Below are 72,089 nucleotides of genomic sequence, written 5' to 3'. Positions count from 1 at the left end.
TGCTCTGGCCCATGCCCTCCATGACATGCTGCAGTGTGTGCCAGGAAGAGGGCCTTTCACTGGGCACAGCTGTGCCAGTTTGCAGACAGCACAACCATGGCAGGTGTGAACATTTTTTGTTGGACTCAAATTTAGAATAATACTAAAACATGAATGATTGACTTACCGTATAGTGATGCATAAACAGGAACAAAAAAGATAATTAAACATATATTTTATATAATATTTTCTTCGTTAACATTTTTAAGTTCTGTATTCTGATAGTAATCTTTGATATAGTATCCCCAGTTCTTTAATTCACAGATTTTTTTTCGTTTTCTCTTTCAGTTTTTCCTGCTCATTTTATTTGCATGCAACACATTTATCCTTTATGAGCACTATTGGTATCTCTACTGGATTGATCGGAATCTAGAGCCATCTATGCTAATATCCCCTTTCAATGCTCGGAAAGTAAATCTTTACAGTTTTTTGTAATTTTATAGTCCATGATTATATTGTGTTGTAAATACCGAAAGGGTGTATTATATTCAACAGTACATCAATGTAACTATAGTGTATATTGTATGCAGTAGATTTTTTTGTTTTGCTCATCACCATTTCTAGCTTGCGTATTACCTGGAAAATGTCAACTTCACCACATCATTTGGCGATGATGTATCATTTGATGAGAATGGCGAACCTTTACCGATCTATGATGTCATGAACTGGGTGTGGCTCCCTGACGGAAGTGTAGATGTTACGAATGTGGGTCTGGTCAAGACGTCAGAACTCATCCTTGATGAAGACAGGATCTTATGGAACTTTGAATCCGAAAAGGTCACTTCAACTTTCTAAAACTAACTCATGTTGAGCTAATGATTGGATACATATACTGATATACACATACATGTATTTAAGTTTAGAGTGAGACTGATCATTGTTACTTTCGTCTGTAGCCACCCCGGTCAGTGTGCAGTGAGAGCTGTTTTCCTGGAACCCGTATGACCAGAAGGAAAGGACAGCCTGTCTGCTGCTATGACTGCATTGCATGTTCTGACGGAGAGATCAGCAATCAGACAGGTTATAGTTTCCATTACGAGTTCATACCCGACCTGGGGTTATTCACACCTAAACTTAAACTATGTACAGATTTGAGATTAGGCACAGCAACAGTCACTTACGTCCTGTGGCAAAAAATATCAACAGTTTCAAATTGGGAAAATAGTTACAAATCAGCTTAAAATGCATATATTTCACTTATAGACTACTCAGGCTTTTGTGAACACCCCAGATAGATTTTAAGTTGCTTGATTCGGTATTTAGATATTTGATATTAATTTTAGCTGCCCTGCCCTCTTCCTATACAAACACATTGTAACTTCAAACTCCATTTTAACCATGATAGATTCATCAAAAACACCTGTGCATGGTTCTGGTGACTGATTGTCCTTCTAATATGTGAGGGGGCCGTGTGTGTGTGTGTGTGTGTGTGTGTGTGTGTGTGTGTGTGTGTGTGTGTGTGTGTGTGTGTGTGTGTGTGTGTGTGTGTGTGTGTGTGTGTGTGTGTGTGTGTGGAAAAACACAGCCCCCAGAGGACAATATTAGTCAACAGAACCATGGACGGGTGTTTTGGACGAATCTATGGTTATAGTTACAATTGGTTTACATAGCAATGTTTTTTTTTTTTGCATTTCCGGCACATCTTGTTTTGGTTTTAATTTCCTTTCCATAAAGTATTTCTTCCCCTTTGTTTTTATTATCATGTTTTAAAATGTGCAAATAAACTAAACTAAATTAAACTAAGGATACCTGTATATTAAAGGCATAGTTCAGATTTTTTTAACTTAAGCTGTATGAAATACTTGCCATTAATATAGTGGTTGCAACTGTATTAATTGATTGCCCGAGTCCCGTGGTGGGAGTTCTGCTCTGGTTTTGGTGAAATATTAAGTAGTTCCGGTCATTTTGTGGGGGGCACAGGGGGCCACGCAGTAAAAGTACCCCTCTATCACACGGAACTATGCTTTTTGTGTCCATATCACTACGCCAAAAAATGGTTCCATGTAATAGAGGGGTCAAAGTTGAACGAAAGTTGCGCTAATATTTTAGAAATAGGTCAACAATACAAATTACGTTAGTTTTGTGAATTAATTTACTTTTACTGCGTGGCCCCCTGTGCCCCCCACAAAATGACTGGAACTACTTAATATTGACCAAAACCAGAGGAGAACTCCTACCACGGGACTCGGGCAATCAATTAATACAGTTGCAACCACTATATTAATGGCAAGTATTTCATACAGTTTAAGTTAAAAAAAATCTGAACTATCCCTTTAACATTATAGTAGAATTGCAGGATGTAATTACTTGTCTGTCCCGTAACCGTAACCATTCTGTCTTTGTTAGACTCTACAGAGTGCACCAGTTGTCCAGAGTACTTCTGGTCCAATCCCCAGCGTGACCGCTGTGTCCCTAAGCATGTGGAGTTCCTCTCCTACCATGAGCCTCTTGGCATCTCTTTGACAACCATCGCACTGTTAGGCACACTTACATCCGCCATTGTTCTGGGAATCTTCGTATATCATCGAGACACAACCATGGTACGCGCCAACAACTCAGAACTCAGCTTCCAGATATTGCTATCACTCAAATTGTGTTTCATGTGCTCACTTCTGTTTGTTGGCCGTCCCAGACTCTGGACTTGTCAGCTGAGGCATGCAGTATTTGGGATCAGCTTTGTGCTGTGCGCCTCATGCATCCTTGTAAAGACTATGGTGGTGCTGGCTGTGTTCAAGGCCTCCAAGCCTGGGGGTGCAGACATTATGAAGTGGTTCACTGCTATGCAGCAGAGAGGAATGGTTTTGTTTCTTACTTCCATACAGGCAATAATCTGCATAGTCTGGCTCGTGTCTGCCTCACCAACTCCTCATAAAAACACACAATACATTAGTGATAAGATAGTCTATGAGTGTGATGTGGGATCAACAGTTGGCTTTGCAGTGTTACTAGGCTATATTGGTCTACTGGCACTCCTCAGTTTCATCCTTGCGTTCATGGCAAGGAATCTTCCAGACAACTTCAATGAAGCCAAGTTAATCACTTTCAGCATGTTGATCTTCTGTGCCGTGTGGATAGCTTTCATCCCAGCATATATAAGCTCTCCGGGCAAATATGCAGATACGGTGGAAGTATTCGCTATTTTAGCTTCTAGTTTTGGACTTTTGTTGACCCTTTTTGGACCAAAGTGTTATATAATGCTTTTGAAACCCGAGACAAACCCTAAGAAGTCGATAATGGGCCACAGTGCCACCAAGACATAGTAGCACAAATACTTTGATAATACATTTGCTGTGTATTAAAACTAACTAAACAAGTGAAATCCTGTCAAATTACACAAGAGAGACATGTATTATTATCTATGATAAAGCTGATGAAGAGTTGATTGGCTCATTATGGTCGCAGAAGATAACATGCAGCGAGGCAAAAATGTACCCTAAAATAATTACTTTAGCACAGTAAAAGGTTCCCTTTAGAATAACTTTTTCACAATTAGCTTAAGACTAATGTTTTGCAGGTTCTGAAAGGCGAGTTGACTATTTCAAGTCAGGATCCATTTTTAAGACATACTGTGCATTCCTCTGAACATATGCCTGTTGCAACGTTACAACTTGATGATGATGATGATGATGATGATGATGATGATGATGATGATGATGATGATTATGATGATGATGATGATGATGGTGATGACGACGATGATGATTTCCATACTAACGACCCTGCTGTTTTAAGTCAGGAGGTCACTGTCTTTGCATTTTCTGATACAAACTGTTTCAATCATTGACTTTAAATAAATTGTGAGGACGTAATAATTGCTATGATGTATATGCAATGTATTATCCCACCGGTCACTATTGTTGCCATGTGTGTTAGTTTGATAACCACACTGAACACATTTGAGTCATTGCAAAGGCATATACCAATAGTAGACACCTTAAACAAGATGTGTACCAAAATAGTTGTCCTATCTTTATGTTAAATACTTTAATAACGTTTTATTTTGGGGCTTTGATGCTGCCATATCTGCTCCTCTTGGTGCAGACAGGAAGTAAACAGCTCTGGTCATGTGACAATTTAAATGTTACACGTACTGCACACATTTCATTTAGACCCTTTATATTTTCCAATATTTGCTGGAAAGGCATTCATGAATCATTCAGTAACATTTTATAGCCTCATAAATGAAGAAAATAATTACGGTCACTATTGTAACCGGCAGGATTAATGCACTCAAATATTTGCTTCTGGGTGTCCCTGGAACACCCAGAGATGCGGCACCACGGCCATATACATAAAAAGAACCAATGAAATAGCAACATATGTTTTTGTTTATTTTTTGACGAAACACACATTGACCTTCTTTCTATAGGCCTAATGAACGTTGGTAGGCCTGACGTCGGAATAAAAAAAACGTTCGCTCTGAAAGAATATATATTCAAAGATTTGTGCCGCATTTTTGATTTTTCAAAAATAGCAGACCTACAAGCTCGTAGCGCGCCACTCGGTGGCGCGCTATGAGCTTGTAGATCTGCTATTTTTCAATAGCTAAAGTATAACATAATGCTTAGTTAAAACACCAAAAGGGGTTCCCGCCCAGAATGGGTTAATAATATTGGGAACAGAACTGGATATTTGGCCACCGGAAAGGTCAAAATCTTCATAATTTCCAAATAGACTACTTCAACAAATGCATACTGTATGTAAAGTAATTGGTCATTTCAGTATTATATTATATTATATTAACATTATTATGTCATGGGGGCATTACATCATACCAAGTTCAAATCATGGGAAGACAATATGATATGCTCAATGATGACCAGATGGAAAATGTGCAGAAAGCATTTAGGGAAGATGTCTGCTCAATGGAAACACTACCCCTCCTCTCTGCCTGACCTACTTGTTGTTAACTAGTTGTACGAACGCTTGTTTTCTATTGTTGTATTGTTTATTGGATCTTGTTTAGTCGATACACTTAATTGTTTTAGCTCATGCTCATTTGATTTAGCTATTTTGTCTCATCTGTTTAAGGAAATAGGTAGCTGATATATTGCACTTTTACCTTAGCGCTAGGTATACTCTTGGTTGCTTGTTTTTGCAGAAAATGCACTAAAGACTTCTGGTGATTAGTAGTTTTTGTTCCCTACCTATGTTGAATACACTTATTGTAAGTCGCTTTGGATAAAAGCGTCTGCTAAATGACTGTAATGTAATGTAATGTAATGTAATGTTAAATTAGAGTGAGGATAGAGTTAGTTATAATGTGTACCATTGGAACAATAGGCCATTGGACTGATGGCATGGCACCTGGGCCCTGGCTGCAATAGTCAACAGAAAATCAATCTGCAATGGCCCAATATCCATTTTGTTCCCCAAAATAATATTTGGTGCTTGCATCACAACATTAATGATTGCTTTGAAATTTGTTGTCCCATAGGCCTTTTTTCTTTGAGTGGTGCAACCACTCCCTTACGGAGCTATGTGTGTGGGTGGGAGGCTGGGTGTCTGGGTGTCTGGGTATGAGCACGAAAACAGCATGGTTGTTTTTCACCGTCTGTGCGCAACCTAACGCACACACAAACACACATGCACGTATTAACTGTATATATGATGCTTTCGGGGGTGCCAGTACATTACAGTGACATTACAGTACAGTACAGTAGAGGGCACAGTAGAGGGACCGCCACACGGTAACTCTGTCATTTCTCAACCGTTTCGGACGCGGCGTGGCGCGCCGGAACCGGCCCGGACCCCTGGGTGCGTTCCTGGGGGTATGTTCAGTAGATAATGCATGTTTTTGCAATAGGCCACTCCCATTGCAATGCCCCTTTTTAGGTAATTAACATGAACATACACACACACACACCTTCACACTCACCCACTTGACGTTCCTGCAACATTTCAGCCTCCTAGGACAAAAACTGTAGCCACGTAGGGTGGATTAGAAGATAAAACCAACCACTGGTAGCCATTTTGAAAATATTGAAATTTGCAATGACCCAATATCCAGTTTTGTTTCCAACACATCTGTCAACACATCTGCCAAATGTGGCGCCTCTATCACAAAATGAACGATAGGTTAGCTATGCCGCCCCACTATATTGTCAATTACAATTTTGTTGACAATGCCATGCTGTGTTATTGATATTGTATATCATTAGGAGAGATAACAGGCAAATGTTGATCAAAATAACAATTGTTCTAATTCTCTAATTGTGTAGACTTCTTGTAAATTAAGCAATGCAGATGTTTAACAATAATTTAACTCTTGAGAGCATAAAATGAAACCACATGGTTACCAACTCTCCATTTAGGTTGAGAACCACTGGTTTATGTCATAATGCAGATTTTTCCTCTGTATATGTCTAATGTTTTATTAGTAATACATCTGCATATTCAATCTCCATAGATAATGTTGTTTTATGAATGTACAAATATTCCAGGAGAATGCCAGCACTTATCATGCCCCTGGATGGTTTTTAGGCATTCTCCTTCACATTTCTATTGACTTTGTGCATCATTTTTTTTTAATATTCTTGTAAGTGAAAATAAACAAACAAAGAAACAAACTATTTCTTATTCCAATACGATACGATATGATACAACTTTATTGTCAGCTTGCACTGAAATTTGTTTTGCGTCCATGACATCAAGAAACAGACAAGACATAGACATTACAAAATGGTAGACATTACAGGACAAAAATCACAGAAACAATCAGGAACGAGAACATATCCACTGGTTCAACGATTTTGGTTTAGAAGTAAGACAGACTGATGTACAAACGAGTTCTTTAGTCTGTTTTTTTGAGTGGTGCAAACCACTCCAACAACTGGCTTTGTTAGTACCCGTGTGTGTGTGTTTGTGTACCTGTCCCTCAAAAGAATGAGCATGGTTACCATGGTCACTGACATTACGTCAGACCGCAGCTGATCAGGCTATATAAGACCTTGCACCACTCAGTTCACACGGGTGTGATTTCTTTTCTTAAATGACCAATCTACGCCCAAACCTGTTGTTTTGGGGAGCACTGGTTTCATTGCAACACCTTCAACAAACACCTTCTGGGTGTTGCCTGGCGAGGTTCTCCTATAGCGACAGTACGTACTGTATTGCGATGCTTGCGCACCAAGAATAACTGACATAAACGCTCACAAAGTGTCGCATATGCGAGGTCTGCTGTTCTCTGTCGTTCTCTATCTTTGCACGATGGAGCATAAACTAGGCTTGAGGGACTGCAGCTGATTGAAATCATGGCGAGCAGACAGGTTCTGCTGCCGTGATCGTAGGGAGCACTCCCTTCGTTCTAACGACAAAACAGTAAGCAAAGCAAAGCAAAGTTCTTTGTTTACCCAGGGTGAATGGACTAAGCTCGAGATGCTTGTTTACAGCCAGACCCTGCTCATAGAACATTTCATGGTAGGGGTTCAATGCCTTGCTCAAGGGCACTTCAGCGGTGGTAATTCTAACATGCCGGTCCAGGGATTCGAACTGGCGACCTTCCGATAACAAGACCGCTCCGCAAACCGTTCGGCCACCGCTGCCCCAGTGAATGGAGTTCACTCCAAATGGAGATTTGGAGGACAACTGCTTTGACATATTTGCTAATGAATCAAGGATTATAGATTTCAAGAGGGGGCAATCACATTAAACATCCTAAGCCTCCTTCCTCCACACTGAGAGGAAAACAGCATTTGAAAGTTGGAATGGAATGCATTTTATACGTGAGTGCTGTGACCACTTTTCCATTACGAGTGGTCAGGTTTTTGGTGCGAGGCCTGCGTGTGCTACTGGTCTCATCTATGAGGCAACTCACAAGTGGCTATAAAGCTAAAAAGCAATGGCAAAGGAGAGGAACTACTATCAAATATCAGAAAAGGGGGCAGAAAAGCCTGTTTGGCGGCAAAACATGGACGTTCAACGCTTTGCCATGGCCACACCGTTTGTCGAAAGGCTCACACTTTTGATAACCATCATTATGGTATTTTGCTGAGTATGAATTAAATGGCTGACTACCTGTTTGGTGTAGGTTATGACTCCAAGAGGCTTTGTTGCCTTCCAATTTCTTTAGATGTATGTGGAACCATATAGTGTGGGGCTTTTAAATACACACCACTGATGTGATGATGCATGTGCAAAGTTGCAGAACTTTTAGAGTATGCTCAGGATCTCAAAACATGCTAAAATAATAATAATAATAGTAATTCCTTGCATTTCACACTGGTACAGAGTGGATTGGGGGTGTTTTTAGCTCATTAAAGTGGCTGGGGTGCAAGAAATATCTGTAAATATTGTGTAAAACATGTAAAACATGGAAGAGTGGAGGATTTGGGGTGTTTTTAGTGTGAGGGGAAAATAAGAGTGGAGCCTAAAGGCATCTTCACCTCACCAGCGGTGTCCCAAGGGACAGTCCCTTAGCTGAGTTATATAATCTGCCAGGCACACAGACCGCACGCAATGTTGTTTTGTTGTTAACCAGTGATACCAGTCCATAGTGGCCATTTAAAAGCCACAAGGTAGAAACATTACAATAATACCAATTAAAAAACACATGGGTCAATGCCTTTCTAATCAGCTGTTATGACAATTACCCTGGTAATTGTTTATTTGACCAGATTGTTAAAAGTGCAAGTTTAATACCGTTATACTGATGTAAAATTCCTCTACAATTATGTGGAAATAATGCAATTGTATATGAAAATACAACAACATTTATTATTTATTTCACAGTGATTAAATCTGTTAAACTAAACATGCAATTAACCATTAAATACCCATTAATTAGTCATTGTAATTTGTACATTGATTGTACAGTGTGTTGCTTGCAGATTGAATTGTATCATCCTGCTGCACCCTCTGTTTGTGTGCAGGGACGCCAGACATAACCTGAAACACCACAGGCCAGAGAGCATCTCCACACCCACACAACACACTGTGGACATTAAGGACGGTATAGTCAATATGCCAGGTGAACTGAATCATGCCAGATGAGATGAGCTGAATAGTTAGTTAGACTATGATATGACTATACTGTAGGCCTATTATATGATTCATCAAAAAATATGAATTAAAAAATTTTCCAAAAGGTACCACATCCAAAAATGTAACAAAGTATAGCTTACTCACATTTCCTCTTTATTGGCACTGTATGGCACAGTACACCAAAAAGGAACGTTTCGGCTATGAGCCTTCATCAGAGCTGGATTTGGGTTTAGCACTCCACCAAACCATTGCTGATGCGTGAAAGCAAAGCAAAGCAAAGTTCTTTGTTTACCCAGGGTGAATGGACTAAGCTTGAGATGCTTGTTTACAGCCAGACCCTGCTCATAGAACATTTCATGGTAGGGGTTCAATGCCTTGCTCAAGGGCACTTCAGCGGTGGTAATTTTAACGTGCCGGTCCGGGGATTCGAACTGGCAACCTTCCGATAACAAGACGGCTCCGCAAACCGTTCGGCCACCGCTGCGTAACCTCTTTTTCTCATTTTGCCTATATAAGATTACGGTATTTGTTCTAGGTTCCTTTAAAAAAATATGGCAGGATATATAGGATTGTATGTTTTCTCTGTCTTGTCTGTATAATGTCTGTCTTTTTAAAATACCGACCCTGGGAGCTGACCTGCAACATTTCCTATGCACTCCTGCAAATGGCAAAACAAGTCTATTCTATTCTGTATTATAGCCTACTTATGTTAGAGTAATTAAATACTAATTATAGCACTGGTCTCCACATGAGAGGAGCTGCCGAGTAAGCAGCAGAGGCTTTCCTGGCAGGACGTTAGTGAGAACAATAACGCACTAGGTAGGCTACTGAATGGCCGAGTACAATAGTGCCACCTAGTGGGGCAAAAGTGAACTGCAAGTATATATATCGTGAACAAGGTAGCTTTCCACTGTGCCCTAAGAGGATCATGTTGATGTGTGTGTGTGTGTGTGTGTGTGTGTGTGTGTGTGTGTGTGTGTGTGTGTGTGTGTGTGTGTGTGTGTTTGTGTGTGTGTGTGTGTGTGTGTGACTAGTTGACAAGGTAGTGCCATTGACCATTACAGGAAACGCACTTTTATTTTTATATTAAATAATTGTTAATGTAAGCCCTGCCCATACTTCTGCCTCTGCCCAAATGCAGGGTGTTGTGAAAGGTTACGTAGTGGCATTATGTTGGCACAGGGGATGGCACAGCACTGTGTATAAAACTTGGACAAAGGATTTAGAAAAGGAGGGGTTAGCTATAGCGGAGGAGAGTCATGAGGGCTTCTCTGGAGTTGGACACACACCTGCTTTCATATCTGTACTTGACTTTGATAATATTGTTCTCTTCCTTCTCTCCTTTGTCTTCCTCACCTTCCTCTTCTTGTGAGTCACAGGCACAGTTTAAGCTCAACAGGTTGCACAAGAACGGGGACGTTGTCCTGGGCGGTTTGTTTCCGATCCACTTCGTTTTTGACCCGCCGGAGCTGCATTTCGCTACGAAGCCACCGCCCCCCCGTTGCGTGGGAGATGGGACAATTGGGTGAGTACCACACCAAGCGGGTGAGTACCACACCAAGCGGGTGAGTACCACACCAAGCGCAAGCAAGCAAGAGAACAGATCATTTGTTTTGATATAGCATATTCTACAAATTTATGGTTACAAAGTAGATGTTTGTGTTAGATTTTGGGATGGACCGTTCAGGATGGCCCAGACCATGGCCTTTGCCATTGATGAGATCAACAGTAACACCAGCCTACTACCCAATGTGACTCTGGGATACAGTATCTATGATAACTGTGCTGACATCAGAGGTGCACTCCATGCAGCACTGTCATTGACCTTTGGGAGAGAGCAGCGGTTTCAATTGGATGACAGCTGTGACGGGTCGCCTCCGATGCTCGGAATCGTGGGTCCTGTTGACTCGACAGAGTCGATTGTCATCTCTAGTGTATTAGGTTTATACAGAGTGCCCACGGTAAGTTCCGTACTTTTACACTCAGCAATGTGATATCTATAATTCACTGAATCTCTTGTATGATAGCCAAAGGGCCTTATTTGCTGAAGTGGGAATGTGGTCTCTATTTTGTCTATATAAAATATTAATTAATTAATTAATCCACCTGCTGACCAGCATTGGGAATTTATTTTAGATAGAATACTCTTGTTAACCCATTGATTGATGCATCCACGGTAATGCCCCCTCCTACCTCAAAGAACAAATCTCCACTCGTAACTATATGTCCCGATCACGTTTTTTGGCTCCCAATCCAATTGTGATCATTTGATTTTGAGTATCTGCCGATACCGATTTTCCCGATCCGATATTTATATTTTTTATGGAACACTTATCCCATATCACAACAGTACAATATCCAAAATCACAGACAATATCCAGTCTAATATCATGATATGGATATAATATTGATATCAATCCGATTCCGATCATTTGAAAATGACGTGATCGCCCCCGATTTACGAACACGTGATGGGATCGGGACAACCGTAACATCCAATCTGGAAATACTAACCGCCTCCTCCTCGCCCCACCAAGCTCAGGACCAATATGCTTCCGGGCTTTCGGACCAGCTAAGAGCTCCACAGTCTGTTGAATCTTTCAAGAGAGGACTAAAGATTTTCCTTTAAAAAAATCATTGGGTTTGCTATTTGAGTATTTCCCTCTAGTCTAGACTTTTTTCCCCCCTCTAGTCTAGACACACACACACGCACGCACGCACGCACGCACGCACGCACGCACGCACGCACGCACGCACGCACACACACACACACACACACACACACACACAGAGAGAGAGAGAGAGAGAGAGAGAGATAGAGAGGACAGTACAGCACCACTCACTTCAGACTGGTCTGATTCTAAGAGATTTTTAGATTATTTTATTTATATGTTCTCTCTTTTTTTCTGATTTTCAGGCCTAAAAGTATGATAATGGTTAGGGTCGGACCGAGACTCGGGCCAGCCCAGTAGGGCCTAGTCATAGGGTGGGGCATTCATTTTTAGGCCTGTTGAGAACTCTACTTTAAAGTGGATGTTAAGAGTTGTTTTGTATGCCTTTTGCAGGTTAGTTACGGTGCCACCTGCTCCTGTTTGAGTGACAGGAACCAGTTCCCGTCCGTCTTTAGAACAATCCCAAGTGATGACTTCCAGGTGAATTCCTTTACAGCACACTAAAGATGTGTTGATATCACATCGTTCACTCCAAGGGAGGAGCTAACAGCTAACGCTCTGGGCCAGAGCTAGAGATTCACTGGCATACCACTATGTGAATTATCTATCCTATAAGCACTTGCCTCCATTCTCTATAGAGCGTCGCAGTCCCGCCTCCTACCCTGGACCAGGAAATGAAACCCAATGCATTTTCCTCATAGACATTTCTTAAAGTATTTATTTAAAGACGGTTACGCCGCGGACAAAGCCAACTCGAGTCGTGACAACTCATGACAACACAAACAATATTTTGGACCAAACAAATAATTAGAAAGAAGAAAAAAACGGCAGGTTACAACACTTTTTTTGTTGTTTTTCTTCTTTGTAATTATTAGTTTGGTCCAAAATATTGTTTGTGTTGTCATGAGTTGTCACGACTCCAGTTGGCTTTGTCCGCGGCGTAACAGTCTTTAAATAAATACTTTAAGAAATGTCTATGGGAAAAATGCATTGGGTTTCATTTCCTGGTCCAGGGCAAGGACTGTCTAAAGAGGACGAGACGCGAAGACAACATGGCGTCGTACGGGCGACGCCATGTTGCTCCATGGAAGGAAAGAAACATGCGCAGTTGAGACCAGGAAGTTGGACATGACAAATCATAGATATGGCACAAATGGCCCAGCAGATGGCGTGATGCCACTGACAGGAGATATGCTTGTACATATGTCACGTCCGACCAACATTACTGTCTGTGTGATGATCCACGTTGGGACTTACTTATCCATTTGCTGTTAAAACGTTAATATAAAAGGTAAAATGCAATGACGTGACATGATATGCACAAGCATATCTCCTGTCAGTGGCATCACGCCATCTGCTGGGCCATTTGTGCCATATCTATGATTTGTCATGTCCAACTTCCTGGTCTCAACTGCGCATGTTTCTTTCCTTCCAAAGCAACATGGCGTCGCCCTTAGGGTCTTCGCGTCTCATCCTCTTTAGACAGTCCTTGGTCCAGGGTAGGAGGCGGGACTGCGACGCTCTATTCCAGTGGTTTTCAACCTTTTTCATGTCAAGGCCCAGCGTTATTTATTCAGCATTTGAGCCACGGACCACTATTTGATGAGGTTTAGCCTCTCGCCCTCTCCCATTTGAGCCATGGACCACTATTTGATGAGGTTTAGCCTCTCGCCCTCTCCCAAAACTAAAGAATATCTTCTTATCGTTGGATAAGATTTTGTCCACAATTCCATTGATGTTGGTACCATTAGGAGAGATAACAGGCAAATGTATCAAAATAACAATTATTTGACATTCTCTAATTGTGTAGACTAATGCAGATGTTTAACCCATTCAGGCCTGACGTCGAAATAAAAAAAAACGTTCGCTCTGAAAGAATATATATTCAAAGATTTGTGCCGCATTTTTACGATTTTTCAAAAATAGCAGACCTACAAGTTTGTAGATCTGCTATTTTTCAATAGCTAAAGTATAACATAAATGGAGTTGGAACAACAGATGTTCAGGAGGCGGAGGAACACACCTTGACCACACCTCCACGCCAATCTCCGCCCTCCACGCCAATCTACCTGAGCCTACTTATACCCGCCCCATACAACCCAGAATCCTCTATGCTTTTCGTATGTGTTCCGTTCTAGCCAACCGCATGTACTACGACTACCTAAAGCCAAAAGAAACAAAGTTTGTCTCACCGTCCCCATGGACTCCTCTGTCGACTTATTCGAGCTCTTCGCTGAACTGTCTTCTGGGAGCACCCAGGGGAGCCCGACGCCCGCTGGCGCCAGGAGCTCACCCTCAGTTGTCTCTGACACCTCCAGCACCTCCCGTGCTGCTGTCACCGAGAACCCAGCCGTCGCCGCTTCGGTTCCAAACGCCGCCGCTTCGGTTCCGAGCGCCGCCACCGTGGCCCCTCAAACCGACGGATCCAACGGACCTCCCATCCCGCCGTCCGGACACGCCACCACGGCGTCCTCAGTCCTGCCACGGACACACTCTCAGAGCAGCAGCACCAGCGGTTCGCCCTCCCACCGCCGCCACCGCCGCCGCTTCACGACAAGGGAACGCGGACCACCGTCCGCCGTCCTCCCGTCGTCCTCCCAGCACAACGCTTCCCGCAGCTCCGCAGTTTCGCGCCACCTCCGTCAGCCACAACTACCCAGCCAGCCACAACCCGTCATCACGGATTGGACCGTAGCAGGTCTCCAGCGACAGCTCCGTGCTCGTAACATCACGTTCCCTCGCACCACCAACAAGGCAGGCTTGTTCCAGCTCTTCCGCAACACCAGCGACCTGACGACAACAACAACAACAACTCCGGGGCCTTCCTCGAGCCGGACGCGCGTCGATGACGTCACGAGGACAACTGCCGATGACGTCACCCGCCGATCCAGGCGGTCCCGTGCCAACCCAGCCTCATTTCCCCCCGCCACCTCCAGCGTTGGGTATCTTACATTCTATTCAGAATATACTTTCATTACTATTACTTATTCTTGTCAAGTTTTAAGTTTTGTGTAGTGTCGGTCACCCACCATCCAGCGTCGGGTGTCTTACACTATACTCGGAATATATATACCATATATATCTAATATATACACGTCGTATATATGGGTTAATATGCGTTTACATGTATATTACCATTACTTTAACTTGTTCAAGTATTAAGTCTATGTAGTGTTTAGTTACCCAACACTGCCCACCTCTACCTTCTCCCCCCCCCCCTCCCCCACTCCCGCCACTTCTCCCCACCACCATTTCCACTTTCAGCACGCTTCCTTCTACTAGCGCAACCCTCCCAAGCTCCCTCCTTCCCACCAGTACAATCAGTGAAACCCCTCCAAACCCCCCCACCTCAGCGCCTGCTCCCCACACCCTCACGTCCCTCCTCTCCCTCTTGTCCTCCTTCGTCTCGCAGGCCGCACCACCCCCACCCCTCCCCACCCCGTCCCTCCTCCCCACTCAAATTTCCTCCGTCCCCCCATCCCTCGCCGCCCTCGTGGCCGCATTGACCCAGGCTCTGCCCGCCTCGCCCCTGGCTACGCCCGCCTTCCCTCAGGCTCTGTCCGCCTTCCCTCAGGTTCTGCCCGCCTGCCCCCCCTTCCCGGCCCCCCTTCACCCTACGCTGGCTCTCCCCAGCGCCCACACTACGCTGCTACCCCCCAGCGTCCTTTCCAACCCCTCCTACCCCCCTCCCCCCCACCCCCCCCCCTTCTCTCTCTCCACAGCTGCCCCGGCGGTCGCCCCGCCCAACGCCCCCGCCAGGAACCCCCAGACCATCAGTGCCACCCTCCGCAACCAGATCCTGCAAGGTATTGACATAGACCTCGCCACCCTCCTCCGCCCCTCCACCACCAACTCCGAATCCCGCCTAATTGAGTGCGGAGACATCTCCATCCAACTCCGCAACCCCACCCCCTCACGCTCCGCCATTCTCACCGTCGCCGAGTTCGGCCTGGCCTTCTCCTACTTTCGAGACGTCATCTGCTCTGCCTACCCAGCCCGCCGCCAGGAGTTGGACGACTACCACACAGTGGTTTTAGACCTAGCCGTGAGGTTTGGTGGCTCCCTATTCCTGGAATACCACCGCCAGTTCGCCGCCACCGCCGCAGCCAGGCTCCATCAACTCAACCTTTCCACCTACTGGGGCCAACTGGACTTGGAGCTTTACTGCCGCATTTTTGCAGGAAGGCTAGCCATAGCCTGCAACCTGTGCGGCAACCCCACCCACCCCGCCAGCCAGTGCGTCCACGCCGCCCCCCGCACCCCCACGGCCAAACCCACCACCAACAGACCAACTCCCAGCCCCCCCTCCCTCCTCGCCATCACTGCGCCCCCGCCACGCCCCCAACCCTACCCAGCTTCCCAAAACTCTCTCGACAGACGCGGCCGCCCTGTCCTGTACTGTGGATCTGCAGCCATTTGCAATAATTACAACGAAGCAGGGTGCGCCGCGGCTGTCTGCAGACTCCTCCATGTCTGCACCCACTGCGGGGGCGCCCATGCCCGCTCCACCTGCCCCCAACACCCCACCAAACCTTCCAAACCCAGCTGACATTCAGTACACCTCTCCACCCCCATCAACATCCCCGCCCTGGCCGCCGCACTTTCACGCCACCCAGACCCCGCAACCGCCTGCTTCCTCCTCGGCGGCCTAGGTTTCTCCCCCGGCCTCGTCACCCTCCCCACCAACACCCACACCTGCCATAACCTCCAGTCCGCCCTCACCGACCCAGACTCCGTCACTTCCTTGCTTAACAAGGAAGTGGCGAACGGATTTATGATCGGCCCTTTCTCCACCCCACCCTTCCCCACCTACCGCATCAACCCCCTAGGCATCGCCACCAGGAAATACTCCGGAAAAAAGAGGATCATCCTCGACCTCTCCTCCCCCCACGGCACCTCCACCCCCAGCGTCAACAGCCTCATCCCCAGCCCCCCTTTCTCCATGCAGTACGCCACCATAGACGGCGCCATCAACCTCATCCGACTCGCTGGCCAAGGCGCATGGCTGGCCAAAGCCGACGTCACCGCAGCATTCAAGATCCTCCCCCTCCACCCTGACTCCTGGCACCTTTTTGGGGTCTCCTGGCAGGACGCCTACTTCTTCGCTGTCCGCCTCACCTTCGGCTGCAAGAGCAGCCCGAAGCTGTTTGACACGTTAGCCGAAGCCCTTTGCTGGATCCTCACGAACAATCACAAGCTCCCCTACGTCACCCACCTGCTAGACGACTTCCTCGTCGTCACTCCCCCTCACGCACCCCCCGCTTCCGGCCTCACCACACTCACCTCCGTCTTCAACAACCTCGGCGTCCCCCTCGCCCTAGAGAAGACAAAGGGCCCCTCGACCTCCCTCGAGTTCCTGGGCATCACCCTGGACACGGTCTCACTCCAAGCCTCCCTGCCCCCCGACAAGCTCAACCGCATCACTCTCCTCCTCTCCAACTACCTGAACCTCCCCCAGTGCAGCAAGCAACAGCTCCTCTCCCTGCTCGGCCACCTCAATTACGCAATACGCATCATCCCCCAAGGCCGCTCCTTCATCTCCAACCTCCTCCACCTCTCCACCTCAGTCCCTTCCCTCCACCACCAGGTCACTCTCGACTCCCCCTGCCAAATGGAGCTGCGCCTCTGGCACCTCCTCCTGTCTAATTGGAACGGAATCACCTTTTTTTACAATGACTTCATCTCCTCCCCCGAAGACCTCCAACTCTACACAGACGCGGCCCCCTCAGTAGGCTTCGGAGGCTACTACGCCGGAAGGTGGTTCTCCTCCCCCTGGCCCGACGAGCTCCACCTCCTCGACCCCGACCATTCCCACTCCTCCACCCTCTACGAACTATACCCCATCGCCATCGCCGCAGCCCTGTGGGGCTCCGAGTGGACTAGCAAAAGTGTCCTCATACACACAGACAACCAGGCCGTGGTCCACATTATTAATAAAGGCCGCTGCTCCTCACTCCCCGTCATGTCCCTCCTGCGCCGCCTAACCTGGCTCTCTGTCACCCACCAGTTTCTCCTCCGTGCCGCCCACGTCCCTGGCCACCACAACTCCATCGCTGACTCCCTTTCCCGTTTTCTGTTCCAGAAATTCAAGACCTTGGCCCCGCAATCCGATCCCCTTCCAGTCCCGGTCCCTCCATTTTCCGACATCATCTTCCCCTAGAACACCCTCTCCACCACCTCATCCTCCAGTCCCAGCACTCCATCCTGCTGAGCGTAGCAGACTCCACCCTCTCATCCTACCGGACAGCTTGGCACAACTTCCAGTCCTTCCACCTCCGCCACAATCTACACTTCCCCTCACTCGATCTCCTCTCCCTCTCCGCCTTCATCAGCTACAGCGCCTCCACCCTCTCCACCCGCTCCTCCACGATCAGAGTCTACCTATGCGGCATCAGCTTCTTCACCAAACTCCTAACCGGTTCGCCCCATCCATTCACCCAGCACCCCCAAATCATCCTCCAACTCAAAGGCTTGCAGCGCGGCGAACCGCGGCTTCCTCCCCGGCGCCTCCCCCTCACCATAGAGATCCTGGCCTCCTGCATCCACACCATCCGTTCCGGCTACGCCAACCAAACCCTCAACTCCACCCTAGAATCCATGTTCCTCCTGGCCTTCTACGGCTTCCTCCGTTGCTCGGAGTTCACGGCCGCCAACCACAACTTCAACCCTGCAATCCACCCCTGCCTCTCCGACTTAACCTCCCACGACCACGACACGTTGGTCTTCACCCTGAAAAGAAGCAAGTCCTCCCAGCATCGCCCAATTCCCATCTACCTCTTCCGCATCAACTCCCCCACCAGTCCTTTCGAATCCCTGGTCAACCACGTCCGCCTCAGACAATCCCAGCACGCTCTCCCCACAGACCCCCTCTTCACCAATGAACACGGAACCGTCGCCACCCGCTGCTGGTTCCTCCTCCACCTCCGCCAAATCCTCACCACCTCAGGCTACCCGTCAGAAAACTTCTCCGGCCACTCCTTCCGCATCGGCGCCGCCTCCACCGCCGCCAGCCGAGGCCTCCAGGACCACACTGTCCGCCTGCTCGGCAGATGGTCCTCCCAAGCCTACCTGACCTACATCCGCTCCTCCCTCCACGACATCAGACAGGCCCACAACTCCCTGGCCTAGTGGTCGCCCCCCGTCTTCCTTTTGGGGATCACGCCTTGATGTGTACCGCGGGCTGACCGCCACACGACCCCCTCCCCAAAGACTCCAGGGTCGGCGACCCCCCCCGGAACCCACGCCCCGCTCCCCCCACTCTCCTCCTCATCATTCCATTCTTTCATTCAATAAAATCTTTAAACCTTCCACATGTGTGTTCATTCCAACTAGTGAAATGGAGTTGGAACAACAGATGTTCAGGAGGCGGAGGAACACACCTTGACCACACCTCCACGCCAATCTCCGCCCTCCACGCCAATCTACCTGAGCCTACTTATACCCGCCCCATACAACCCAGAATCCTCTATGCTTTTCGTATCCCACCTCCATCCCCATCACCACCTCAGGACCAGCAGCATCTCCACTGCTCCATCTCCTCCTCCCTCTCTCCTCACCTCCTCCCTTCCTCAGAGTTCCCACGGGGGGATCACGCCTTGATGTGTACCGCGGGCTGACCGCCACACGACCCCCTCCCCAAAGACTCCAGGGTCGGCGACCCCCCCCGGAACCCACGCCCCGCTCCCCCCACTCTCCTCCTCATCATTCCATTCTTTCATTCAATAAAATCTTTAAACCTTCCACATGTGTGTTCATTCCAACTAGTGAATGCTTAGTTAAAACACAAAGGGGTTCCCCCCCAAAATGTGTTAAAAGCTATAATATGACACAGATGCGTCCTCAGGTCTAAATGTGTTAACAATAATTGAACTCCTGAGAGTTAAAGATCTATACCTGTAAGGGTCCATTTGGTTACCAACTCTCCATCATTTAGCTGGGCACCACCTGGAATCCCTTCAAGGACCACTGGTTATGAAAACCACTGCTCTGTTCAAATCAGGTGCGAGCTATGATCCAGATTATGAGGCGCTTTGGATGGACCTGGGTAGGACTGGTGGTTTTCGACGACGCCGAAGGCCAACACGTTGCCCGGTACTTCCGGGCCATGATGGACCTGACTGGGTCGGGCTGTCTGGCATACGTGGAGGTTGTGTCCATCATTGATATTAAGGCAAAGGAACATTCTTGGGATCTTGGCAACGCTGAATTTAAGAGGGTTGCCTCTGTGATGAAGAACTCCAGCGCTCGTGTGGTCATTTCATTTTTGAAGCAAGAAATGCAAAGCATGCTCATGAACCAGGTTTGTATGGCTTCTCATCTAAACCATGAAAGGGACAGTGGGACACGTCACCCTTTTTGCCCAAAAATATATGTTAATGATGTTTAGAAGATTTAGAACACTTTCCTGGGGTCTTTATGTATACGGTATATGTGGTTTATGTCACAGACACTGCAGGTCTCACTTCCTTCCTGGACAACATGTTGTCTCAGTAAGACAGGCCTCCCCCTATCCACAAGGAGGAGCAGTGCACCAAAGCATTATGGGAATTGTAGCCTCGATACCCAGGCTTTCATTTCGTCTGCGGGAATCGTAGTCCAGGAAGGAAGTGAGCCCAGTGTCTATGTTTATGTTTATGTTTATGTTTATTGAAGGATCCCCATTAGAGACACATGACTGAGCCTCTAGTCTTCCTGGGGTCCTGTCGGTGACATCATGGACACTGCTAAAATCTAAAACCACATATTACACACATAAAGACCCCCCAGGAAAGTGTTCTAAATCTTCTAAACGTCATTAACATATATATTTATTTATTTTTTGCAAAAAGGGCCCCTTACCTGAGGACCTGATTCTACAAAATGTCTTCTAAATCATTCATGACAGATGTTTCTGTATCAGTGGTTCTCAAACTATGTCATATTATGTTCTCAAACTATATATATTTGGCCGCCGACCCCCATCTCAAACTATCTTGTTCCAGGGACCACCAGAAGCAAAGATTTGAGTTAAAAGCATACCGTGGCACCGAGTGCTTCGTATGCATATGTACGTATTTCTGTGCGATTAGGCTGGGTTTCCATCCCATTACCCATTGTGTTTTGGACATACAGTATACAGGGTTTCTGTCTGACCACAACGACCACCTGTCTGACCACCTATAGTGTTTGTTCAACACTATAGGTGGTAGAGAAGGATGTACACCAGTACTGAGTCGGTCGGTGTGAGCTTGCCACCATTGGTGTGTGAATGTGGGAAGTGAGGACGCTGGCGTCGACTGTTCGCCGCTTCACCTCCCAATGTATGAATGAATGAACCATTGTAAGTGCTTTGAGTAGGCACGTAGTGCATAGAAAAGCTAACCTGACTCCGCCAGATGGGGCAGCAGAGAGTACATTGGGTTCCCCCCTCCTGCTCCCATCTGGGAACTCTCAGGCAGACTTGATGCCCGGCCACAAAACGGCCTGGCCAATCAGCAGCAGCTAGAGGCGGGATAGCTGCTTCTGATTGGCCAGGCCGTTGCCTGAGAGTTCCCAGATGGGAGCAGGAGGGGGGAACCCAGTGTACTCTCTGCTGCCCCATCTGGCGGAGTCAGGTTATAGAAAAGCGCCATAAAAATGCAATTCATTATTATTATTATTATTACTGTATCGTTTGTTCAACACTATAGGTGGTGGAGAATAAAGTGACGGGTCTGCAATGGATGACTAGGATGGAGATGTTGACAGAGTTTGGATTATTCTTTGATCATTATCAATCAAACATGTTCAACTTCACCGAACACAACAAGTACCTGGCAGGCAACCTGGTTATGGCCGTCCGTCGTGGGGAAATACCAGGTCTCAAGGACTTCTTGTTAAAGATACATCCTGACAATGACCCTGACAACAATGCCTTAGTGAGTCTTCCGTTCCATTTATTATGTATTATTTAGGTAGAGTACTGTGGGGAATGCCATACTGTGTGTCATATAGGCTCAATATGTCAGTTTGTCACCTCGCCCTTCACATTCAGTAGATCCCGTGATCTTTTGTGGACAGATGTAATTTCCTGGGGTATAGTATAGGACTATATAGTAAATAATAATTTAAAAAAAAAATGCCATGAAATCTTGTAAAAAAAAAATACATAGTGTCAAGTTTGTCCTTTATTTTTATGTAACTTTTGGGCTGATACTGCCATACAGACTTTTCTGATATTTTTGATATTTGATAGTTATTATCTTTTGCCATAATGTTTGACCTGCTTGACATATATGCCACTTTGTGGATAAAAACTGGGTTAAAAATCCTTTCCTTCTTTAGTAACATTGCATTAACATTGCATTACATTTTTTGTTAAAGGCTTTGTTTTGTTTCTTCAGGTGAAGAACTTTTGGGAGAACGCATTTTATTGTTCATATGATTATAGAAATGCATGGTTTCTGGAAGTACTAATATGTACTGGAGAAGAGGACCTGGCAACAGCAAAAACTTCCATTTTGGATGTGTCTGACCTCAGGTCAGAGTACAATGTGTACAAGGCTGTGTATGCTCTGGCCCATGCCCTCCATGACATGCTGCAGTGTGTGCCAGGAAGAGGGCCTTTCACTGGGCACAGCTGTGCCAGTTTGCAGACAGCACAACCATGGCAGGTGTGATATGAATGTACAGTTTCTGTTAACATGTTGTAGTTGGACTCAAGTTTAGAAAACATGTAGGCTACAACAGTATACATCTGCTGCTACACTGACACACATTATGCCCAGAAAGTGGATGCCCTCCAACCCTAAGGCTACAGCAAGGACATTCAATCCACCAGTCCCTGTCAAAACTATAGTCTTCTATACTCGTAAATACTTGTAAAAGTATCATTTAGATTTTGTTTTTTAAAGTCTCATACGTGATTTGTCATTTTGCTCATCACCATTTCTAGCTGGCGTATTACCTGGAAAAGGTCAACTTCACCACATCATTTGGCCATCATGTATCATTTGATGAGAATGGCGAACCTTTACCAATCTATGATGTCATGAACTGGGTGTTGCTCCATGATGGAAGTGTAAAGGTTCAGAATGTAGGTGTGGTCAAGAAGTCCGCCACCGGAGATGAAGAACTCATCCTTGATGAAGGCAGAATCGTCTGGAACTTTGAGTTCAACAAGGTCGCTCCTCGATCAGTGTGCAGTGACAGATGTCCTCCTGGAAAACGGAAGGCCAGCAGGAAAGGAGAACCTGACTGCTGCTTTGACTGCTTAAAATGTCCTGACGGAGAGATCAGCAATCAGTATGGTTAGTTTATATTACCCAAGGTTCACACCAAATCTATGCAGACTTGAGACTGGCCTAGGGACTAGCAACTGTCACTACATCGGTACATCCATAGCACATGGCAAAAATACCAACAGCTTAACATTTTTAAAAGTAAAAAATCAGGTTCAGATCAATAAAACAAAACTCACTGAGGGGAAACTGTATGGAAGTCCCTGTCTATAAATTGCTCATTATGTCCGGTATAGACTCCCACGTTCTCGGCTAAAATCGACAATACGCCTGTGTGTGTGTGTGTGTGTGTGTGTGTGTGTGTGTGTGTGTGTGTGTGTGTGTGTGTGTGTGTGTGTGTGTGTGTCAGTGCAGCCGCAGCGTAGAGGTGTCATATTTAACTTCAGTCAGACAACTCAAGAAGGATGTAATATATATTTATTGAATATAGATGAGCAATACAGTATATTTATTATGGTTTGGCGATGTATTGGATCTGCTTTTTAGGTTCTTAGATCAAGCGCATCAGTCCCGACCATAGGGACTCCGAATCCCCCGTACCTAAACAGTAGATCCAAAACGACAGGTGGTAGCTGGGGTGGAGGTGGGTGCGCAGCAGGTTTGTAGACAGCGGCACGCTGATACAGCAGCAGCAAGCAAGGTTGTATACTGTAGCGCGCAGGTATACGGTAGCAGCAGCGAGCAAGCAAGCAGGAGGAGGAATGCAAACCTCCGGTTAAAGTAGCCGGTATGAAGATGGAGTGAGTGTATGATTGGCTGAGTGAATCATGTGAATGGGAGCGTGATGCTGAGGCGGTACTGAGGTTCCCTGACTGAACTTGCTCTGCGCATGTCTACGACAGGCACAAATGCTCATTTAGCACGGTATGCTACATCTACATGCAACATGAGTGGAAAGAAGAGCAATCACAGTCATACAGCGTTAAAGCTAAGGACTAGCTTCAAGTTTAAATGCAATGGGATGTAGAGACGACTGTTTCACGCTTTCGTGAAGCTGGACAGCAAAAAAGCATAGCAGAACTAATTACAGCTCAACTTTGAAGTTGAGTGCACTATCGTCCATCATCCCCCCATTTCTACGCCCACCGCTCCAGGGACAGATAACTGACTGCACTGCATTAAAACACAGAAATACTGCAACTTTATTTTGAATTGTTCATCATATATGCCATATACTGATACGCACCAACATTGTTATTGTGATGCAGTTTATTTTTGCTTAGGCCTATTGACTCAATCTCCACCATTGAGATACAGTATGTTTAGTTTTCAGGGGTGCTTAGCTTTCTACAGGTGCTGCACTGCTGTGTAGAAGTCAATAGTCAATAGCCTGAGATATAAATAGAATAGAGCACAATTTGACAATAAATTGGAAACACCTGCCGAACAACTCTGGCACTGCATGCTTCTGCTCCCATGATTCTCTCCCTGTCTCCACCTACAGCAGTCTTAATTGAGGGAGGAAGGAAGGAAGGAAGGAAGGAAGGAAGGAAGGAAGGAAGGAAGGATGTCATTTATATAGTATGGGATAGGATGGTAATAGCATATAATAAGATTTTAATAGAATAGTAGGCTGTAACAAATCTATCTTTGGGGTGTTACCTTTCTTGTCTGTCCTTTTAACCTTGGTGTCTTTTTTAGACTCTACAGAGTGCAAAGGTTGTCCAGAGTACTTCTGGTCCAATAATCCCAAGCGTGACCGCTGTGTTCCTAAGAGTGTGGAGTTCCTCTCCTACCATGAGCCTCTTGGTATCTCCTTGACAACCATCGCATTGTTAGGCACACTTACCGCCGCCATTGTCCTGGGAATCTTCATCCACCATCGAGACACACCCATGGTACGCGCCAACAACTCCGAACTCAGCTTCCAGATATTGTTGTCACTCAAACTGTGTTTCATGTGCTCCCTTCTGTTTATTGGTCGTCCCAGACTCTGGACTTGTCAGCTGAGGCATGCAGTATTTGGGATCAGCTTTGTGATGTGTGTCTCATGCATCCTTGTAAAGACTATGGTGGTGCTGGCTGTGTTCAAGGCATCCACGCCTGGGGGTACAGACATTATGAAGTGGTTCGGTGTTATGCAGCAGAGAGGACTAGTGCTGGTTCTTACTTCCATACAGGCAATAATCTGCATAGTCTGGCTCGTGTCTGCCTCACCAACTCCTCATAAAAACACTCACTATCACAGTGATAGGATAGTCTATGAGTGTGATGTGGGATCAACAGTTGGCTTTGCAGTGTTACTAGGCTATATTGGTCTACTGGCACTCCTCAGTTTCATCCTTGCGTTCATGGCAAGGAATCTTCCAGACAACTTCAATGAAGCCAAGTTAATCACTTTCAGCATGTTGATCTTCTGTGCCGTGTGGATAGCCTTCATTCCAGCATATATCAGCTCTCCGGGCAAATATGCAGATGTAGTGGAGGTATTTGCTATTTTAGCATCTAGTTTTGGCCTTTTGGTGGTGCTGTTTGGACCAAAGTGTTATATAATGATTTTGAAACCTGAGAGAAACACTAAGAAGTCCATTATGGGTCGCGGTGCCACCAAGACCTAGTAGCATAAATGCATGCAATGGTAATACGATTTGTATGCGTTTTGTATCAATACGTGTATTATTTAATCCGGTCAGAGATGCAAACTTGCATTATCTATGATAAATACAACTTTACCCTCCATTAGGGTTACATACTGTAGGCCTACATACTGTCAGGTAAAATGGTCCTTTTACATATCTCTGCTGTCGGGAAGACACTTCCAAAATCTTTTTCAGGAAATGGAAAAACATTATATTTTTTAAAACAAAGCAATACTGCCTCATCAAAGTTGGTATTGTGACTTTGTATATTATCAGATACAGTACGCGCATGTGTGTCATCATATTATCACCACTTTACCCAAATACAGCTCAAGTGGAGTTAGGTGGTTTTCTCCATCATTGATAGTTCTTATCAACCTCCTAACTCCACTGACAATGGATCTCCAAGCTCACAATGAATCATAACACATTGTGAGCTTGGAGATCGCAATTTATGATGAGCGCCATATATGAATATGGCTGAAGTATAAATCAAGCTGAAAGCTGTACTTAAAACACTTTTAATTTAATATGAATTGTAAACATCCATGGATCTAACTGTTGTTATACAGTTAACTGCTACACACAATTCCAATGCCAAATGAATTTTAATTTTGGGCTGTTGAAAATGTTTGAGAACCACTGCGGTAAGAGACAAATAAAAAAACCACATTTTTTTCTGATTATGACTGAAGGTTATGTGGATTTATCATAATTCCTTGTTATGTATTTAAAAACACAAATAATGAACAGATATGCTTTTGAATGAAATCAGTACATGTGTGTGTACATTATGTGTTGCATGTGAACTTGTAGATTTGCTATTTTAAAAACATTCTGACAAATCTTGAAACAATTTGTGAAATGAGACATTCTGCATAATGAGTACAGTATATGAGTTTTTCTACATTGTGGTATTGCGACGTACTTGAGGATTTTTTCTTTTTACATCTGAGTACTTCTTCCACTACATATGGGACCATGTCTATTTATTTGTTTTACTCTGAGATGTTGCAAGAGTGTTGCGAGAGCACAAATTATATCACTGGGACGTACAAATGCTAAAGAACCTCCTCTCTCTCTCTCTGACACACACTACTGATGAGTCAGACCACCCAACCCATGGAACCCAGCATAGAGGGGTTCAGTGAATTTGGCCTGGAAGCTGTGCAGGTGTGTCAGAGTGTCAGAGGACACTTTGTAGAAGGACACGGTGCCAGAAGAATGGTCAACATACACTGCTACTCTACCGGAGCGAGAGGAGGGACTGACAGGGAGGTCCGTTTTCTTCTTATTGTGCCACGCAGTGTAACTGTTATCATCACCACTACATCTCAGACTCCAGGACTTGTCGTTGTATCCAAACTGACTGTCATCACCCTTTCTGTTGATTCCTCTGTATGTCACTGCTATCTCAACCTCTCCACTCCACTCCACCTCCCAGTAACAGCGTCCAGTCAGACTCTCTCTACACATCACCTGTCCATAGTCTTTAAATCTGTCTGCGTGATCAGGATACTTCTGTTCCCCTTCCACACGTGTCACCTTCCTGTTGTCACCTTCCTTCTCAGACAGAGATATCTTTATGTGTGCTGTGTTTGGATCCAGTGTGAGTTCACGCACATCTGATGAGAGAACAAGACAGTAAACATAAAAAACATCATTCACTGAGTGTCACACTCACGAACACGCACACACATGCAAACACACATGCACACACACACACACACACACACACACACACACACACACACAAGTGTCACACACACATACACAAACTCACATCGTAAGAGGTCCTTTCTGACAATGAGCACTGGTCGATGTGAGACTTTGACAGGAAACTCTGTAAACACAAGAAGTCATTGACATCATGACGGAAGAACTGAGGCTACATTTTAACATACAAAGTATGCATACATACATCAGTGGGTGCTTTTAGAAATGCACACTGAGCCCAGGCGGTGGCGTAACCGTCTGGGCACCCGACTGGTAATCCAGTCGCAGTGTGCCGCGGGTTCGACTCCCGAGCCCGACACGGCCTTTACTGCATGTCTTCCCCCATCTCTCTCCCGTTTCCTGTCAGCCTACTGTCTGTCCCTTCAAAAACCAATAAAAGTAAAAAATATCTTTAAAAAAAAAAGAAAAAGAAATGCACACTGAGTGCGCTTGGATCTCTCTAGTCATATGAAATTCACACATGTGTGTACATGGCTTTAGACGAAATGTCAAAGTTAACATTTTGAATGTTTGCTATAGCCCCCCCCAACCTCCCCCCCCACCCACCTCCCCGCCCCCATTTGTCATGATCCTCTACCATACTGCAACATTCTGTATGACACTGCATTCATGTACTTAGGGGCAGAAGAATATTTTTCATAAAACTGCCATTTCCATTGGCGCCTGGAGGCTTCATTTTTTTTTCACGTACAGACTTTTTTGTTTGTAGATATTGTTCCATGTGTTCATGTGTAGAAAGTTCTGTGCAGATTGATAAACCCCCCAAGACAATTCAAATTTGTAAGTGTTTTTCATATAATTCAAATGGTGGGGGATCTAAAGGTCAGAGGTCAAAAGTCAAAGTGGCATTATTGGCAAAGTTTAGTGTATGAAATGGGCATGAGTTATACCTGTTCAAAGTTAGCATTTTCAATTTGAGTGCTAAAGCGCCACCCTTGTGGAGCTATAGCAATGGTTGTGGTTTTCGTGTCTTCATGTGGGTTTCGTGTCTTTGCCATATTTTTGATTGATTGAAGTGTCTTCAAGTGTTGAAGTGTCATGCTTCCAAGGAAGCCCAGCCAATATGGATTTACAGGACACTTTATACAGTTTACATTTCACATAAACAATGATACTTTCCATATTGCTGAGCTATGTAAAAAAAGAAAAAAAGAAATTGGGGACTATGGCACTACATGCAAGGCCTAATGATTGTAATACCCCCTCAAGCATTGAACTGCACAAGGACAATAAAAGCTCACCTCTTTGTGGATCCTTCGAGATGCCAGCACCATCCGGTTGAACAACATCCTGTTGAACATAGTCATGTTATATCATTCCAAACGCTGAGGAAGGCCATACAGGCCGAAACGCGTCCGTTTGTCAGTCTCAGTCAGAGGTAAATAAAATCATGCAAAAGGACATACAATGAGTGCTGGCATTCTTCATCTCTACTTATATCTTCGAGCCGCACCTATAAGGATTTTGTTTGAACCTGGAGTGCTGCGGGTTGTCTGCTACAGGCAGTACTATTCTCTCATGTTATATCATTCCAACAACATGCACAGTATGGTATTGTACAGTATATGAGCTCTATTGCACAACATTATGTCTATGTCATTATGCTCGTAGCCGTTCAAATAATTGCGAGAACATATAGACAAATTTACTTTTTGCGCTTTGTAAACAAAACCGGGCCGCCCGGTGTAAATATCCTTCCGCTGGACCTCCAGGTGTTCCATGGTGGGTATGAGCGCCTGCAGGCCCTCGGTCGTGCGCCACATCAGGGTTACACCACACAGGTCGATCAGCGAGCCGTCCACCAGTTCCTGAGACTCATTGTCCTGTTTTTGGAGACAAGAATGCATCGATTTGTACATCATTTCTCAAAATGATCAAATAAAACAAAAGACGCTTGAGAGCTTATTTCCATTTTGTACTTTGAGTGTTTGTGCAATTCTGTTTGATTGATTGATTGATTGAAAAATGTATTAACAGTTTGCAGAATTACAGTACATTTCAAGCACAAACTCAATACAAAGGCTGTTAACTGTGAGTGGACAACCCAATTAAGCATTACACTTGTTTCCAATAGGGTCCACAATGTTCAATTCATCAAAAACATTTAGAGACGTACAAATAGACACTTCTATATAGACAAAGGACAGAACAGGAATTCATCATAAAGGAGGTAAAAAGGGAAAAGAAACATATACAGTGAGGGAAAAAAAGGGGTGGGCGGTGGGGGGGATTCACGTTCAGCTCCGTTCATTTGTTTGTTTTCCTTGGAGGAGCTGCGTTGGGTCCCCAAGTCGGCTCCGTGGCCGTACCTTGAGTTGGCTGTGTGGCCGTGACCGTTTGGGGAGGGTGGGTGAGTAAGTAAGTAAGTAAGTAAGTAAGTAAGTAAGTAAGTAAAGTAAGTAAATAAATACATTTCCGTAGCATATTTCACACTTTGATTTTGCACAATGTTGTGACCTGCCAACTATAGTCCAGATTTATTTTGTTGTGAACATGTATACTGAATATAGTCCTCACCATCTTCCCCTGCTTCGGAAGCGAGCAGGTCTCCCGGAGGGGGAAGACGTTGCCGGATATACCGAGACCTCCCTCCACAGGCCGGGCTGGGAGTCCTGAGAGAAGCCATGGAGCGGGTGCATCACCAGCACAGCGTTGGTGGTCAGTCCGTCATGGAGCGGGTGCATCACCAGCACACCGCTGGTGGTCAGTCCGTCATGGAGCGGGTGCATCACCAGCACACCGCTGGTGGTCAGTCCGTCATGGAGCGTGTGCATCACCAGCACACCGCTGGTGGTCAGTCCGTCATGGAGCGGGTGCATCAGTGCATCACCAGCACACCGCTGGTGGTCAGTCCGTCCATCTGTCCATCACTCGTCCATTTAACTGCGTTCTCCTGCAGGGAGGCGAAGGCAGTGGTGAAAGAATCCTCAGATTTGATTACTTAAGGCGAGACATGGTATGGTGAAATCATGATGGTGAAATCATGATGGTGAAATCATGATTTTTCCTTTTTTTTTCTTTTTTGCTATTTTGCTTCCTAAACATGTTTTCTTCCAAACTAAAGCAAAATAAACATTCAAAACACAGATTTATTTTAGTAGTTTATTTTAGCCAATGACAGCTCGTTTTGCTGGGTGAAAATCCACCCTCTCAATTTTCATGATTGGTTGTTGGTACAAAGGAAGTGACCATATTTCAAATAAAATGTTTTGGAATTTTACAATACAATTCTTTAAAGGCTGTTTACTCAAAATGAGTTTTCCTCATACCTGGGACAAAGAATCTCCACTTCAGTTGCACTCACATACACCAAACGTTCCAGTCTTATTCATAACTATATTCTGCAGATATTTACAGATGGGTTTGTTGATATATCATTCACAGCCTGATTTACATCACATTTTATACCTAAAAACATGCCGAAAATTGGTTTTTTTTATGCCTGTTGACACTATTGTCTGATTTGTGGAGTGATAGATATCTAAAATCCATTCTGTAATTTTCTTTGTCTCTAATATGTCATTTGCATATTTAAACATGTAATTTCAGAAAACTTGTAATACAAAAAATCTTAGTTTTAATATAAGTAATCAACTGGAGAAGTTTCATTGTGATAGCTATTAGTTAACTTTGTTTCCCTATTCACCTACCATGTCTCACCTTAAGTAAAAGCAGCAATACCACAAAATACTGTTACAAAGAAAAGTCCTGTATTATTATTTTTTTACTTGACAAAAGTACAAAAGTATTGGCATCAAAATACGTGTACTTAGTAGTAAAAAGTACCAAACTTTTTCAAAAGTAGCAGATCTAAAAGCTCAAAACACACCGCATTGCAACGTGATGTGATTGGCTAAATTCATTTTTAATGTATTTGTTCATTGATTAATCAAACAAGCTATGAATCCCTGCACAGTCACACGGATTCATAGCTGAGACAGTAGGCTGACAGGAAATGGGGAGAGGGACGGGGGGAAGACATGCAGTAAAGGCCGTCGGGATGGGGAGTCGAACCCACGGCACACTGGCCAGACTGGACCACCAGCCAAGGCGCCTGGACCACTGAGCCACGGCCCAGGCCAGCTGAGACATTTTATCTGACATTTCATAACCTACACCCAGGAAGATTTTCTTGGATGAGTTGAAGCCGGCGGCGCAGATGCGCGCAGCGTATTCCACCACGGTTGTGGACGCTGGGAAGACAGAGTAGGATATGCTGTGCTGGTCCCTGATGCTGATCGCCTATGGAACACAGAGAAGTTCACTGTTAGCATTAGCAACCACCAGGGATGGGCTGTGAGAGTTACAAGCTCACAGCATCTCATCACATCACAACATCACGACACGTTGTGTGGTTACATTGTGAAAGTAACCACACAACCGGAAACCGGCCATCTTGCTTGGCCGTGCCCGTCTACTCGTTGTCGTTGTTGTTCTTTAATTTCAAATGTCTTTATCTATAATATTCGGATTCCTTTCCCAGATTGCGCCCCTGGTCAAAACAAGCTAAATTCGACCGCCCATAACCAAAGAACTGGCGATAGCGGTTACTGTAGAATCGTTGAAAAGAAGAAGACCTCAGGATGCGTTGTATATTACTCAGCAAGAATCTTTATTAGTTGCTAAGGAGTCACAGAGTTAAACAGAGTTGAACAGAGTTGTGGGTGACAGCGTCTCCGCTCGTGTGACTGCCCTTAGTCTGTTTGCATTAAACATATATAGTACCCGAACATAACGTATGTGTCTGTATGTGTGTGCATGTGTATGGGGTCAATTAGTCTGACACAACATACCACTTCACCACTTTTCAACATCTCTTCCTATAATTGGTCCTCACTAATGTTCATGATAAAACACCACCATTTTTTCCTATTCAGTCTGTGTCTCATAGGAAGGCTTTGGGCAGTTCAGAAACCCGTCCACCAGTGACATCATCGATGGTGAATCCAAGCTAATAGAAACGGCAGGCTTTCTTTTCCTGAAAAGTTACAATGCAAAAGTTGAAGCCATCGTTCTCGTGATAATAAAAAACTAAATATATTTTAAAACAAATCTTGTTTAAAAAAAAATCTGCCTAATGAGAGAATAATTGAATTAATAGCTGGCAGTGAATGTGTTCAGTCCCAATTCCACCAGTGATTGTACCTTGTACCAGGAGGAGGACATATTTTCTTGGTAACGTGACGGTGCTGCTTCCTTCAGAGGGAGGGCGGTGCAGGGCTCTCCGATAGCGAAAACTCCTCTGTCGCCTGCTTCAAAGCCGGGTGGTTGTTGCTGTCCTTTATGCCCCACTAAACCTGCACACATCATGAGAACAACACATGTGAGGTTTCATTCCAAAATTAGATATCCTCCCTTTAAAGGAGCATTCAGTGATTTGGGTGATTTGGAAAACCACCCAGTCCGCCCCGGTAACAAAATGTGCACATGCACGCTCTACAGTGGGGGGAAGTGCAACAGGCCAACAGCATGTGCACCAAGGCCCGCCCCCACTCGATCATGATTGGAGGAAGGCCCCTCTCATCCTGATTGGATGAAGGTTTTGCCACCCGCCACCAAAACTGAAACTAGGGTTTTTTGACCCCAGGGGCTCACTGGGGACAGGGAGGATTTCCTTATATGGTCACATTGGTCAGCACACTCTATAGTAGGGAGTATTATCCAGAAAAAAATAAAAAATAAGTGATATTTGAATTAAGTCAAATCACTGAATATACCTTTAACTGCTCTGTATATACATCACTCATCAGTGTACAGAGAATAGCGACACTAGCTGAACGTTTCACTGGATTGTGAGCTTGTCAATCTAAATATTTGCGAGCATTTTGGGCATTTGTGAAGTGTTATGAAAACTATTGAACATTTCCTGCCTCTACAATGACATGCCCAAAATACAGACGGCACATTTAAGGTGGTATAATACAAGTGTCACACGCACGCACGCAAGCACGCACGCACGCACGCACGCAGACACACGCAGACACACGCAGACACACACACACACACACACACACACACACACACACACACACACACACACACACACACACACACACACACACACACACACACACACACACACACACACACACACACACACACACACACACACACACACACACACACACACACACACACACACACACACACACACACACACACACACACACACACACACACACACACACACACACACACACACACACACACACACACACACACACACACACACACACACACACACACACACACACACACACACACACACACACACACACACACACACACACACACACACACACACACACACACACACACACACACACACACACACACACACACACACACACACACACACACACACACACACACACACACACACACACACACACACAGAACAGAAAATGCATTTTCTGTTCAAGCTTGAAGATCTGTAATAAAAAAAATCTAAATCTAAAAGTAAAGTTTGCAAATTATTTTGGTGGAGTAAAAAGTGTAATATTGCCAAAGGCATGACACAAGAGACCTGTCTAGAGAAAATGCTTAGTTCATATTTCAGACAAAAGTAAATCTGAAGCAAAGCCTGCAGTGAAGTGAAATACAGAACGGCACAAGTCCTTACTTACTTGACTAGTACGCTATCCACCAGCAGTGGATTAGAAGAAACAGATTCTCAAATTAAGTTTTGCATTAATTATGATGGCTCATCCGTTCGGTCAAGTCCTCAAGCCTCGATGTGTGAACAGAGGTTCTTGAGGTGCTATTTATGTGTGCTGCTGACTCAATCATTTACCGTTCTTTGTTATTTATATGTGCTTCTGTTCAATCATTTTCTATGCCAATCAGCTTGATCAAAGGGTCTCTCTCTCTCTCCTCTCTCTCTCTCTTATATATGTTGCAACTTATAGAAATCCTACAAACCATACAAATTGTACATATGCTAACAGAAAAAGATTGTACACCCACGTAGGAAAAGTTAACTTGGGATAAACTTTTGAAACAAATGGCACATTTTAATATGTAGGCCTATTTCAGGGGTTCTCAACGTTTTTGGCCGGGGACCCCCGGAAATGCTTTGGCAACGTCTCGGGACTTGGTCTTGTCCGTGGCACATTTTTGATTTTCTGTTTTACACACGTAACACATACACCATTACAATGTTCTAATTTTTATCATAACACCCACTTACTGAATGTCAAGTCTCCGGGTTTTCTCCAGAATAAGCATGGCAATTATTTATTATGCCACTATGGCACATTAGGAGTCCACTAGTACTAGTGGTTCTTTATGTTTTATTTGCAAAGATCCCCTTTAACCCATTCTGACCTGAGATCAGATTCTAAAAATGTCTTCTACATCCTGACAGTTTTCTGAAAAAGCTATGTTTCTATATCAGTCGTTCTGCGACTGATATAGAAATCGACTTCGCTATGAGCTTGTAGATCTGCTATTTTTCAATAGCTAAAGCATAACATAATGCTAACACCAAAAGGGGTTCCCGCCCAGAAACAAAATGGACCCCTGTTCCATTTGAACACTCTGAGAGTTACAGATCTGTTATGGTCATTCAGGGCTATCTATGTATGCATTTCTGGTAATACTCATTTTGTATGTCCGTGGCAAAAATTGAATGTTGACAAAAATGGCCACCTCAAGCCAACAAGGCAACCTCTGCCATGTAGCATGCAACAGGAGCATGTCTATCTCAGATGTGTTCACACATGAAGGTAAATAGCCTGTTTGATAAGGTGAGGGGTGTCTGGGTACTAGTAGACACACTCATTAACTACTCCCACTTAAATATACAGTAACAGTGTGATGGAGATGCGAGGAAACAAATGCAGTATTTGATACACAACACAAACATGGAATGACTAAGAGTTGTGACAATCATGACAATAACAATGTCCTCTCTTTGTAGCCTGATCAAAGGGTTTGTGAGTGATTACATCAAAAGAATATTTAATCAACCAATCATGGAATTTTCTACTGTCCTCGACACTTCAAGGAAAAAGACGTCCAAAAGCAAGACGACAACATGAATGAACACTGATAAAAATATGCCACCCCATTTATTTAAAAGAATCAATGAATTTAATTGAGTCAAAAAGGTACTTTTATTAAACAAGACTAGTTCTTGTATAAAATACGCAATCCAGTCAATTCAATAGTCTACATTTTCCAGTAAAATCTACAAGATATGTCTAGTAAAATCGACAAGATATGTCCAGTAAAATCTACAAGATATATCCAGTAAAATGTACTGGATCGACAAGATATGTCCAGTAAAATCTACAAGATATGTCCAGTAAAATCTACAAGATATGTCCAGTAAAATCTACTGGATCTACAAGATATGTCCAGTAAAATTTACTGGACATATCTTGTAGATTTTACTGGACATTATCTTGTAGATTTTACTGGACATATCTTGTAGATTTTACTGGACATATCTTGTAGATTTTACTGGATATATCTTGTAGATTTTACTGGAAAATGTAGACTATTGAATTGAATGGATTACGTATTTTATACAAGAACTAGTCTTGTTTAATAAAAGTACGTTTTTGACTCAATTAAATTCATTGATTTTTTTAAATAAACTGGGTGGAATTTTTATATATATAAAAATGCCACCCCATTTATTAAAAAAAGATCAATGAGTATTTTCAGTTTGTAATCAGAAGTTATACAACTTCTGATTACAAACTGAAAATACTCAAACAAATGTTTGTATTGTCCTATGACCACCATGTTCTTTTCTGTACAACTTCTGATTATAAACTGAAAATACTCAAACATAAATGTTTGTCTTGTCCTATGAACACCACCAGCAAGAGTCAAATGGCATCAGGTATAAAAAAACAATTTATTGTTTTATTCCTCAAATTGGAACATATAACCTTCATGGATGTACAGTTTTTTTAAAACAAAATTATATCAGTGCATAAAAACAAAGTAAATGCAGCCACAATATGATAGCTTCGTGGGCAGTGGAACCATTGGACCCACAGTGTTCTCTATTGCCCTGTGGGCAGTGGAACCCATTGGACCCACAGTGTACTGTGGTTCTCTATGGCCCTGTGGGCAGTGGAACCCATTGGACCCACAGTGTACTGTGGTTCTCTATGGCTCTGTGGGCAGTGGACCCACAGTGTACTGTGGTTCTCTGTGGGCAGTGGACCCAGTGTACTGTGGTTCTCTATGGCCCTGTGGGCAGTGGACCCACAGTGTACTGTGGTTATCTATGGCCCTGTGGGCAGTGGAACCATTGGACCCACAGTGTACTGTGGTTCTCTATGGCTCTGTGGGCAGTGGACCCACAGTGTACTGTGGTTATCTATGGCCCTGTGGGCAGTGGAACCATTGGACCCACAGTGTACTGTGGTTCTCTATGGCTCTGTGGGCAGTGGACCCACAGTGTACTGTGGTTCTCTATGGCCCTGTGGGCAGTGGACCCATTGGACCCACAGTGTACTGTGGTTCTCTATGGCTGTGGGCAGTGGACGCACAGTGTACTGTGGTTCTCTATGGCCCTGTGGGCAGTGGACCCATAGTGTACTGTGGTTCTCTATGGCCCTGTGGGCAGTGGACCCAGTGTACTGTGGTTCTCTATGGCCCTGTGGGCAGTGGACCCACAGTGTACTGTGGTTCTCTATGGCTCTGTTGGCAGTGCACGGAACCCATTGGACCCACAGTGTACTGTGGTTCTCTATGGCTCTGTGGGCAGTGGAACCACAGTGTACTGTGGTTCTCTATGGCAGTGGAAACCATTGGACCCACAGTGTACTGTGGTTCTCTATGGCTCTGTGGGCAGTGGACCCACAGTGTACTGTGGTTCTCTATGGCCCTGTGGGCAGTGGACCCATTGGACCCACAGTGTACTGTGGTTCTCTATGGCTCTGTGGGCAGTGGACCCACAGTGTACTGTGGTTCTCTATGGCTCTGTGGGCAGTGGACCCACAGTGTACTGTGGTTCTCTATGGCCCTGTGGGCAGTGGACGCACAGTGTACTGTGGTTCTCTATGGCTGTGGGCAGTGGACGCACAGTGTACTGTGGTTCTCTATGGCCCTGTGGGCAGTGGACCCACAGTGTACTGTGGTTCTCTATGGCCCTGTGGGCAGTGGACCCATTGGACCCACAGTGTACTGTGGTTCTCTATGGCCCTGTGGGCAGCGGACCCATAGTGTACTGTGGTTCTCTATGGCCCTGTGGGCAGTGGACCCAGTGTACTGTGGTTCTCTATGGCCCTGTGGGCAGTGGACCCATTGGACCCACAGTGTACTGTGGTTCTCTATGGCTCTGTTGGCAGTGCACGGAACCCATTGGACCCACAGTGTATTGTGGTTCTCTATGGCTCTGTGGGCAGTGGAACCACAGTGTACTGTGGTTCTCTATGGCAGTGGAAACCATTGGACCCACAGTGTACTGTGGTTCTCTATGGCTCTGTGGGCAGTGGACCCACAGTGTACTGTGGTTCTCTATGGCTGTGGAAACCATTGGACCCACAGTGTAATGTGGTTCTCTATGGGCCCCATTGGACCCACAGCGTTTGGCTTTTCTTAACAAAATTATCAGTGCATAACAAAAACACAAAGAAACATAATTGTATTTGTTCAAATATAGAGTCCATTAACACATTGGCAGTGGACATGTGTCTATCAGAGGTAATGATTAGGCCATGACCTTTAGAACATACTTAACATACGTAAATAATTTGTATTAGTACCCCTGAGGGCTATAGCCTCATTGAAAACGTTAGGCCATAATGGTATCCCTGATGTTGCAAATACTTGCACCTACCTGATGGGCCTGATGTATGCATTGGACCTTCCCTACCCCAAGCCTTTGAAGTACACTTTTGAGGCGTTTCAGAAAATATTTCTTGAGCTGGACGCAAGCACCAAAATGTCTCCCAAAGTATTTGGTTTGAATTAAAGTTTAAAGTACTAATCTTTTCATGGAGGCCAACCCTCAGGGCTACTTCTAAAAACAATTAAAAGTATGTTCTAAAAGTCATTGGCCTAATGTGTTCGTGGATGATAGCCCTCATGACTGTCTAAAAAATATTTGTTTGTGTTCTAAAGGTCATTATGGCCTAGGGTGCAGTACTTAGTTCAGACTAGTCATTGGTCAGACAAACGACAACCTAGGACTAATGCCCCGTCGGAATTACTTGCGGATCCCCTGGCCGTTCTGTCGAGACCACCACCTCTGCTGTACTCGAAGATGCTCAGGACACTAGAAGAGATGGCCTCTTGTACAGCTGCATCATCGTCATCAAATACCTGGGGAAAACAGAGACAGTGAGAATATGCTAAAACAAAAAGCCCAGTTTTGCTTTGACAGCAGCTGTAATCTCATTTGTATTGTTGTGTCCAGTGTCTCACACCTTCCTCCAACATTAATACTATGGTGAGTATACCAGTTACTAGTAGTTGTGGCACTGTGGGCAGGTGCCAAGTCTCGCTAGAAAAGCAAATCAGCATCTCCATAAAGCGTGTCAACAACACATCTCATGGTAGATGGCTGTATTGACTCTGGACTTGATAAAACACAGTGGACCGACACCAGCAGATGATATGGCATCCAAAATCATCACAGACAGTGAAAACCTCACAATCTACCAGGACATTTTAGAACATGTGCCAAAACTACTAGTATTTGGTATAGCCTGCTGACCATGATATTACTTAACTGACCAGCCAACTGACCATCCATTGATCCCACCAAGCCATCAGATAGGCTCTATAGAGGGTATGCACATGCATGAAGTAAATGGCAGATTGAGTGGCAAAGTGAGTGATGAAGTGAATTTAAAGTCGTTTAAAGTAATTTAATGCAATCAAATAGGACTTTTCCGTTTGGATGTATGTGTCAAGGCCAGAAAGTAGTTTTGTGCCACTCAGTAGGCATTCCCGCATAACTCCCGGGTATGATGATGTCACACCCTATATTGTAGATGGCAAAATCCTGTCTCATATAGAGCACCGAAGTCCTGACGTCACTGTCAGTAGAGGGCGTCAGTCCACAGGTTCATGTACTTTTTATTTGCATCACCCCGGCCTTTTCACTCATATGGATATGAAGCATCGACTGAAGGTGGAAATGTACAAATATACCCAAAGAGTAACAAAATAAGCGTTAGAAACGAGTCAAACAACCCAGAGACTACATTTCTGGGTAGGCGGGTGGCTACATCTGCCCGTCGCACAACAGAAACTGAATGTCAATTATGTTTATTTTTATTTTATTGATATTTAATGTTTCGTGGTTAGTACGAGTCGAGTCACCACCAGCTGAGCTTACGTCAACGAGGAATCTCAGGAACGCAATGTGTTGACAGCTGGGCGTGACGTATATTAGCAGCGACATTGCCTTCATATGTAGTTTCAAGGCTTTTGCGGCCACATTAATTCCATTTTCTCCAGAAACTGGCTGTATCAAATATGAATGGACATCATTAACGACGCACAGCCACTCCGCTGACAGAAAGGCCGGGGTGGTCGGTTTATTTTTCAAACACAGTTCTTATATGAAGCGACCTAAAATAGCCCTATGGAGATTTCAATGCAAATAAAAAAAAAATCACACCCGTGTGAACCGAGTGGTGTAAGGTCTTATATAGCCTGTCTGACGTAATGAAATCATGTCTGACGTAATGAAATCACAACCATGCTCATTTTTTCTGCACAGACTAACAAAGCCAGTTGTAGGAGTGGTTTACACCACTCAATGAAATCACACCCGGGTGAACAGGTTGAACATAGCAACCATGCTCATTTTTTCTGCACAGACTAACAAAGCCAGTTGTAGGAGTGGTTTACACCACTCAAAAAAATACATGAACCTGTGTGTTGGTGCCCTCTACTGAAAGTGACATCAGACTTCGGTGCTCTATAGGCTAGGTCTTTTAGCAAGAAGTTTAGAACAGAGGTAGATTTTCTTTACCTTGTAATCCTTGATCAACTCCTCCGTATTTTCCCCAAGCAAGACAATGAGGACTCTGGTGACAGCTTCTCTACAGGACTCAATGCTGTGGTCCTACAAACACATGAAATGACATTGTACAGTAGGCTACAGACATCAGAATGCAGAAGTGCATCAAACTAACCACTACACAACATATTGGGAGTCAAGCAAAACAAATGAGCTTGTAGATTGGCTATTTTTGGGGTTGAAGGAAGCTCAAAAGAAAATGAGAACATTGCGTGTTATGTGAAGGTCTTTACCTGTGCGACAGCTGCAACTTGCTTCTGTGGCTTGGTGCAGGTGACCACTCCAGGCTTCAGTGGACGTCAGCTGGCTGGGTGGGTGGGTGGGGGGGGGGGGGGGGGGGTCGGTCAGCCTGAAATCACAGTAAAAACAGTTAGTGAAACCTCATGACTACTGCGTGTGTGCGTGTGCGAACTAGCAGTTTTAACTGGAATGTGTGCGATTGACTCTCTACTATGCTTTATTTTAAAAATCTGTTTGGAAAATAGCTGATCTACAAGCTTGTACTGTACATTGGCTATTTTAGCCAATCTAGGACCCGAGTTCAAAAGAATATGAGAACATTGTGTGTTTTGTGAAGGTCATACCTGTGTGACTTGGTGATGGTGACCACTCCAGTCCAGGCTGCAGTGGACTCCACACCAGTCAGCTAGCTGGGTGGGTGGGTGGGTCAGCCTGAAATCACAGTAAAAACAGTTAGTGAAACCTCATGACTACTGCGTGCGTGCGTGTGCGAACTAGCAGTTTTAACTGGAATGTGTGCGATTGACTCTCTACTATACTATACACCGTTTGCCGGCCACTGCTACAGAGCTGACATTGAGGTTATATCTTCCCTTCTTCTCTGGAGTCCTGCCTCAAAGCAGACCAGAGGTAGAAAACGGTCGTTCCCTGATGTCATCGCTAGGGACACATCAGTAAGCAGGAACTGGGGATGGCAATGAAGAAACGGGAAGTCTGGCATGGCATTGTGAAATCCATGATCTCGACCGCAGTGGAAAAATGATGAATGATGATGATGATATTGAAATAGCCAATGTGTAGGGTTAAATTGGTTAAACTGTTAGAAGGAATACTTCAAGCATAGAAGTCAGGCAAAACAAACAAGATTGTAGATTGGCTATTTTAGCCAATCTAGGACCAGAGTTCAAAAGAATATGAGAACATTGTGCGTTTTGTGAAGGTCATACCTGTGTGACTTGGTGATGGTGACCACTCCAGTCCAGGCTGCAGTGGACTCCACTCCAGTCAGCTAGCTGGGTGGGTGGGTCGGTCAGCCTGAAATCACAGTAAAAACAGTTAGTGAAACCTCATGACTACTGCGTGCGTGCGTGTGCGAACTAGCAGTTTTAACTGGAATGTGTGCGATTGACTCTCTACTATACTTCATTTTAAAAATCTGTTTGGAAAATAGCTGATCTACAAGCTTGTACTGTACATTGGCTATTTTAGCCAATCTAGGACCAGAGTTCAAAAGAATATGAGAACATTGTGCGTTTTGTGAAGGTCATACCTGTGAGACTTGGTGATGGTGACCACTCCAGTCCAGGCTGCGGTGGGTCGGTCGGTCAAGAAGACTGAAATCACAGTTAAAAACATAGTTGCTGCCGGTCACAGTGTCCGGAATGATTATAATTTATCAGACATGTGATAAAAATCACACCCGTGTGAACTGAGTGGTGTAAGGTCTGTCTGACGTAATGAAATCATGTCTGACGTAATGAAATCACACCCGGATGTGATTTCACAACTGGCTTTTTTTGTGCAGAAAAAATGACCACGGTTGCTACGTTCACCCTGTTCACCCGGGTGTGATTTCATTACGTCAGAAATTATTTTGAACATAGCAACCATGCTCATTTTTTTCTGCACACAAAAGCCAGTTGTAGGAGTGGTTTACACCACTCAAAAACAGACATATCTTTGAATGCATGAATCACAAGCAAGGTACATAAAATTTGGCTACATTTAATGTAGCCAAATAAGCAGTAACATTATATTTGGGGGAGGTGAGCTTCACACACACCTGCAAAATGTGGACCCTTTCTCCCCACCCTCACTGAGGCACAACACAAACACATGAAGACATGAAGCTTCAGCTGACACAAAACCCCACCACGCTGTTTGTCCAAAACACACAATTGATCTGATTCGCGCCCGGTGTGTGGAGACTTTTAAGGTGGTTGTATATTGGACGCGTTTTTCGGGAAACTGATGGAGAAACTACGTTAGAAATCCGAAAATCGCGCCCGGTGTGTGGGGACCTCTCCCACCGACATCATGTGTTCATTTATCTTCAGCCATACAGACTCCATTTGACACAAATCAACGTACACCACTGCTAGCCTGTTTGTCCAAAACACACCATCTTCTCTCCACGTTTCTACTTGTCCTAATACAATGACAGCTCACAAGTGTGTGTGTCGGGGGACAGGCCGGGTACTCGCGTTGGCTCCCCCCCGGCCGTTCAATTTGAGGAGGTGTTGGCCATGGACGGTATAGATATACACTACAGTATGAGCACATTCATCAAAAACACACAACTATTAAACTATGAATAGGGCTTAAACATTTAATCATCCAAAGTCGGATTGTATTTTCACACGTAACGCGTCCATTAAAATGTCAATCCGCTGCATCGGTCATGCGGGAAGTTGGGAACTGTAATGTATGCGACTGTCTAGCCCGTCTCCGGACCCCCGGGTTGAGCTCCTTTGGACCTACCAGTCATCAAAATGTCAGAAACTTTAACGTAGGGTTCCGAAAGGAGCTAGCGACTGTCCAAGGCTGCAGTCAAGATGAAACGTAGTTTCATGAAAGTTGTGAAACCAAATGAGTTGTTTCACAGCCCTCTTTCTAATTTAAACACCAAATACACAACAACATGCATTGGTATCAAAAACAACCAGCCACTGACGCGAAAATAAAACCGTCACACGTGTGTCTGCTTAGATGTGTGCTGTACAGCAGCAAACACTCCGTTTTTCACTACTCCAAACAAAACATAATGTAAACACTTGCTAAATTGAACCTTAATCAAATGCTCGGCTAATATTATTCTTACCTTAACCGTGGAAAAACAGTGAAGTGATGCAGGTGCGGTGAAGAAGTTTGTGAGCAGGTGCGCGGTGAAATGGCGTCTGACGTCAGGTCTTCTTGAAGGGGCAAAAGTTATTGAAGGGGCGTGTCCAGGTTTCCAAGCCATAATGCTGTATATTTTACTGAATTCTGACCATTTTGTGTGGGTACAGAACAACATTGGTTGGAATTAAGTAAATAAATCCATTTGAGAAATACATGCACACGTTCTTGTATTGTTAACAAGAGATGATTCTCGAAAAAAGTGACATATTCTTGTACACAAAAAACTTAAATGTGTCTTGTTAATCATAACCGATTTAATCATGTTACATTTACTGTTCCTAATAACCATTTGCCCGTAAATTTTAATGCATTTTGACCATTGTGTGTGGGTACAGAACAATATTGGTTGGAATTAAGTTAATAAATCCATTGGATAAATAAATGCACACTTTCTTGTATTTTTAACAAGAGATGATAATCGAAATACTTGACATATTCTTGTAAACGAACATACTTAAATGTGGCTTGTTAATCATAACTGATTGAATCATGTTACATATACTGTTTGTCCGATGGACTTTTATCAGTGAAGAGAGCTTAGAAAGCAACAACATGTCTTATTGACTCTACTGTATATGACTGCTTTTTATTACGTGAACATATGAAACAAACAGCAAAAGAGGTTTACATTTAGAAAAATATTCATGTTGGGGTTAGGGTTAGAATTAGACATGTGAATGAATGAATGAATGCCTTTATTGCAGACTCAAGGTCCATAGAAAAAAACAAAACACAATTACTGCAACAGTTGGAGGCCATCGATATTGTCCTTTTCTTTTTGCTGAGGTTTGCGTGATCTGCGCAAAAGGACAGTTAACCCATTTTGGGCGGGAACCCCTTTTGGTGTTTTAAACATGTTATAATTTAGCTATTGAAAAATAGCAGATCTACAAGCTCATAGCGCGCCACCGAGTGGCGCGCTACGAGCTTGTAGGTCTGCTATTTTTGAAAAATCGTGAAAATATTTATTTCGAAAACTGGAGGATTTAGAAGGATTTTTTAAAATTTTGAGGTCAGGCCTAAATGGGTCAAATGATAAGGGACAATATCGGTGGCACCCAACTGTACATACAATAAAAACGGTCCAAATGCGTGCATGTTGATCTTTTTAACTCTGAGACTGTATGGACAGTGGCAGAAAGTAATTAAGTACATTTACATCTTCCTGTTTACAATTCTGAAGTATAGGCTCCTTTATCTGAGTATTTCCCCTTTAAAATGTAGGCATTTAGCAGACGCTCTTAATCCTGTTTTTAAGGAGTTAAAATGGAACTTTTTTTTTACTCCACCACTACAATTATTTGACAGCTTTACTCACTAGTTATTTTGCAGATTCGCCCCATTTTATGTGTGGTATTTCTACATTGTGGCATTGCTACTTTTACTTAAAAATTGTAATCTGAGCACTTTTTTCACCACTCCATATGGGACCATTATCTATTTATTTATTTATTTTTACTCTGAGATTTTGTAAATGGAACCAAATGGACACATTAAACCAACAGGACACAGGATGCTACTGTACCTTCTGTCTCTGAAACACACTCACTGACGACCCAGAACCCAGCATCTCACTGATGAGTCAGACCACCCAACCCAGAACCCAGCATAGAGGGGTTCAGTGAATTTGGCCTGGAAGCTGTGCAGGTGTGTCAGAGTGTCAGAGCACAGTTTGTAGAAGGACACGGTGCCAGAAGAATGGTCAACATACACTGCTACTCTACCGGAGCGAGAGGAGGGACTGACAGGGAGGTCCGTTTTCTTCTTATTGTGCCACGCAGTGTAACTGTTATCATCACCACTACATCTCAGACTCCAGGACTTGTCGTTGTATCCAAACTGACTGTCATCACCCTTTCTGTTGATTCCTCTGTATGTCACTGCTATCTCAACCTCTCCACTCCACTCCACCTCCCAGTAACAGCGTCCAGTCAGACTCTCTCTACACATCACCTGTCCATAGTCTTTAAATCTGTCTGCGTGATCAGGATACTTCTGTTCCCCTTCCACACGTGTCACCTTCCTGTTGTTCTCAGACAGAGAGATCTTTACCTGTGCTGTGTTTGGATCCAGTGTGAGTTTATGCGCATCTGATGAGAGAACAAGACAGTAAACATTAAAAAAAAAACATCATTCACTGATTATCATCGTCCCTATTGACTCCCACAACTGATGAAAACAACACTAGTGGAACAGAAATTCCTGTTAGACCAGACTAAATGCATGTTAGACCAGGCTAAATGACTGCTAGACCATGCAGTCTAAATACATGAGCATTTGTGCCTGTCGTAGACATGCGCAGAGCAAGTTCAGTCAGGGCACCATGCTCTCATCCACATGATTCACTCAGCCAATCACACACTCACTCCATCTTCATACCGGCTACTTTAACCGGAGGTTTGCATTCCTCCTCCTGCTTGCTTGCTTGCTGCTGCCTATACTGTATACCTGCGCGCTGCTGTATACAACTGCTGCTTACCCACCTCCACCCCAGCTACCACCTGTCGTTTTGGATCTACTGTTTAGGTACGGGGGATTCGGAGTCCCTATGGTCGGGACTGATGCGCTTGATCTGAGTACCTAAAAAAAGCAGATCCAATACATCGCCAAACCATAAAAAATATACTGTATTGCTCATCTATATTCAATAAATATATATTACATCCTTCTTGAGTTGTCTGACTGAAATGCTAGATGAGACTAGATGAGGCTCACTGCCAGAACACTATGGCATCACTGCCAGAGCAATATGTCAACGATTGAGATTATCAGTGTGTATTACTGAACACACCAAAAGTTACTGTATGTCACATGATGTGCAAGTACACCACCTAGACATGTCAGTATATGTCCGATGATGTAAACGTCACCCACCACTGGTCTACTGGTATCCAATTTAATAAACATAAAGCAAAGTTCTTTGTTTACCCAGGGAAGTGGACTAAGCTCGAGATGCTTGTATACAGCCACACCCTGCTCATAGAACATTTCATGGTAGGGGTTCAATGCCTTGCTCAAGGGCACTTCAGCAGTGGTAATTTTAACGTGCCGGTCCGGGGATTTGAACTGGCGACCTTCCGGTATCAAGACCGCTCCGTCAACCGTTCGGCCACCGCTCGGCCACCTACCCCACCACTGGGTCTACTGCTGTCCAAACAATGTACTGTATGAAGGGTTTGTGTAAAAGCAGTGTACAGTGATCACCATGTACTCACGTTTTAAGAAGTCCTTCACCTTTCTGTTTGGTCTCCCTGGAGGCACCAGTGGGCGTGAGTCTCTGGGCACTGCTGGATGTGAGTCTTGGACAGGAAACCCTGTAAACACAAGAAATAATTGATATCATGACTGAAGAACCGAGGCTACATTTTAAACTACAAAGTATGCATAAATCAGTGGATGCGTTTGGAAATACACACTGAGTGTGCTGGGTGCTCTCTAAAAGCATGCCAGAGCACTGTGACATCACTGACATCACTATGTTAACCCTGCGGGTCCCCAGACCCCAACCCTTGGTATACTGGTATCCAAACAATATCACCGTATGAAGCGTTTGTGTAAAAGCAGTGTACTGATCACCATGTACTCACGTTTTGAGAAGTGATTGATCCTTCTGTTTGTGTTCCCTGGAGAAAGACATGGATGTGAGACACTGGACACTGGTGGATGAGGAACACAAGAAGTCATTGACATCTAGCCCGTCTCCGGACCCCCCGGGTTGAGCTCCTTTGGACCCCTAGAGGAGCTCAACCCGGGGGGTCTGGAGACGGGCTAATTGACATCATGACTGAAGAACTGCATGAGGCTACATTTTAATGTACAATAAATCAGTGGGTGCATTTGGACATACACACTGAGTGCTCTCTATAGTCATACCCAAATTCAGTGCAGTCGGTGCGTTGCCATTAAGTTAACTCAGTGCACTTTGCCCCACTGAGTGTGCACCCCCACAGGGACGGCTCTACTCTGAAGCCTCATCCACCACTGAGCGTGCACCCCCACAGGGACGGCTCTACTCTGAAGCCTCATCCACCACTGAGCGTGCACCCCCACAGGGACGGCTCTACTCTGAAGCCTCATCCACCACTGAGCGTGCACCCCCACAGGGACGGCTCTACTCTGAAGCCTCATCCACCACTGAGCGTGCACCCCCACAGGGACGGCTCTACTCTGAAGCTGGGTTGTCCTGTTTTTTGTTTGTTTTTTTTACTCTCAACACCGATGAAAACAACACTAGTGGAACAGGTAATAGAGCTTAATGCCTACTCGATGGGGCTAAATGCCTGCTAGACCAGACTAAATGGCTGCTAGACAAGGCTAAATGCCTGGTAGACAAGGCTAAATCGATGGCTGCTAGACGAGGCTAAATGTGTGTTAAACAAGGCTAAATTCCTGCTAGACGAGGCTATTATGCCTGCTAGAATAGATTAATGTAGTTGTGTTCAACGTAGATTCAGGAGTAGACACCACCCACTGCTCAACCTAATCACTCCCATCCCCTATCTCCTCGTCAAGTTCACCTGCGTCTCCACGGCCGCACAGCCAATCATGTAACATTCCCCACAGCATAAATACACACCTCATATCATTACTTACCTGTTTGATACCGCCTCGCGCTGTCAAATGTCCCCCCCCTCCTCCCCAACTAACCCCCTCCATCCTCAGAATTGCCCTGCTAACACTTCTCTCTCTCTCTCCTTCTCCTAGGAGCACTCGGGGGGGGCAGCGTCCGAGCAGAGGCGACCGACCGCTCCCGGGCGAGCAGGTTGGTCGTCACGCTCCCGAGACTACGTCCCCATCCTAAGTCTCGCCCTCCCCGGGCTCCTCATCTCACTTGTGCAAATAAATACTCCTAATCTTGAACAGTGGTGTGGTTTCTTACTAGTGAATGTCAAATGATGTACAAGCCAGTGGTGGGGACTGGTCTCCCTTAAAGGACCCCGGATTTCCCCAGTCCTACTGGTCAGTAGACTGCATCCAAACAATGTCACTGTATGAAGGGTTTGTGTAAAAGCAGTGCATGTAGCCTACTGATGATTTTTGTAGGACAATAGGACAAAAGCTCACCTCTTGGTGGATCCTTCAAGATGCCAGCACCATCCTGTTGAACACAGTCGTGTTATTTCATTTCCAACAGTGTGGTATTGTATTGCACAACATTATGTCATCATTATGTCATTATGCACCAGCTGGCACATGTAACACTTGCGCTCCTGGCCCTCCGCTTTCACCTAAGTTCGCTGAGGATTAGTCACTCAAATAATTTTGAACGGTAGTGAATAACAAAGACTCTGGTGACCTGTAATGTAATCATGTCAAGACTGTGGTGTACACGTTTTGTCTTTTTTTTTTTTTTTTTTTTTTTTGTGTTTGTTTTTTGTCTGTGCATTGTAATGTCTGTATTGTGGTTCTTGTTGTTTTCCTATGTTATGTTGAAAAAAGAAAAATGTGGTTCTATATACATTGAATTGTGATTGAACAGTTGTGAAATCTCAGAGCCTCAATAAAAATACATTAAAAAAAATAATAATAATAATTGCGAGAACATAAAAACATTTACTTTTTTGGCTTTGTAAACAAAACAGGGACGCCTGCCGTAAATCTCCTGGCGCTGGACCTCCAGGTGTCCCATGGTGGGCATGCGTGCCAGGCCCTCGGCCGTGCGCCACAGGAGGGTTACACCACACAGGTCGATCAGAGAGCCATCCACCAGTTCCTGAGACTCACTGGGCACCTGGACGGAAACATGAGAACTTAAGACAAGAATGCTATATGATGAACATAGATTTGTATACATAATCAGCAAGCAGCGCAAGTTCGCAACACTTATCTTCTACCATGTGTACATTTATTGACCTGCATGTATGAGAATAAAGTCTGCACACTAGGTCATATGCTCCAAAGCAGACTTTATTGCAAACTTTATTTAAAGAAGAGTACCTCAAGTTGCCATGTATTGCTGTACTTCAATATATTTTGATGAGACATATTTTTATGGAATATATTACATTGGGAAATGTTGTGTTCTATGGTTAAGTATGAAACAACAGGAGAACTGTAGTGCACTAAATCATCAAAATGCCAGCTATAGTCTAGATTTATTTTGTTTTGATCATTTGTCTGTGCACAGGTACTGTTTGTTATGAACATGTATCCTGTATATTGTCCTCACCATCCACCCCCGTTGCTGAGGCGAGCAGGTCTCCCGGACGGTGAAGACGTTGCCGCACACCGAGATCTCCCTCCACAGGCCAGGCTCGTAGTCCTTAGTGAAGCCATGGGGCGGGTGCATCACCAGCACACCATTGGTGGTCAGTCCGTCCATCTGTCCATCATGCGTCTTCCATTTAACTGCATCTTTCTGCAGGGAGACAAAGTGTATTAGGCCTACAGTGTATTACACTTATTTACAAAACTAAGTTTTGTAAATAACTATTGGCATAAAGAAAAGTACCAAACCTTTTCAAAAGTAGCAGATCTAAAAGCTCACAACACACGCATTGCAATGAGCTGTGATTGCCTATTTTCGAGGTATTCATTTTGAATGCATTTGTTCATCGATTAATCAAACAAGTTATGAATCCCTGCACAGTCACACTGACACACTTGTGTATGACACATTTGATCTGACATTTCATAACCTACACCCAGGAAGATGTTCTTGGCGGAGTCGAAGCCGGCGGCGTAGATGCGCGCGGCGTAGGGCGGGCTCCTCTGGCAGACGATGCGGCAGGCAAAACGTGAGATGGGTGAATGGCTGACGGGCACTGCTGTCAACACAAAGTCATTGGGTCTTTCCGTGGACCGCCCAATCTGTAAACAAATACACAAGGGGTTGCACATTACTCACAGCTTTTTTACATACACTGTCACCACTTTCACCCTAGTGTCCCTATTTTGGGCATGTCATTAAATGAGTGAGTGAGTGAGTGATTGCAGTGAGTGAGTGAGTGAGTGCAGTGAGTGAGTGAGTGAGTGAGTGAGTGGAAACATAAACAACATAAATTAAAAAAAAACCTGCTAAAAAAGTATAATAATAAGTAACTAACGCATAGTATACTTTAAGTTAAAATGTCTTGGCATATTTATTTGTTATTATAATACAATGTTAGTGTTTTGGCAATTTTGGCCCACTTGCAATATCCTTATATTTGTTATCCCACGATTTTGTGACCCATTTTTCACCCCTGTGTCAATTATCTAATGTGATCCTGGGCTCTACACACCCTCCGCCAACCTAGTCCCCATATATGGGGGACATGGGGAGAGCAACGGACTTGAACTCATGCTTCCTTCATGCCTGAGTGTCCAAGTTGCTCCTTTACACCTGACAGGGGGGAGTTTCCCTGGTTGGACGTAGCGCGTGGAAGGAACACGTTATTCCAACCAGTTCCTTTCCTCTCCATCAGGTGCCCCGGCTGGCCAGGGGGAGGCAGTTTAGAGACCAGGATTACTGCATGTTTTTTGTGAGGGTACCTACCCTAGGGGACACAGGGAGAACATGCAAACTCCACACAGAAAGGCCCTTTCGCCAACCCCGCCTCGGGTATGGGCACTGATGACACGGAGGAGGAGACACGCCGCCAGCACCCACAGCGTCCCGAGCGGGAATCGAACCCAGGACCTTCTAGCTGTGAGGCGACAGCACTACCAACTGTGCCACCGTGCCCCCACTTGCAATATCCTCACAACCCTTGCTGGTCTTATAGTGTAAAACACAATGTATGCATAATGGACCCTACAGACCTGAAACATATCTGTATTGCTGTCACAAGCGTATTCCACCACGACCGTGGAGACTTGGCTCATTTGGGAGACAGTAGTGTAGCATATTCTGTGCTGGTCCCTGATGCTGAGCGCCTATGGAACACAGAGAAGTTCACTGTTAGAAACCAGTGATGGACAAAGTACTCAACCTCAGTACTTGAGTCAAAACATAGATAGGCCTATACTCCATGGTCAAATATTACCCAGCCACAAGTGGATGCTGCTCTTTCAAATGTGTATGTTACAGTAACTGGCTTTCTTAAAATAAATACTTGATACCAGACATAGAAAACAATCAAAGTGAAAATAGCAGATCTACATGCTCACGACATCACAACACCACGACACATTGGGAGCTCGTAGGTCTGCTATTTTCAATTTGAAAGATTTAAAATAGGTCAAATGGGTTACTTTTATTGAAGTCCCAATTCCACCAGTGATTACCTTAGTTGCCTGTGTGTTGCAGCCCATGTGTACAGTGCTTAGTTTCACACCATTGGACTTGGTTCTCTGGCACAAAGCAAAGTGGCGTTTCCTCCAGGCCTTGTCCCCGTTGGGCGGGAAACCATGGTAGCTGTGAAGAGAAGATGAACCAGTGGTGGGAGCGCTTTAATAAAGCAAGCTTGTGACATTTTCATTTCGGTTCAAACCAGCAAGTATGCATGGACGGTGTCGTAATATGGAGCTTCATGGATCAACCTGGCCAGATTATATGATATACATAAATGTAACACTTTATGTTTGGCCTGCGAGGCTATCGACACCATTTCCACAAGTACCCCTTTGATCATTTTCACTGACAACGCTTCGTCTTTGGCATGATTTGGCACACTTCTAATCACTTAAACCCTATAGTTAACTGGGATATCCCCCAGGGCTCTATTTTAGGTCAAATAGTATTTCCATCCACACCAAACCAGCTCAGTGGCCTTGTGGAAGTGTGTAGGGCGAGTGGCGAGGAGCTAGTTTCAAAAAGGGCCGGTGCCTCCCTGCTTGACACTCAGCATGAAGGGTTGGATTGGGGTCCCTGCGACATACTAGCGTCATGTCCAGGGGGTGTACTTGTACATCAAGCTGCCTCACGCTACAGAAACAGGAGATAGGCTCCTGCCCTATGGGCCTCATGGCTCGGCAAGGCTACTTACTTATCCACACCAAATCGCTTCACCAAATCTACAAGCTTTAGGCAGAATCACAAAAATACATCATGCAGAAGCTATTTATTGTAACATGTTTGCAAACTAGAGCTGGCAGTAAAGAAAGCAGAGTTAGGCCTATTTTTTTTATTTTTTTATTGTGGTTGGTAAACCAAACAAGTTAATTCTGAAGCCTGCCTTTACCCTTGAACAAGCCATGTGTCACGGTCCGTGACATGTGATATGTTTTCTAGTTGTTCATAGTTTTAGTTAGTGTTTTACTTTTCTGTTGTGTTCCTGTGATTTTGAAGTATTGTGTGTTCCTGGTTTCCTAGTTGCAGTTTGAGTTTTTAATTTACACTTGTGTACTTTTATTTTAGCAGTTTGTTAGTGTTTCCTGTGTTGCTCATGTTACCTGCCTTGTCTCTCCAGTACTGTAATTTTATCACTCTATGGTAGCCTGGGCACCATTTCATTTCGGTATATGATCCGGGCGGGAGCGGATGATATCGTTACGTCATGTTGTAGTATTGTTTTGTAGTCGACAGGCAGGAACAACAAAACGGAACTTCCTTTTCCCTCAAACAGATTTCAATAAAAGCTGCAGGCTACGAGAGCTTTTATTGTTATTCTTCCGGTTTGAGGGAAAAGGAAGTTTGTGTTTTTTGTTCCTGCCTGTCGACTACAAAACAATACTACAACATGACGTAACGATATCATCCGCTCCCGAGCGGATCATATACCGAAATGAAACAGAGACCAGGCTTTCCTACTCTATGGTAATTTGTAGTGTAATTTGTAGTGTTTCCACCTGTGTCCTCTTGGTTCCCCAGCCTATCCTAGTGCAGTTGTGTTCGCCTGTGTCCTGTTATTTCTGCATTTACGTATACTCCCCTGTTCTTTCAGTTCCTTTGTGAAATTGTCATGATTCCGGTGTGTTCTAGGCTGTTCCTGTTTGAGGTTTTGTTCATTAAAACTCTGTTGGATTTGAGCTTTTCTGCCTTTGCCTTTGATAATAAAGAAGTGGGCCTCTTCCTTACTTCCAGAGGTGATTCCATTGATTACAAAGGCTCTGCTACATTTAGTGTTGCACAGTCGTTCTCAAGCTTTTTAAATCCAAGAACCCACATAACTCGGAGAGTGTACAAATGGAACAATATGGACCATTGCAGGTCCAGTTGGTTCCATCCCCACTGAGCAATAGCCGGCTATTAGACGTGCGTCTAAAAATGGGATAAAAAACGTCTAAAAATGAAAGTTTTTTAGACGTCTATTCTTAGATTAGACGTTGATTAGCGGTTGTTTAAACGTCTATATATAGACTGTCTATATATAGACGTCTAATCAACCGCTAATCAACGTCTAATCTAAGAATAGACGTCTAAAAAACTTTCATTTTTAGACGTTTTTTATCCCATTTTTAGACGGCCCTTTAAACGAATATTAGACGTCTATTAGACCAAAAAATGCTCAGTGGGTCTGTACACGGTAACGGGTCATCGTTCCGACTGTATTAGTCCAACTCATTACCCTGTAGTGTACACTCTCAGAGTTACACACCCGTAAGGTGCCATTTTGGAACCCCCTCAAGGATACATGAGGATACCTGGACATACAGTTGAGACCCACTGGTGTAGCAGAGTGTTCCCGGAGATCCAACATGGACAATATAGCACCCTGACTTTATTTGACCAGAAAAACAACCTCAATTAGTTCAATTTGTCATACCCGTGGAGGAAGTAAGATCGAGGCCTGATTTCTTTCCAATGTGGCTGCTGTGTCCACAGAGCCTATATTTCAATGAATATTAATACATTTGTGTTTCATACCCCAGGACAAAGAGCTCCCCATATTTGATGGAGGCCGGTGAGGAGGAGATATTTTCTTGGTAACATGCCATTGGTGCTTCCTTCAGAGGGAGGGGCATGCAGGGCTCTCCGATAGCTAGACACTCCTGTCGCCTGCTTCAAAGTCTAGTGGTTGTTGCTGTCCTTTATGCCCCACTAAACCTGCACACATCACAAGAACAACACATGTGAGGTTTCATTCCAAAATGAGATATACCGCTTAAGCTATGTATACCTCAGTGTACTGTGAATAGAGACAAGCTATAGCGAAAATAACTAAACATTTCACATGGGTTGTGAGCTTGTCAATCTAAATAATTTTGAACATTTCGGACACAAGCATGCACACAAACACACACACATACACACACACAGACACACACACACACACACACACACACACACACACACACACACACACACACACACACACACACACACACACACACACACACACATAGGCATGGCACTGTAAAATACAATGTGTGTAATCACAGAAATCAACGAGCATATCAGAGACCCGTCATGTTTAGTTCGTATTTCATAGTATTTTAGATTGAGTGAGTGTGTGTGTGTGTGTGTGTGTGTGTGTGTGTGTGTGTGTGTGTGTGTGTGTGTGTGTGTGTGTGTGTGTGTGTGTGTGTGTGTGTGTGTGTGTACACATTTAAGAAAACAGTTCACTTCAATGACAAAAGAAAAATCACAAGGCCTTACTTACTTGACTATAGTAGGCTATCCAACAACAGTGGGGCAGAAGAAACTTAACTGATTCTCAGAAGTCAATTTGACGGCTCATCAATTCGGTCAAGTCCTCAAGCCTTGATGTATGAACTGAGGGTCAAGTCAAGAAGTGCTATTATTTATACTGTATGTACTGCTGTTCAATCATTTACAGCTCTTTGGTCTGCCTGATCAAGAACCATTGACAATCAGCTTGATCAATAGGGTCTCTCTCTCTCTCTCTCTCTCTCTCTCTCTCTCTCTCTCTCTCTCTCTCTCTCTCTCTCTCTCTCACAAAGGGGCTTTATTGGCATGAGAGAATATAATGTATTGCCTAAGCAAAGGGGAAACAATCAAAATAAAGCATTGTAGCTCAAATGAAATGTGTCAAGACTGTGTAAATGTTGTGTTACGTTGCAAGTGCAACTTATACAAAACTGTAAATTGTACATTTTGCTATCAGAAAAAAGTTAGCTTGGAAGTTGGGCTAAACTTTTGAAACATATGGCATCAATGTTTCAATGTTTTGCAGTCACTACACTCACAAAGTCACAAACTTAAATCACTGTTTGTCCGGATGTTGTGCTTCATCCATGTCGTTCAGTGCAACGCAGATCTGTTTTAAAGCATATTGCATGTTAATCATGTGATAGTTATATGTGTCATAGCAAAATGTGCAGCTGAGGTGACCAAATCTCTCTGTAATATTTAATTATTTCACCTTTTCTCCCTTTAGTAATCTTTGGAACAAAAACATGTAATTCAGTGCAAAGCAGACATACAGTATACTTATAATGTTATTATGAAATGAATATATAAAATGCATATGAAAAGTAAGGATAGACTGTACAGCTGAAGCTAGCTAATTTACATAGGCCTAGGTGGCCAAGAAAAATGTATATGTAAAATGTTAAATGTCCCATAAATCAGCGTAACGCTTTTGTCAATCAGTGCAACAAAGGTTTTCATATAGCTTTGTTATACCTTGCTTTAACTAGTGAACAACATTTACAGTAAGTAAAAAAAAAAAATCAATTGCAAATATGCAATTGTTGTATGTAGGATCATAGGTCAACTATAAGAACCTTAGTCATCAGTCTAAACAGTAGAACATCCAATACATCAATGTATGTATAGGTTACTGGATGCAGACAGTGTTTATGTATGTAACGTAACACAACTCTGTTTACACCTTTCTTTTTCTCCCACCATGTAATTGTTGATTGTTTTATTCTGCTTGCGGCAACAGTTTTATCATGCCAATAAAGCCCCTTTGAATTGAATTGGAGAGAGAGAGAGAGAGAGAGAGAGAGAGAGAGAGAGCCAATCAATCAAGCTGATTGTTGAGCCCATCAATCAAGCTGATTGTCATGGAAATTTAAATGATTGAATCAGCTGAATAGGTTCTTGATCGGGCAATTTAAATCGAAGAATGGTAAAAGATTGAACAGCAGCAGCACATACTATTATAAATAGCACATCAAGAACCTCAGTTCATTCATTGAAGCTTGAGGACTTGACCGAAGAGCAAAACATCCGTATTCTACCCCACCTGGATAGTCTACTAGTCAAGTAAGTATAATGGCTTGGGCTTAATAATGAGTGAGCTTGTAGATCTGCACATTTTGAAAGATTTTGACCAATGAGTGAAAAACATTGAAAAATTGAACTACTCTTGTTATAATTTTGATGCCTATATCTTTGTCCTTCTACCCACTATTTCATATTTCTAAATGATATTGCCACTGTACTTGTACTTAAAGGTAGGGCAATTGATATGTTTTGGTTACTGCTATCAAGTGCAACAGGACTCTCCCTGTCTCTCCAGTTCTTTGATAAACAGAAAATACAGTACCAATTTCTAGTGTGTGTGTGTGTGTGTGTGTGTGTGTGTGTGTGTGTGTGTGTGTGTGTGTGTGTGTGTGTTGTGCGTGCGTGTATGTGTGCGTGCGTGCATGCGTGTGCAGCATGCGTGTATGCTTGTATTAACCACATTAAATGTGCCTATCTATTTTGGGCATGTCTTGGAAATGTTCAAACATTTCAGAAATGTCCAAAATGTTGAAAAGTATTTAGACTGAAAAGCTCACAAGCTTCAGGATGTGAAACGTGAGCGTTAAGATTGGATATTTTCTCTATTCGGCATTCGCTGTACATTGAGGTATATTATATGCAGGGGCGACTGTGGCTCAGGAGGTAGAGCAGGTCGTCCAATGATCCATGGGTCGGCGGTTCGAATCCCGGCTCCTCCTGTCTACATGTCGAAGTGTCCTTGGGCAAGACACTGAACCCCAAATTGCTCCCGATGTGCTGGTTGGTACCTTGCATGGCTTCCGCCGCAATCCGTGTATGAATGGGTGAATGTATCTATCAATCTATGTAAAGCGCCTTGGATAAAGGTGCTTTATAAATGCACCATTTACCATTTATTTATTTTATACAGAGCTTAAGTGGTTAAATGAATGCGTCATTTTGGAATGAAAACTCACATAATTGTTCTTGTGATGTGTGCAGGTTAAGTGGGGCATAAAGGACAGCAACAACTACTAGACTTTTAAGTGTCGCGCTATCCTGCACCGCACTCCCTCTGAAGGAAGCACCAATCAATGGCACATTACCAAGACTCCTCACCGGCCTCCATCAAATATGGGGAGCTCTCTGTCGTAGGGTAAGAAACACTAATTTATTCATATTCATTGAATAGGTAGGGTCTACGGACTGCACCCATATTGGAAAGAAATAGGGCATCTTCCTTACTTCCTCCATGAGTATGACCAATTATACTAGTAATTGAGGTTGTGTTTCTGGTCAAACAGTGCCATGGTCCTGATATTGTCCATGTTGGTTCTCTGGAAACACACTGCTACAGTGAGTCTCAGAATGTGTATATTATACCCTCATGGTTCCTTGAAAATGTTCCAAATGGCAAGTGTAAAGGGAACCAATTGAAGATGAAATGGTCCATTTTGTTCTATTTGTACACTCAATTTACACTCAATTTCATTACGCAATAAGCCGGCTAGTTGTTGCCTTTTCACATCTGTTGCGACACTGTTGAAGATCTGAACCGAAAGAAAATTGTCACAAGCTTGCTTTATTTTTTACAAGCTTGTTTCATCTCTTCACAGCCCTAATAGCCTCCTGCCCAACGGGGACGAGGCCAGGAGAAAAAGCCACTTTGCTTTGTGCCAGAGAACCACGGCCAACGGTGTGATACCAAGAACTGTACACAATCCAGGAAATGATCACCTCTCCCTTAGACAGGTGACCCTCTTCTTTACAATAACCCTCTTCCTTTATATCACTCATTTTCATAGAAGAGAGATCAATCAAAGAAAACAAACAAATGATCTACATATTTACACCACATAGTATACCTGGGATAAGATATAAAGGTGTGTGCATAGCAACAGATGTATGATGTACATATACTATGAACATTGGTTAAGTCATTCATTGTCAGGTTAAAAAACCTAAATAAGCCTATCTCACAGAATTTCCCCGCCCCCTTTTTACGCCCCCTTTCGGGGCTAGTGGTGATAGCGTGACGTCACTCCATAGACACTACATGTTAACAGAGGTTATTTAAGAAGTCTACAACTTTTGTTTTCTCAAGGTAAGGTTTGTTCTATCTGTTCGAGCTGATTTACCATCTTGTTTGCTTCATAATAATATTGGTCTGTCACATTTTTACATTAGAAAATGTACTTAGATTCTCCAGAGAAAAAAACGTGTAAATGCTAACGTTAAATGACACCACTATCTACCGGAAGTGGGCGTGGAAAGCGGGCTGTGAGATAGGCCTATTACCACCCAGCGCCAGGCTTTTTTTGTACTTACTTACATTTTAAGTAGTCACAGACTATTCATCTTCACTATGATCGCACCGCGGACCGTTGGTAATGACATAGCCAATTGCTGCACGTTCGCATAAAGAATCTGCTTGTAAATCCATCCATGTGTTCAGTAGTTGGAGCCCGTTGAAAATTGAACGATCCAGGAGTTAAACGGTGCATTATAGGTTAGCTAAGAGCACTGTCTACTGTAAAAACTAAACACAAAAAAGACGTAAAAGACATCTTTGGCGGTGTGGGCTTTTAAAACATAGTTTTTGGCGGTGAATGAGTTCAAATTGCGAGAAAAAAACACAAACAAGACAAAAGTCAGCACGTTGTACATGCATGGGATGGTGCGAAATGTTAGCCTGGCTAATAAGCCAGACCGAATCAGCCGTTGGCAAAAAAAAATTGCCTGCCGGCGGATTACGGTCAGGAGAGGCTCAATTGTACGCCCATTTCCTACACCAGAGAACTGGTGTGGCCAATAGGGACACGGTATGCAATATGGGCGGGCTTTGGTACAGTGACGTTCAATGCTTGAGACCTTTGACTGACAGTAGCTCTGACCAATTGCGTCAAAGAGAAAATGTTTGAACCCGCCCCGCAGGAAACAAGATCCATACACAGCATCTCCAGACTCAAATACCACACGATAGTGTGATTTGAGTCTGGCTTATTAGCCAGGCTAGCAAAATGTCAGCACGAGTCCCTGCATGAAAAACAAAAATGCAAAACATCCAGACGACTCAACAGCTCTAGACAAAATGGTTCACAAATGTGGTTACTTTCAAACGCAACGACACAATGTGTGTGTCATGATGTTGTGATGTGATGTTGTGAGCTTGTAATCATTTTTTATTTCTGGAAAATCTGGAAAATTGTTTAGGAAAATAAAACCGAAATATCAATACAGAAATGCTTTCTAACAGTGAAATGAAATGAAATGAAATGAAATCTATATTTACCCAGGGTATCTGGGCTAAGCTCAAGAACTTGTTTCCAGCCAGGCCCTGCTCATAGAACACATTTCATCGTAGTGGTTGATGCCTTGTTCAAGGGCATTTCAGCGGTGGTAATTTTAACGTGTCGGACGGCTGATTCGAACTGGGAACCTTCCGGTATCTAGACCGCGCCGCTATCCGTTCGGCCACCGCTGCCACCGCTGAACTTCTCTGTGTTCCATAGGCGATCAGCAAGAGGCTACTAGCATACAGTGTATGCTACACTGTCTCCCAAATCTGCACGGTCGTGGTGGAATACGTTCCTGACAGCAGTACGGACATGTTTCAGGTCTGTAGGATTCGTTATATGCACACATTATGTTGTGCACTATACTGTATAGATCAGTGATTCACAACCTGTGGGCAGAGAGGATATTGCAAGTGGGCCCCCAAATAATTCCCAAAACACTAACATTATATTGATAATATAACCAATACATTTGCCAAGACATTTAACTTAAAGGACAACTTTAGTTTTTTTCAACCAAGGTTCATGTTTTAGGTTGTTATTAGAGAAAGTAAAAGATGAGTGTTATTTTTTTTTCAGTTGCGGCTTTCTTTCATTTTAGTGATCTCAGCTATTTTTGACAGGGGGGCGGGGGCATTCGAACATGGGGCTAAATATGTATTTTTTTTACACAATATTATAGCGATTTTTTTTATTTATTATTTACTATAGTCCTACTAGACCCCAGGAAATTACATCTGGCCACAACCAATCACAGGATCTACTGAATGTGAAGGGGGGTACTATAGGTACTATAGTTGGCCCATAATAAAGACAATGAAAAGGATTAAGAATTAGGTGGCATTTCACATTGCATATGAGTAATTTTTTTTAAAGGAATTATTTTTTAATGATTAAATCCCCCAAAGTTGTTTTATTCAATAAAGTCTGTTCTATATGGCTATGGGCTGTGGTAATAATAATAATAATAATTCAAAAAAGAAAGAACGAAAAAGAACTAAAATAGTTCATTTTTTGGAACCATGAACTTTAGTTCAAAATATTGAATGATGAACTAAGAACTGAACTAGTGTTATACACACTGTGTGTATATATATATATATATATATATATATATATATATATATATATATATACACATACATACACATATGTACGATATAGATAGGCCTATACACCGTATATCTAGGTGTGCCCTGAGATTTTTAGGCTATGAAAAGTGTGCCTTGGGACAAAAAAGGTTGGGAAACACTGCTATAGGTGGATGCCATGCTGTGTTGTATGGCTCAACATGTCAGTTTGACATTCCCAAAATAGGGACACTAGGTGAATTATTATTACAGTGTATGTAAACAAGCTGTGTACCCCTTGTGTGTTTGTCTTTAACAGATCGGGCGGTCCAAAAAGGGTCCCAATGACTTTGTGGTGACGGACACAGTGCCTGATGCGGCCAACCGCGAGTCAGGCATCTCACGCTTCGCCTGCCGCATCATCTGCCAGAGGAGCCCGCCCTACGCCGCGCGCATCTGCGCCGCCGGCTTCAACTGCTCAAAGAACATCTTCCTGGGTGTAGGTTACTAGAATTTCGCGGGCCTTCGGCCCGCTCATCCCAGAGTTGCGTTGGCCCGCGTTGCGATACAGAAGTCCACAGATACAGAAGTGCACAGTGACACGCGTTGTATGCAGCTGTTTTGTGTTGCAGCGCGCGTGTAGTGTTGTTATCCATATATGCGCCTCGGTTCGTCCCGTTAGTTCCACGCCAGGTGTCGACGCAGTCGTTGGCGCAAATTTCGTATTATTTTAACTGTGTATGTAATTGCGGCTAGTAGCACACATTTTTTTTTAGGAGCACGATGAAAAGTTATGAAATAATGTGTTTGAGGGCCCTCCTATATACAGCTTTAGTCCCCACACGTCTCAATATTTGCCATTGACAAAGAACAGAGAAATTAGGTCGAAATGCCGCTAAATATGACGTAAATTAAAATGTATTATATATATATGTTTTTTTAATTGAATGTAAATACTTTACTTATAAAAAAACCTGGCAACCCGCACCCCGCGGTCATTTTCCGCTAACCGGAGCGGTGCTCCCTAGCCTGCTGGAGGGGTTCACATCATCCCATGCAGCCTCGAGAGGAAAAAGAAGGCAAATAAATGCAGCCTTGAGGCTACCTCCCAATGTGGTGTTGTGGAGGTTGATCACCTCCTCGTCCTCCTTTTCTCCCCAAATTGTCAATGCCACTTTTTTTTTTAGGAGCACGATGAAAAGTTATGAACTAATGTGTTTGAGGGCCCTCCTATATACAGCTTTAGTCCCCACACGTCTCAATATTTGCCATTGACAAAGAACAGAGAAATTAGGTCGAAATGCCGCTAAATATGACGTAAATTAAAATGTATTATATATATATGTTTTTTTAATTGAATGTAAATACTTTACTTATAAAAAAACCTGGCAACCCGCACCCCGCGGTCATTTTCCGCTAACCGGAGCGGTGCTCCGTAGCCTGCTGGAGGGGTTCACATCATCCCATGCAGCCTCGAGAGGAAAAAGAAGGCAAATAAATGCAGCCTTGAGGCTACCTACCAATGTGGTGTTGTGGAGCTTGATCACCTCCTCGTCCTCCTTTTCTCCCCAAATTGGCAATGGCAATAAATGCAAAAGTTGCCTAGTGTGAATACTTCCACAGCCTAAGTAGTAAAGGAGAAACTATCAGTCTTCTCCGAAGTCGGTCAATGTTTGTCAACTCAGCACGTGTTGACAACGCATATTAGTAAACAGAAGCCGTATGTGTGTCACACCAAAAGTGGTGACCTATAGAATCCTGTACATAGAAGCATCACGCAATCGTCTCCCTCCCTGTGTGGGTCACGTGGTGGGCTCTGAGCAAATGGGAGAGAGAATGTAGTGTTGGCAGGTCCGCGTATTGTAAGCGAGTGGTAGTGTGTGTAAGTAGCGTGTTGAATGGCATTTTTTCTGTGCTTGTTTTCATAGACGTGGCAACAAATTAGGCGGGGGTGTCGGTGCTTGTGGCGTGTTTGTGTTTATTATTGATATTGATATTGTTTGCGAGTGTGGACGGGAGCCGGCTGTAGTGGCAGTGCGATGACAATTTTTACGCGGCTGGTGTCGATTGTGGCCGTGCGGCGCGACATGAGGAGATAGGGAACCAACGACGCGGAGGGTAAGTGTGTGACGTGTTAGTGTGTTGTTGCAGTGTGTGTTGCAGCGTGTTGCAGCGTGTCAGTGACGTAGTAGCTGGTGCCTTTTGTTCCTGTGCGTGCTTTTGGGCACATGTTTTCAATTGTAATATAGGATATATAACGTCAGATCAAATATCTCATGCATAAGTGTCTGCAGTGTGACTGTGCAGGAATTCATAACTTGTTTCATTTATCGACTCAAAATGATTACCTCGAAAATATGCAATCACAGTGTGTTACAATGCGGTGTGTTTTGAGCTTTTTTATGCTACGTTTGAGAAGGTTTGCTACTTGACTTTACCATAAGTACAAGTTTTTGTACTTTTCTCAAGTAAAAAATGTAATACAGGACTTTTTCTTAGCATAGTATTTTGTGTTATTGCTGCTTTTACTGCAAAACATCGGAGGATTCTTTCACAACTGCCTTCCTCTCCCCACAGGAAGAGGCAGTTCATTGGAAGACACGTGATGGACTGAGGGACGGACTGACCACCAATGGCGTGCTGGTGATGCACCCGCCCCATGGCTTCACTCAGACTCAGGACTCCGAGCCTGGCGAGTGGAGTGAGATCTCGGTGTGCGGCAATGTCTACACCCTCCGGGAAACCTGCTCGCCTCAGCAACGGGGGTGGATGGTGAGAACAATTTACAGTATACAAGTTCAGAACAAACGGTGCACGTGCACAGACAAATAAATCTCGACTTTAAGTTGCCAGCTCAGTGGCCTTGTGGTTAGAGTGTCTGGCGTCCGCCGTGGGACTGAGAGGTCGGGGTTCGATCCCTGACCGGGTCACGCCAGAGACTCCTGCGACATACTAGTGTCATGTCCAGGAGTTGTACTTGTACATCATGTCCAGTCAGAGGGTGTACAAGTACATCAAGCAACAGAAACAGGAGATATAAATGGGCAGTATTATGCGTGTCTTAATGACTTAACTTAAGACCTGGAGGCGTGGTCAATGCTGTTTGGCCACTCAGAATAGCCAAATGGCATTGATCACGCCTCCAGGTCTTAAGTTAAGTAATAAGACCTGGTACTTAAGACACGCATAATATGCAGCAAGGCTTATAGTTGGCAGTGCACAACATTCTGCAAAATTAAAGTGTGAAATACGCTATGGAAATCAGAGGTACACAAACTGCCTATTTGGCGAATTAGTGCACCACATTTCTACCTTTGTTTCATACATAAATAAACAATAAAGAACGCACATCCACGCACATCCACTCACTAATAACCAGGTGCTGGGCTAAGTTCAAAATCCAAAGAAAATAAAGTTTGCAATAAAGTCTGCTTCAGAGCATCATGAGAATGAACCAGTGTGCAGACTTTATTCTCAAAGATAAATACACACATGACTCTGTTAGATCACATAATAACTGTTGCTTGCTCGGTTGCTTGCTGTTGATTCATGAAACAGGCTAGACTTTGTCTGAACCTAGCCTGTACAACAGATGATAGCAGCTTACAAATGCACACACGTATTGTATAGATTAATCGTGTGACTTGTATGTCCTTGCTGAACATGAAATTAATTAAGGAGCCGAGCGTGTTGTTTGGTGTATTTATTCATTTATTTTATGTCTTTACGCTCAAACACATTTGCACAAACACTCAAAGTACCACACAATTTAAATAAGCTCTCAAGCACTTTTGTTTAGTTTTATCCTTTTGACAAATTATGCACAAATCTATGTTCATCATATAGCATTCTTGTCTACACAAACATCAACCAAATCTCAGGTTCTCATGTTCCCATCAGGTGCTCAGTGAGTCTCAGGAACTGGTGGATGGCTCGCTGATCGACCTCGGTGGTGTAACCCTCCTGTGGCGCACGGCCGAGGGCCTGGCACGCATGCCCACCATGGGACACCTGGAGGTCCAGCGCCAGGAGATTTACGCCGGGCGACCCTGTTTTGTTTACAAATCCAAAAGTAGTGGAGCCGCTTCCGCTCCTCTGAAGAATCGAGAGGCCTTTCTGAAGCAGATCCGGGAGACGTAGCGGGCAGATTTAAATAATATACCGGTAAGATGTTGTTTTATTGACATTGAGTCAATTCATGCATTTCATACACATGCTATTGACTATAAATCAGTTCTGACAAAAAGTGTCATATATGAAACCAAGCCATTCTGTTTAGTGTTGATTACACATCAGATACACCAGGCAATAACATACTCTAAAGCCCAAACCACACCAATGATTTCACATGCAACTCCGTGAAACATGCATGCAACTTGCAACAGAATGGTGCTTTAACTGGTCATTAATGGTAAATGGTGCATTTATATAGCGCCTTTATCCAAGGCGCTTTACATAGATTGTGCATTACATTCACCCATTCACACACACATTCATACACCGATGGCGACGGAAGCCATGCAAGGTACCAACCACATCGGGAGCAATTTGGGGTTCAGTGTCTTGCCCAAGGACACTTCGACATGTAGACAGGAGGAGCCGGGATTTGAACCGCCGACCCATGGATGATTGGACGACCTGCTCTACCTCCTGAGCCACAGTCGCCACACACAAGTGCCGAGCTGCTACAAGCTCCAACGAATATATGTTTCCACAGCAGTGGCCCAACAGCCACAGCCCTGATAAAGTACACAGCAAAAATCCAGTCATTTACATTTGAAGATCAAAATGAGGCGTGATGCCATTGACCCACGTAATGAACCCATTCTATTTGGTTACATTTGTACACTCTCTGAGTTACAAATGGATAAATTAACACTGATATTGTTGCTGTGTAGCACAGAGGACTATTTCTCAATCTCCTTTTCTTTAGATGGTTCAGATGAGGAAGATGACTAACATTGGTAGAAGAAGATGATGCAGCATCTCGGACAGGAACAAACTGTCTCGGACAGGAACAAACTGCAGGTTGAAAAGGCCCTCGGCTCTGAACTCGGTAGAATCTGCACCTGGCTCGCTGATAACAAACTTGGGAACACCTACACCTGGGAAAACTGAATCCATTCTCTTTGGATCAAACAGTAATCTCAGCCAGGCAGATGGCTTCTTGGTTAGAGTGGATGACAATATCATCACACAATCCTGGAGGCAAATTTCCGGTGATAAAATGGCCACCAATGTAATCAAAATTCAACCAAAGAACAAGATTCCTATACAGGATCTCCTCAATGGTCAACAAAAACACCTTGAAGACCCTAACAGGAGCCCTTGTACTAAGGTTTCTTCGACTATGCCTGCACCATCTTGGTACCACAGCAGTGAGCACCTCAAAGGCCCTTAAAACAAGACTCCAGACTTCCCAAAACAAACTGGTCAGGCTACTACTTGGCCTCACTCCCCGAACCCACCTCACCCCTGCCCACTTTGACAGGCTGGAATGGCTTAGGGTCGACAACAGAGTGCAGCATCTTGCAATGGTTCTGGTCCATAAGATTCGTTACACCACCAAGATACCCATGTACCTAATAAATACTTCCTTAAAAGTCCAGCCCCACAACACCAGAGGGAGTTCAACAAACCATGTGCAACCCAGATTCGGCACTAACAAGGGACTAAATTAATTTCGCTCCTATGCCACAAAAATGTCATTAAGACATGCGAATCCCTTGACTCCTTCAAAACCACTCTCAAAGGACATCTACGGACGGTTGCAATAGGCCTATCTCACAGCCCGTTTTTCACGCCCACTTCCGGTAAATAGTGGTGACTTTAACATGGGCATTTACACGTTTTTTTCTCTGGAGAATCTAAGTACATTTTCTAATGTAAAAATGTGACAGACCAATATTATTATGAAGCAAACAAGATGGTAAATCAGGACGAGCAGATAGAACAAACCTTACCTTGAGAAAACAAAAGTTGTAGACTTCTTAAATAACCTCTGTTAACATGTAGCGTCTATGGAGTGACGTCACGCTATCACCACTAACCCCGAAAGGGGGCGTATTTAGGGGGGCGGGGAAATTCTGTGAGATAGGCTTATTTGAAACTGGCCCCCGTAAAATCTGAATCCCCCCACCCCCCCCTTTCCCCTCACTGTATATGTATTTTCCCCCTTTTTATCTCCTCTTATGATGCTTTTCCCGGCTATAGAAGTGTATAATTGAACATCTCTAAATGTTCTGATGAATTGAAAATGGTGGACCCTGTTGTAAACAAGTGGAATGCTTCATGATGTCGCTCCACAGTCAACCGTTTTTGTATGGAGTTGTGCTTGAAATGTACTGTAATTCTGCAAACTGTTAATAAATACTTCAATCAATCAATCAATCAATCAATCAATGAGGAAGATGATAATTGACGACTGGGACTGACCTCCCTTCAACTATTCAGCATTTTTACCATGGCAACAAGGATATGACAGCCTTGACAGGATGCATGCCGTTTTAAATATAACAATATAAACAGAGAAACCCAATAAAATGGTTTTCAATAACATCTTCAATTCATGTACCTTTTGTTCAGTTGATTTTCAAAATGAAATCCGAAAATTGAATATGACTGACTTTTGATTGTAAAAACTAAACACATAAATGTGTTTAAAAAGGTGTTACCGGCGATTAAACATGATATTCTGTTTATAAACTAAACACTGTGACACGTTTAAAAAGTGTTACAAATAAGAACTTGGAACGCTTGGATTTAGTGTGTAAGAAATGGATAATGGTCAGGGGACCTTAGTATAATTGCCTTATTTGAATCTGAATCCAACATATAAAAAACATATTTGTGATTTTTGTTCGTTTAATTTGATTCCAGCAAACAGAAATTTGCTAGTTTTTCCTTTTTTTTGTTCAGAATTGAAAAATGGGAAAACGCTAAACGAAAAATAACAAAAACTGGTCAAGGGACCTTAGTATAAGTATGTTTGTTCAATTTAATCCAGCAAAAAGAAAATTGCTATTTTTTTCCTTTTTTTGTTCAGAATTGAAAAATGGGAAAACACTAACCGAAAAATCACAAAAATGGTGGTGCCTTAGTATAATTCTGTTTGAGTCCAGCAAACAGTAATTTGCTATTTTTTTCCTTTTTTTTGTTCAGATTTGAAAAATGTGAAAACTCGAAGCCAAAACCCAGCTTTTAAAAGCTGCCTCAAAGTTGAGTTTTCAGGAGAAAAAAAGCACGCACAAAAAAGCTGTTTATTCCAAGCTTCAAAATGAAAAAGCTGGTATACATAGAGATAACATGGGAGCACGAAGCAAGAAGCTGCTTGATTATGCCTTTGGTTTTTTTGCACTACTGATTGTTACCAGTTTCCTTTCTTGTCAGTTAAAATTATCATTCATCATCACTTCCATCTTGTCCATCACCTAACCCTAACCCTAACCCTAACCCTAACCCTTGTTGTCTGGTACCAGATTGGTTACCATATGGTACCAGAACAAAACCAACAAAAAAGCAGTTGAATTGTCTGGAACCAGTGGCGCAGTGTCTTAGCACACTACCACATGATTGGGAGATGGTGAGTTCAAACCCCACTCAAGTTTTTACTTTCAAGACCGATTTCAGAAGAAGAAAACCAACAAAAAAGCAGTTGAGTTGTCTGGAACCAGTGGCACAGTGTGTTAGGACGCTGCCACATGATCGGAAGATGGTGAGTTCAAACCCCACTCAAGTCATTACTTTCAAGACCGATTTCAGAAGAAGAAAACCAACGACCTATCAACCAACACATTCAAAGGCATATCAATCCCATTAATTTGTTTTCTTATCAAGTTGAAGGCATCCCAGATTTTGTTGAGGGTGGGTTGGGTGTTTCACGGTTTCTCATCAACTCCATGTTAAATCACCCAATTACCCGCCAACGGACACTAGCCCTAACCCTAACCCTAGTTGTCTGTTACCAGATTGGTTACCATATGGTACCAGAACAAAACAAACAAGAAAGCAGTGTGAATTGTCTGGAACCAGTGGCGCAGTGTGTTAGAACGCTCCCACATTATCGGGAGATGGTGAGTTCAAACCCCACTCAAGTCTTTACTTTCAAGACCGATTTCAGAAGAAGAAAACCAACAAAAAAGCAGTGTGAATTGTCTGGAACCAGTGGCGCTGTGTGTTAGGACGCTTCCACATGATCGGGAGATGGTGAGTTCAAACCCCACTCTAGTCTTTACTTTTATGACCGATTTCAGAAGAAGAAAACCAACAAAAAAGCAGTTGATTTGTCTGGAACCAGTGGTGCAGTGTGTTAGGACGCTGCCACATGATAGGGAGATGGTGAGTTCAAACCCCTCTCAAGTCTTTACTTTCAAGACCGATTTCAGAAGAAGAAAACCAACAAAAAAGCAGTGTGAATTGTCTGGAACCAGTGGCGCAGTGTGTTAGAATGCTCCCACATGATTGGGAGATGGTGAGTTCAAATCCCACTCAAGTCCTTACTTTCAAGACCGATTTCAGAAGAAGAAAACCAACGGAAAAGCAGTTGAATTGTCTGGAACCAGTGGCGCAGTGTGTTAGGACACTGCCACATGATCGGGAGATGGTGAGTTCAAACCCCACTCAAGTTTTTACTTTCAAGACCGATTTCAGAAGAAGAAAACCAACAAAAAGCAGTTGAATTGTCTGGAACCAGTGGCGCAGTGTGTTAGGACGCTGCCACATGATCGGGAGATGGTGAGTTCAAACACCACTCAAGTCTTTACTTTCAAGACCGATTTCAGAAGAAGAAAACCAACAAAAAAGCAGTTGAATTGTCTGGAACCAGTGGCGCAGTGTGTTAGGACGCTGCCACATGATCGGGAGATGGTGAGTTCAAACACCACTCAAGGCTTTACTTTCAAGACCGATTTCAGAAGAAGAAAACCAACAAAAAAGCAGTGTGAATTGTCTGGAACCAGTGGCGCAGTGTGATAGAACGCTCCCACATGATCGAGAGATGGTGAGTTCAAACCCCACTCAAGTCTTTACTTTCAAGACCGATTTCAGAAGAAGAAAAGCAACAAAAAAGCAATCGAGTTGTCTGGAACCAGTGGTGCAGTGTGTTAGGACGCTGCCGCGAGATGGTGAGTTCAAACCCCACTCTAGTCTGTACTTTCAAGACCGATTTCAGAAGAAGAAAACCAACAAAAAAGCAGTGTGAATTGTCTGGACCCAGTGGCACAGTGTGTTAGGACGCTGCCACAAGATCGGGAGATGGTGAGTTCAAACCCCACTCAAGTCTTTACTTTCGAGACCGATTTCAGAAGAAGAAAACCAACAAAAAAGCAGGGTGAATTGTCTGGACCCAGTGGCTCAGCGTGTTAGGACGCTGCCACATGATCAGGAGATGGTGGGTTCAAACCCCACTCAAGTTCAAAGAAAAAAATAAAGTTCCAGGGTGCAATCCCACCCCAGTATTTACTGTGACACTTTGCTTTCCACACTGACATCAAGTAGCACAGAAAAGCTGTATTGTAGTAACCATCAGTTAGCTCAGTGTGATGAGAGGCTGTCCTTGGGAGCCACAGGTCCAGGGTTCAAATCCCACATTAGTCATAATTGTGACACTTTGCTTTGCACACTGATTTCCAGAAGGACAACTTTAAAGCAGCCCAGAAATTCACCATGATTGTGTGCCGTTAAGTGGCCCAGCGGATAAGTCAGATGATATCCGTAGTATACCTAGTAGAAGTGTGCCGGTTCAAACCCGACGTACTCCTAGTAGGCAGTGATGGTTCAAATCACTGACACCTAGAGTAGGAGTGGCCCAGTGGATAAATCAGATGATATCTGTAGAATACCTAGTAGAAGTATGTCGGCCGACATACTCCTAGTAGGATGGTGCTAGTTCAAATCACCAACACCTACAGTAAGTAGGAGTGTGTTCAGTTAAGTGGCCTGGTGGATAAATCAGATAATATCCATACCTAGTAGAAGTCTGCCGGTTCAAACCCGACATAGGATGGTGCTGGTTCAAATCACCATCACCTAGTAGGTAGGACTGTGTGCCGTTAATTGGCCCGGTGGATAAATCAGATAATATCCGTAGAATACCTTGTGGGATGGTGTTGGTTCAAATCACCATCACCTAGAGTAGGTAGGGCCGTGTGCCGTTAATTGGCCCGGTGGATAAATCAGATAATATCCGTAGAATACTTAGTGGGATGGTGCTGGTTCAAATCACCATCACCTAGAGTAGGTAGGACCGTGTGCCGTTAATTGGTCCGGTGGATAAATCAGATAATAGCTGTAGAATACCTAGTAGGATGGTGCTGGTTCAAATCACCATCACCTAGAGTAGGTAGGTGGTCAGGTAAGAGTATGTAGTGGCGGTGTAGATAGTGGGAGAGTAGGTGAGGGTTGGTCAGTTAGGGGGAGGAGTAGGTGAGGGGGGTAAGGTAGGGGGAGATTAGGCGAGGGGGGGGGCCAGGCAGGGGAAGAGTAGGTGAGTGCGTGGCAGGCAGGGGGGGAGTAGGCGAGGGGGGCCAGGCAGGGGGAGAGTAGGAGAGGAGGGAGGCAAGGGGAGAGTAGGTGAGGGGGAGGCCAGGCAGGGGGAGAGTAGGAGAGGAGCGAGGGCAGGCAGGTGGAGAGTAGGAGGGAGGACAGGCAGGTGTGTTCCTGACTTTTTTCTTAATAATTATTAAATAAGTTAAAAAAAATCTTTTTTTATAAAAATATTATAAATATTTTATTATATATTTTTTATTTTTTCTAAAATTATTTAAAAAAATAAATAAGAAGAGCCCCCCTGCCTACTCTCCCACTGCCTGGCCTCCCCCCTCTCCTACTCTACCCCTGCCTGGCCTCCCCCCTCACCTACTCTACCCCTGCCTGGCCTCCCCCCTCGCCTACTCTACCCCTGCCTGGCCACCCCCCTCACCTACTCTACCCCTGCCTGGCCTCCCCCCTCACCTACTCTACCCCTGCCTGGCCTCCCTCCTCTCCTACTCTCCCCTGGCCTCCCTCCTCTCCTACTCTCCCCTGGCCTCCCCCCTCGCCTACTCTCCCCCTGCCTGGCCTCCCCCCTCGCCTACTCTCCCCCTGCCTGGACTCTCCCCTTTCCTACTCTCCCCCTGCCTGGCCTCTCCCCTTTCCTACTCTCCCCCTGCCTGGCACCCCTCACCTACTCTCCCCCTGCCTGCCACCCCCTCACCTACTCTCCCCCTGCCTGGCATCTCCCCTTTCCTACTCTCCCCCTGCCTGGCCCCCCTCCTACTCTCCCCCTGCCTGGCCCCCCTCACCTACTCTCCCCCTGCCTGCCACCCCCTCGCCTACTCTTCCCCTGCCTGGCCCCCACC

General features: G+C 44.1%; 4 protein-coding genes and 2 long non-coding RNA genes across 7 annotated transcripts in view; 3 read left to right on the top strand and 3 right to left on the bottom strand.

Moving 5' to 3' along the window:
* The window catches only part of LOC306917122 (extracellular calcium-sensing receptor-like), a gene marked incomplete at both ends in the record, with an annotated part of 140,376 nt that extends 137,077 nt beyond the window's left edge, over positions 1-3,299 (top strand). The window contains 2 exons of the mRNA XM_079495255.1: positions 936-1,059; positions 2,386-3,299. Of these exons, the coding sequence (XP_079351381.1) occupies positions 936-1,059; positions 2,386-3,299 (1,038 nt within the window). The remainder of the gene's footprint in view (positions 1-935; positions 1,060-2,385) is intronic.
* A 16,402-nt stretch (positions 3,300-19,701) lies between these two features.
* LOC306917121 (extracellular calcium-sensing receptor-like) lies at positions 19,702-25,509 on the top strand (the record flags this gene model as incomplete). Its single annotated transcript, XM_079495254.1, has 4 exons — positions 19,702-19,939; positions 22,122-22,324; positions 22,606-22,960; positions 24,593-25,509. 4 exons carry the CDS (start codon positions 19,702-19,704, stop codon positions 25,507-25,509), a joined length of 1,713 nt encoding a protein of 570 aa, XP_079351380.1.
* An 11,884-nt stretch (positions 25,510-37,393) lies between these two features.
* LOC306917292 lies at positions 37,394-40,582 on the bottom strand. The gene is made up of 3 exons (XR_013789138.1): positions 40,501-40,582; positions 40,220-40,312; positions 37,394-38,556 (listed from the first exon to the last, which is right to left on the bottom strand). It is a non-coding gene; the product is annotated as an uncharacterized lncRNA (long non-coding RNA).
* Positions 40,583-40,961: 379 nt separating this feature from the next.
* Positions 40,962-43,388, bottom strand: LOC306917291. Its single transcript, XR_013789137.1, has 3 exons — positions 43,329-43,388; positions 41,778-41,841; positions 40,962-41,542 (listed from the first exon to the last, which is right to left on the bottom strand). It is a non-coding gene; the product is annotated as an uncharacterized lncRNA (long non-coding RNA).
* Positions 43,389-44,380: 992 nt separating this feature from the next.
* On the bottom strand, positions 44,381-54,262 carry LOC306917450 (E3 ubiquitin-protein ligase pellino homolog 1-like). Of its 2 annotated transcripts, none has more exons than XM_079495677.1 (10): positions 54,138-54,262; positions 51,617-51,746; positions 51,152-51,265; positions 50,051-50,218; positions 49,578-49,766; positions 48,966-49,139; positions 48,473-48,506; positions 46,996-47,031; positions 46,624-46,722; positions 44,381-45,498 (listed from the first exon to the last, which is right to left on the bottom strand). In XM_079495677.1, exons 1-10 carry the CDS (start codon positions 54,233-54,235, stop codon positions 44,954-44,956), a joined length of 1,587 nt encoding a protein of 528 aa, XP_079351803.1. In that variant the 5' UTR covers positions 54,236-54,262; the 3' UTR covers positions 44,381-44,953. The 2 variants fall into 2 exon arrangements, with proteins under 2 accessions (XP_079351803.1, XP_079351804.1); XM_079495678.1 differs by lacking the exon at positions 54,138-54,262 and adding an exon at positions 52,724-52,766.
* A 4,490-nt stretch (positions 54,263-58,752) lies between these two features.
* On the top strand, positions 58,753-64,893 carry LOC306917120 (E3 ubiquitin-protein ligase pellino homolog 1-like; the record flags this gene model as incomplete). Its single annotated transcript, XM_079495253.1, has 5 exons — positions 58,753-58,770; positions 59,900-60,004; positions 61,073-61,252; positions 63,331-63,525; positions 64,654-64,893. 5 exons carry the CDS (start codon positions 58,753-58,755, stop codon positions 64,891-64,893), a joined length of 738 nt encoding a protein of 245 aa, XP_079351379.1.
* Positions 64,894-72,089: the final 7,196 nt, after the last annotated feature.

The sequence above is a fragment of the Electrona antarctica genome (assembly GCF_951216825.1).
Source record: "Electrona antarctica genome assembly, chromosome: 24".
Taxonomy (NCBI): Eukaryota; Metazoa; Chordata; class Actinopteri; order Myctophiformes; family Myctophidae; genus Electrona; species Electrona antarctica.
The sequence above is the reverse complement of the archived record's forward strand: the minus strand, read 5'-3'. Positions and strand labels throughout refer to the sequence as shown.

What these genes read in the sequence shown, in the direction of transcription:
- LOC306917450 (XM_079495677.1), bottom strand. Translation starts at nt 54,235, where the DNA reads ATGCCCCTCCCTCTGAAGGAAGCACCAATGGCATGTTACCAAGAAAAT. An exon ending in CTTGAAGGATCCACCAAGAG is followed by an intron (nt 47,032 to 48,472) that starts GTGAGCTTTTGT and finishes GTCTTTCTCCAG; the next exon opens with GGAACACAAACAGAAGGATC. An exon ending in GATCAATCACTTCTCAAAAC is followed by an intron (nt 46,723 to 46,995) that starts GTGAGTACATGG and finishes TTGTGTTTACAG; the next exon opens with GGTTTCCTGTCCAAGACTCA.